Consider the following 60,948-nt stretch of genomic DNA (forward strand, 5'->3'; position numbering starts at 1 on the left):
TGGTTAATGAGATCTGTATTTGGAGCAGTGTAACCTTGCAATGGAATAGGGAGAATGAGAGTGTTTGTGCAAGTTACAGCCCTTGGGAGATAAGAGGCAGATGGCATCCCATTCATTTATGGTGTAAGCCCAATTTTTGGTATCATTGTACTTCCAGTTGTCCTCTACAACGAACTTAACCAGTTGACTCACAAGTCACAGTTAAACATTTGTCTTGCCCATCATAGTTGAAGAGCAGATCACACACATTGTTTGCATGCTGATCATTTGCAACCCTGTTGATATGTTATTGGTTGTTGTTTAGAAGCAAAGCTGTCGAGATTATTGATGACGCAACTTAATCCTCTACCTGTATTTGCCTGTTGTGCTTAAACCTTCCACGAGTTGATTTTATTTCTTCCTTCTTTTTAAGGAAAGTTACATGTAACTTGTACATGGATTCTACTTTCAGGATTCTACATTCTTTCTGATCCCATGTCTATGCCTGTGAAAGCTGAAATCTACATTTTCTAGTATAGCTGTGAAACCGCGTACACCCTATACATGTACATACACCCTTCATACATGTCATATTTTAGTTAATAAGTAAGTATGGTAAGCATGCATTTGTTTAAACTGAATACATGTATTAGCAAATTTGCCGTATGGATTTTTTACTGATTTTATTTCTTAAAAAATAATAGTCTTCAGGAACGCCAACAAATAGGTATCTCGCTGGATTCCATCATCAACATCATCGCAGACTTGTATGACTCGTGACTCGGAGTCAATTAAGTCCCATTTTCCATGACTCAGACTCGGACTCGAGTTGTGACGAAAATGACTCGGACTACCTGCGTGACCCAGTACTAGAAAGAAGAAAAAAAATACCACAAATTTAAACTTTAAAACCTAAACTGAAATGATCGTTTCCTAAAGAAGCTTTATGGAAGGTAGTCTGTGTAATAGACCATGGCTATTAATTATGCAAGTCAACTGCATCTTGACCTCTAGATTTGGTTTGGGCCACGCTTCCACAATTGCCATGAGCGTGCATTTGAAACCAGCCAACCACATATTAATTCCCTTAGTCAACATTCTGCACCGAGCATCAATTGGGCAGATTTCATAAATACAAGGTCAAATTTTGACATTTGAACTCCGTTTGGGAGTGCATTGTTGGATACTGCATTATTTCAGACATTGCCAACATACATGTAGCACAGGTGTAATGATTTTTCGGGTGATTTTTTTTTTTACCGAGAAGTGCATTTAACATGAACAAGGCGCTGCATAATTATGTACTTCATTGAAATGTATTTTGATTATCGGAGTTTTCACTTCACCCGTATATAGATTCCGTGTACCGAATTGTGTTGCTACGTGCTTCAAACGACCAAATCCCCCCCCCCCCAAAGAAAAGAAACAATTCTACTCTTTCTGCAATGTGTCAATGCATAGAGGTCAATGTGATCAAAGTTTTCTTACCTCACACCTAAAGCCATTTGAACAGCGATAGATGACAACGTCGCCCCTCTGCAGATTTCTGGGACTTCGCAGGATTGGCCAGTCACTAGTCTTGATTTCTTTTACCAGCACTCGACGTTTTTCAAGAGGCCGAATGTGTGAGGGCTTGACGCGTGCCTTCTGTGATTTCGGGTAATCGGTCCATTTCACCCAAAAGTCCTCTCCCTCACGTTCAACAATTAGGCTTCGTAGCCACAACCCGCATGCTGGATCCACAGCTTGTACAAGCATGCCAGCATTCGGTGTAGGTTTTGTCGACATTTTGACTTGAATACGTGTATCGGGAAAACGATGACCCGTAATAGAACTACCATGTACATTTGTTGTGTGTACACAAGTGTCCGCGCGCACCGAATGATTCGACCTTCCGTATTATCTTGTACATGTACAAACATAACATACAGGCATTATAGGATGATCTACGATGCCACCTAGCTTGGACGCTTGTGTGACTCCCACTTCAAATGAGTGTATTGTGTCGTTAATTGGATAAGTAACCCTAGTGATCTCAGTAAACAACCCGTGTGTGGATATGTTTCTTAGTCTTTATTCAGTGGTGACGACATGCATAGGCCTAATAATAGAGATATTCAATGGACCTCATGTCATGCTTTATTGCGGTTCGTTGTGCCTTTGCATGTCACTACATGTAGCTAGTTTCTTTGAAGTTTTCTAGAGCGTCCATTCTTAGCGTGTACACATACATGATGGACCACGCTTCGGCTTTTGTCATTGTGCCTCCATCAGTACAATACATCTTTCTTTGGTTTGTATTATGAAAAAAGATATGGAAATTTCTTGAAGTGTGCCAATGGAGATATTTTAATGTTCCTTCCGGTTGCGTACGTGCCTGTGTCCTATCTCGCTTTTTCACAATACATGTACAATACATGTGTTATCCAGCAGTTTGGTTCGATTATATCCGCATATTGGATTGGGAAGACATGACTGTTATTTAAAGGGCTTAAGATCTCGAAAATAAACAGACAAATTCAATTAACAAGTAGACATAAATTTCTCTCTAAAATTCACAGGTTGCTGTTGTTAATTTTTAATTGAAACTTGTTTTACAGAAAAAAACAACATGTAGTTACATGTACTGGCCAGGACCTGTTCGGTCGTGTCATTATCCGTACAGTATAATGGCAAATCACAGATAAACTATATGTTAGCAAAACTCTCATAAACAATGTGGGAAAGGGGTATAATCGATATTTTTTAAAAACAAACTGAACTAAACAAAGCCTTTCAATCCATAACACATCTCAAAACGGACATTGCCAATTTTGTCAATACAGAAATACATGTGTAATTTGTGCATTGCACAATTTGTCGTTTTTTTGAGAGCAGGACCTACTTAATATAAAACGGATATAATTGCAAGGGTAAATCCAGAGCTGTCTCCATTTATTCAGAATACAATGCAAGTGATTTTGCATTGTGACAAGGATAGCATCGTGCCATAAACTTGTGGCGTCTTCCATGAATAAGTCATCCAAACTATAGACGTCCAAACAAAGAACTCCCCGTTCGTATACAGGTACATGTATCGTAAACAAATTGAACACCTTTTTGACAACGTCCTTGGAACTTTACAAATTACCTTGTTATAACAGGTCCCTTCTGTAATTAATATTGGAATACAGTACACAGAAAAACAAAGGCTTGTGACCTAAATTTGCTTGTTCAAAGCAGGATGTTGTACATGTAAATAACAGTGCTCTTTTTATCAGTACACATTTTAAAACACAATATTGTTTGCTTCAGTATTATATGCGTTATGTCAATTAATAACTATAATGCCCAAAGTTTAGGTCTATGTGGTATTTCTAAAAACAAGCTTGATCTGGCGGATCTCGGATTTTCGAAAGCAGCCGTCCAATGAATTCGTGTTCATGCATGAATCATGTTATTTAAAGAACGGTGTTTTGAGTACAGAAAATTATAACTTTTGCCCGTGGACCCTACTTATGACCATGTGTGACAATTTGATCATGTGGCGCGGCATGTTTGGCTGGACTACTGAGTTTTGACAAAGTTTGGTTGAAGTCGATCTAAATAATAGGGGCAATATACAATATTACAAGGTATGTTACTCACAAATATTTACGTTTGATACAAACTAACTAACTTATTAATTACACTTACTGACGGAGTGACGAGATTTATTGAGCTGCCATCACGCAGCTTCAAATCCACAGATATCGTCCTATACGTATTCAGCATGTACAGGTATATATAGTTACGGCCCATAGGAAGCATTTGTTATTGAAACCACCCAGGTCATTATTTCAGACCAGATAGTCCAAAGCAGCTAGAGTAAGGGGCCGTTCACAATTATCAACAGTTTCACAAGTGTACAAAGAGTACACTTTTTCAAGACCCCCCCCCCCTCCCCCCTAAAAGTCTATATATAGACACTTACATGTGATTTAAAGGGTTTTTGTAACTTTTGTAGATCAAGTTTTTGGCCATGACATGTGACACCGGCCGTTAAAAACACGCAGTGGATACGGACTATACATGTACATGTACATACAGTACATTTTCATGTACGTGTGTAGGACAATGCCGCGCATGCTGTACACAATACGTTCATGGGATGCAATGCGGGGCCTGGCGCGGGGCGCGACCGGCTCGGCAAGTGCTCGATCGGTTGCGGCTTTCGGCTGTGGCGACGGGCGAGAAAACAGATCGACATTTAAAAAAAAAAAAAAAATGTACGGCGGCCATTAACCCCCTCCCCCCCCCCCCCCCCCCAGCGTACGGTTTGTACGCTCTTGAAAATGTTGATAATTGTGAATGGCCCCTAAAAGACAGCGATTTCGTAAATTTACAGAGGTACGAGTAGACCATTTGTGAGCCCCCCCCCCCCCCCCCCCACCCCAGCAGAAATTAACAGCAATAAACCCAAATGAAATACCTAACATGCAAACTGATGAAGCCAGCAAACGTGTCTGATCAATAAACGATTTCAGTAACCGGTTGCCTCTCCACCACAAACGACAACAGCTGGGATTACTTTTCTGAGATGCGAAATGTAGCTTCGACACTTCGATGGAGTCATCCGTGTTGTCCAGAACTTTGTGATTCCTTCTCTCAGTTCGTCCTTCTCTCAGTTCATCCTTCGTCGTAGGCTTGTGAATCTGTATAGCGGTAAATTAACATAAATTGTGATAATTACGTTTTGTTCAATGTATTTGTGACCCGTGTTGTAATTTAGGCCACAAAAAAATTGGGACGGGGAAACTGCTTCTAGATTTTTTCTGGTTTATTTGTCGTATCTGTGAATTGGAGAAGAGTAGAAAATATGCGTACCGAGTTATCTTCATCCAAGAACAGAATGACTAAGTTAATTACTAAAGTTATACACAAATACTACAATTAAATAGAGAAACAGGTAGCAAGTTATTATTTACACACTTAGTTAAATACTAAAAGTGGTGCGGCGACGCGGCTTTTTTTTTTTTTTTACCTGATTTTTTTTGCCTCTAAATGTAGGCTGATGACTGCAAATGGTGCCCGACTTGACTTAGTGCAAGTGCAAATATATTGGAGTCCAGAGAGGCCACATAAAGCTTAATCTCGATCATAACCCCATCTAAAAACACGTTAAAATTGTGCAGCAGCAGGATTCCAGTCAAACCAGTGAGTTTGGCGGTTTTGAGACATCATCTTTTATTAAAAAAAAAACTTTTTCACTTTGCCAACGCGCACGGCTACGGCGACGCGCGCCCATACCAGAAACCGGAGACTTTCTTTTTTTTGGCCTTAATTGTGGATGTAGCTTCTAGCAGCAACCTTAACCGCCCGTCCTCAGTTTACGGTGGCGAGAAAAGCAAACGCCATGCTAATACGCGTCACTTTGTTCACAATACATGTATTGTACTCAGTGGGATTCTATTTCAAAGTGTATAGGCCTAAAGAACAATTTCAGTGTGAAAACGTACGACATCAATGGTGCGTTTTTTTCTGGTGGAAGTGCCATCCTGGGTTGTCGTGTTTTTCTTGCCAGGTAGTATAAATAATAATAGGCAACTAAGCGCATACACGCAAGAAAAATGAAAACAACCGTCACGGTGCGGCCCTTTATGCGGGCACTCAGTAGAGTTCACGAACTGACACTGATCTTCAGTTTCCGATATGCGAGCGCCGCACCCGGATGTATAATTATGAAGTTAGTTTCTCGAAACAAGTATCGTTTAAATATTTGTAATATTGCTAAAACGCCTCACCTTTCGTAAGAAACATTTCATTTCATTCCAGACCATCTCGATGGGGTTCATGTCCGGTGACTCTGCAGGCGACTTTATCCAATTGATGTTCTCTTTCTTCATGAAATCATCTGCGTACTTGCTGGTGTGCTGAAATTCAAACAATAACAAGTATTAAAACAAAGGAACTTAGTCAACCAAACATGCTTCATTAACGAACGTTTTGCATACCTTACTTTAGATTTGAAATCAAGTCGGTGATTGACCGCGCGATTCGGTTCACTTAGTTCGGCACATTGTGGGGACTAAACAACTTTATCTCCAAGGTAAAAATTAAAACAAAGAAGTTTGCCCCCACAAAACCATTATTTGCCCACTGTTATAGGCATGCAACCAAGGTCTGTTGCATCTTTAAAAGTGCTATGACAAAAAAAAAGAATCGGCGATACTGCCAATTTTTTTTTTTGCCTTTTTCACACATGTATAATCATGTTAACAAGGTGAATTACACACAATGATTATGTTTAAGCATTACCTTGGGGTCGTTATCCTGCATGAAACGGTGCCCATCGGGGTAGCGCTGTTTCAGGAAAGGTAATAGACCCTCCTTTAGAATCGTGTCCGTGTAGAAGTCTTTACGCATGATGCCGTCGAAGATGAAGATCTTCGTCGAGCCACGGCAACTGATGCCTGCCCAAACGTGAAGTTTGTACGGATGTTTTGGTTTTGGCTTCAAGCGCCGTTTACTTCCGTCATGCACGTTGCGAAAAGTCATTCTTGAATGTCGGTCCATTTCTACCGATGACTCATCCGTGAAAACGACATCTCTGAAGTCGTCGTTTCTTTGGAGGCATTCAAGGGCATATTTCAGGCGTTTGACTCTGTTTTCAAGTCTGATAAGCTGGCAGTACTTGGTACCTGTTCGTACCCATCCAAGTCGTCTTCGGGCGCGCTTTATAGTGTTCAAGGTAAACACAGTTCCCGTTTTCTCCAGAAGAGTTTTTTTGAATATCAACGGAAGTTGTCTCGTCCGATTTTTTTCATGGACTTGTGGATGATTGATAAGCTCCGTGCGTTCAGGAGACGACGTCGCGTACGTCTTGGCTTGTCCCGTATCAATCCGTCTTGATCAAATTGAGAAATCACTTGGCAAATTGCTCTCTTTGTGTGAAAATAACCGTCTTTGGCTATTTGAAGTCTTATTGCGTTGGGCTTTACGCCGCGATTTGACAGTTTTAGGATTTGAGTCCGAGCACGGAAAGAAATTCGACTAGGCATAGTCTAAGTCAAACGGGAGAAAAGAAGGAAAGATTTACTCGCTGCTACTCGCTTCAGCTGTAAACTCAATTGTGTGTGTGTTCGTGTGTGCGTGCTAGCACTGCGCTGACTTGAAAATTAAGGGTCTTGGGCCTAGGTATTAACGTTCAAACTTCAAAGAGTACCACCCGTTTGGGCCGCCCTATTATATCGTAGGGGACCGCTGACTTAAGTGTAAAACCGCTGGGCCTACCTTTGTTTGGTAAGCCTAAAGAGTGTATACATTATCACTGAATTACAAAAGTTGGCGCATGCAGGACCAGAAAGGCTTCAAAGAGTATACCGCTATGAGCATGGAGCTTAGAATGTCAACCTCCTTGTGTGCATAGATTTGTGTGTTATAGCACACAATGGCGTGAAGCATGTTCCTATTAGTGTGGCGCGACGGGTCTTTCTATGCCTCCCATCATGGAGCTGTTTAATTGCTCCATGCTCCCATCATAGAGCAAGGACCCAAGGAGTCAGAACTCTTTGGCGATTTACATTTTGACCATTAACATACCAATCCCTCGGGAATGTCTATAGCTACAGCACTGTGACCGCAAGCCTCGACCATTCAAAGCGTGAATGCCAGCAGCCTTTGAACACGATGATCGTCGCCGCCTTTTTAGTTGGTAACCAACAACCTCCCTATATGCTGCATAATAAGTCGGGTCACGTCGCTGCTCTTTTGTGAAAATGTATTTTACGACAAGATAGGTTTTTACAACTGCGCAGTTGTTAGATGTGAGTTATGAACTCAAGTTAGCAATGTGCAGTTGTTGGTGCTTAAAAGCGTTATCTGTCCCTGTATAAATTTGGAGATAAATTGGATTTCTTTCAGATAAGTTTTCATGTATTTTCAGACATTTTAATTGGCAATATATCATTGATGAAATGTGGGGTTTTTTTTGAAAATTTCACAAGTTTTCACATTTAAGGTACAGAGCATTTTGTTCTTCATGAAATGATTGTTCCATTGATGTTGACCACATTTATATACAGTATCATCCAACTGCGAACAAACACTTCAAAATCATTCATTTTTAGCGATGTATGACAACTGCGCATGCGTATTTACCATGGTACTGTCTATGAAGCCATGCAAACTCCTTTTTCTGGCATTAGTGAGCGCGGATCTCTATTGTGTCAAGATTAGCGTAGTGAGCAACTGAGCAAGCTGGCCGCCAGGTGCTTTCTATTGTAGCTTTCGAGCGCGGCGACCATCATTTTACTTTTGAAGTCTTGGAGTACGAACTCCTTGGGTCCTTGCTCTATGCTCCCATGGAGGAAGGAATAGACCTTTCTTCACCGGGCATTCACGGCAAAACAACAAACGTTAACAGTTCAAAATGTTGGATACATAATGGAGGAATTCCTCCATGGATACATGCATGAAGTATAGCCATTTTGAAAGGTAGTCGAGAAAACATCATTCAGGGATAATGTTTATATTCAAATGTAAAGCAGAGTGCAACTAAATCTGACAACGTTTTAGCGCACTGCATGCAGTGAATGTTGTATATTCCAAGAAAACAATATTCTAGGATCTCGATTTCAAATCAAAGTTGCCGAGAAATGAAACGAATTGCGCCCGGGGCCGAATTCATCGTCCAGACCGGTCACATTACAATCGTGAATGATTGTACGTCGATCGTTCCAACACCAAATTGACAACGAACTACATGTACTATGGAAAATTCCAAAAATGCGTCTTCACAGACCTTGTTGGAATGGCCTTCTTTCATTTGATTTGCCCGTAAGAATAATTTCAAAGGGACTTAATTTCGTGCCATTACTTTTGTTTCAACAATAGTTTCATCAGTTACTTGCTGCAAATGATGGATTATATACGCAGCTGTAATTAATACTAAATAAATTACTGAGAGCGCTGATGAGCCGGATGACACGTTACCTTAGAATACATGAATAAGTAACTCGTGTGTGTACACAGTCAGTGCAAAATGCATAAAAGACGTTTTAATAACGCGGGTGCTGCTCGAAATGTCTTAGCAATACGGCACAAGAAAATTTGACGCCCGAAATGCTGATGCACGTGGCAGCCTGCAATCTGTAGGAAGTGAAGTCGTTTTCAAGTAAAGTATGAGCCCATGCGGAAAGATGGTAAAATTAGCTCTTATTTTTAAAGACCGTGTAACTCAATTTGTATTTGTCTTGCGGACTGGCAACATTTTTGTCTTGGCGGAAAAGCTAATGAACTGTACTTCATATGATATGTTTCGAAATTTGCAAGTTCTTTTTTAGCTGTGAAAAGGGGGCTTAAGACCAAACAAAAAATGGTGTGTTTACGGAAACCCGACCGACCTGAAAATTTGTCTGCCAAATTACCGACTTCAAACTTTTTATTGCCATTTTGAAGGTTGATATTGGTAATTTTAAATGAACAAATTTCAAATATTTCAAGTACTTTTAATTATTTGCCACGAACATAAGCCATTTTCCACACTTGAAACTGACCATGATTTGACACAAACATACCTGTGTTAAACGTGCGAAAATCAAAATGTCTTCTCAAAACTTGAATTTTGCGCAAACGCATTGAGGTGAACTGGTGCGCCTGGCCGACGGACGGCAGGGTTATATACATGTAGAATAAAAGTCCCCACGTGCAATACAAACGTGCGTACTGCATTATCAGCCCGATACGTACGCCGACAAAAATGCTCATCAAATTTTTCAGCCCCCGGTACTCACAAAATAATTATTATACACGCCATTAAAATGCACAATATAATCGTTACGTACGCCATTATTTCATCTTGACGTGCATAATCATGGCAAAATCTTGAAAAATCCCCTAGTTCTGATGCACGTGTGATCAAAATGCACACAACTATTTCTGTTAGAAACCCAGCTAGCGCTGCCTGCGGGGCATTATATGCATGGTTCCCTTCGCGTGCTAACGGAATCGATGCTATGATGAAGGACAGGAACCAGTGACTACTTGCCTACACATACGTCGTAGTATGCATGATGACAGTGCAATCGGCCGAAGTTGGATCGTAAACTAAATACCAAACAAACATCCATGGAAAAAGAGAATTTACGCGAATTAATTCACATAATTATTTCTTTGTTTTCTGTGTACATGTATATGTTTTCCATTGATATGACGCGATTGCAAAGCTCGAACTTGTGGCAAAACATCGTAGCTGGCCGGGTTTTTGCAGTAGTGCAAGATTTTCGGCCACGTGGGATGGGCTGCACTGTGAAGAGCCGCACACAGTGCAGTAATGCACAGACTGATACTGCGCGGTGAGCACGGCGCTACGGCCAGCCAGACTGAATGTTGGCGGCGCCAGCGGCAGTGATTTATGATATAATAGAATCACCCACCTCAAAATGAATACCGACCAACGTTTTCCTTTTCAAATTTGCTGTGATCGTCTAATAGTAATACCGAAGTTCATTGCGAAATGAAAGTGTTATCATCACAATGATAATGTTCTTCTTGATCATGTTGATTGTTTCGTATGTACGAAGCATTTCTTAAGCACCCGATCCTGGAAAAAAATTGAATGCATGCTGTAACTCAAACTATGATTATGAAAAGTGGCATTAACACTTTTGGCATCACACAAATTTATTTTCCTAAAAGTCAAATCTGTGAAATATTTCCTTCACTCGAGGTGTAAACTTCTTAATGATGGTAAATTAATCTAACATTTCAGCCGAAAGCAGACTGACTGAAAGTTCAGCACAAGATCGTGGCATAATGGGTTTTATGACTGTAAATTCACAACAGCACCTCTAACCGCAAGATAAGAATGTGTGCCGCGTGGTCGTGGTGATTAAAAGGACGTTTAGGCCACAGTAGAGGACAGTGTCTTTTATATGTTCGTTGCATGATAGCATGAAGTTAATCACCTTGGCCAAACCGCAGACTGTTTGCCTACATGAGGAGGGCGAAGTTTTATGCGTGTGCGTAATGCACGCTCCGATAATAGCAGGGGCATTAACCGGTACCCGCTGTTTATCGAGGGTCGTGATTCGCTAACCGTGAGCGGGACTGTAAGTATGCATTTGTGTACCCATAGTCAAGCATTTGGTAAATGAGATCTGTATTTGGAGCAGTGTAACCTTGCAATGGAATAGGGAGAATGAGAGTGTTTGTGCAAGTTACAGCCCTTGGGAGATAAGAGGCAGATGGCATCCCATTCATTTACGGTGCAAGCCCAATTTTTGGTATCATTGTACTTCCAGTGGTCCTGTACAACGAACTTAACCGATTGACTCACAAGTCACAGTTAAACATTTGACTTGCCCATCATAGTTGAAGAGCAGATCACACATTGTTTGCATGCTGATCGTTTGCAACCCTGTTGATATGTTATTGGTTGTTGTTTAGAAGCAAAGCTGTCGAGATTATTGATGACGCAACTTAATCCTCTACCTGTATTTGCCTGTTGTGCTTAAACCTTCCACGAGTTGTTTAAGTGCACTACCGGCCTTCGTGGTTGCAGCCCCAAGCAAATCTTAAGCCAGATGGGTAGCAAAGAAAGTGATAGGTGGACCTCTTGGAGAAGACACAAGCCTATATAAATAAACTTTGTTACAAGTAGGTTATAATTAAGAGCTGCAATACATGTTATTCAGCGAAATTAACTTCTCACTGACCAGTAAATTTGCCTTTTATTTCAGGAATCACTCTTGTACAGTAAATTAATTCATGGGGTGTAAATGCAGTGTTCTTAGCAGAATCGACCTTATAGTGATTGCTTAGTGTTCAAAAAATATAAATGCGATAATTATTATCATTGTCTTCTGTTAAAATACTTTTCCTTTATGCTATCTCTGATTTTGTTCATGCCGGCATTATCAAGGTCTCTTCCCATTAAATTCCTCTCCACCATGGAAGTTCGACCTTGCCAGCTCTTCAAAAGGCGTTATTGACCTTAGCTAATATATCGTCAAAGTTGCTCTCGTTCATCACAACCAAGTTTTCATTTGATCCTATGAACGCGATCCTTCATACCAGTTGACAGTAGTTTGACTCTGGACTGGTGAGCTGCGAGATTGCTGTTTCTCTGCCCTCAGCTCCCAGACGTCAGCTCACAGCTCTTTCACAACCTTTGAAAGATTGTCCAGTTTCGATTGCATCAAAGCATTCTGGGCAAGAATGCGCTGCTGGAACTAACTTTCTAAACCTCCGATGAAAGATAGATCCTCTGGCATATAGAGTAATCCTCTGGGATATCTTGGCTTGGCTGGGGTTGCCAGTTGCAGGCAATATGAATCTCATGGTCTATTCTAAGAAACCTGTATGATCAATAAAACCTCACGTATTCTTGTCGTCATTAGGCACACTGGCAAGAATATTGGGTACTCCAAATCTATTACATCAAAAATATATTCAACATTATCATGGGATGTTACCCCCTCCCATAGCCTTTCGAGAATACATGTATTACTCAATATAACCCCAAATGTGGGACGGCTTCTTCGAATTTATCTTGATCAAGGTGTCTGGATCTAACTTGATAATCATACAAATCTGCCTGGTATTTTTAATATGTTTCTCACCCAGGCTTGAAGACGATAGTTTCTTCTTGGATCGTCCCCTTCATATTCCCCTTACAAAAAAGTTCTGTGGAATTCTTTTAATAATTTTGGTTGATGTGTATGATCCGTCTTTCGTAGATGCAGAGAAGGCACTTTTACTTTCATGGAACTTTTTGCTTGCCTTTTCCATGCCACCAGCAACGAGAGAGGAGTAGTCGCCACAGATGCATTTATGGTCAGGCGTCAGACTTGTAATGTCCAGGGAAGTTAAAATGTCTGCTGCTGTTGTATCGGTTACATGAATCTTCCCAGTGTTCCAGAAATGGGGATTTTTTCACCATGTCTAGACAAAGGCCTTTCACAGTTCGCATCATTTCGCATCCAAACTTATACACTGCATTTTCAGCGGCTGCTTCATCAACAAAACAAAATGTGGACTTTTAATATAGATATAGGTTTAATCAGAGTATGAGACACTGTCATAAAAGACAGATTTACCTGTACTGGCTGTGCACGGCCCCTGGACTGCTAGCTCCCCGAGCCAAGCTAGCTAGCTCAGTAGCTGTGTACGGTTGAGGGGCCCTGGCCGCGACCGTGCCTGCATGCATGCGCGACTGACTCATTGCTGGGAGTGAGAGAGAAAAAAAACATGCAAAATATACTACAGCTATGTACATGTACATTTTGATTTACCTTTATAAACCATCAAGCCCTGCTTTTCAACCTTTAAGGCCCTGAACTTTTCCTTCAATCCATCATACTTGGCACACCGCGTGCATGGTGCAGGTTTGGTGCCATGTTCATGATGAACTTTTAGTTTCTGTCCATTAGTGCACTTTGTTCTCACTCCATATAATTAAGGAAGATGCTGAGTTTTGACTTCTGAGTGAAGGGCACCAAGCCTGCGTTATGGCTGCATCACATGCGGGGAAGAAAATTGAAACACAGGTGCGCATGTATGTTAAAGAAACAGGATTCTAGTTTTGGTCAGGAAACCAGTCTGAATTACTCTGTGCAGCTAGGTTTGTATCAAGACTGTGTGCGCACATGTACCCATGCATGTACCTGTTCTGTTTCTTCCATTTCGATGTCTTCATCTCTATCCAAAGCCGAGCAGGTCGCTTTGTATTCCTCTGCCCAACACCAAGGGTCTTGGACGTGCTTGGCCGCGTTATGGCTGCATCATATGCGGGGAAGAAAATTGAAACACAGGTGCGCATGTATGTTAAAGAAACAGGATTCTAGTATTGGTCAGGAAACCAGTCTGAATTACTTTGTGCAGCTAGGTTTGTATCAAGACTGTGTGCGCACATGTACCCATGCATGTACCTGTTCTGTTTCTTCCATTTCGATGTCTTCATCTCTATCCAAAGCCGAGCAGGTCGCTTTGTATTCCTCTGCCCAACACCAAGGGCCATGGACGTGCTTGGCATGGCAGAGTCATCGCTGGGAGTCACATCGACCAAATCATCTTGCTGCTTTTCCAGCTCTCATTGTTTTCCTTTGATGTATTTGAAAAATGTCCCAACACTTAACATACACTCTCTCTGCGCAAAAACGTATGAGACTGCATGATCTGAACATTTCTAAGTGCTTTCTCGGTGAATGCTTCAATATTTTCCCTGCCAAAAAAGAAGACTTTTTAGGACAAAAGACCTAGGCCTACATCATTTTTTGTACATGCATTATCTCTTTCTTTCTATGTGTTCCACTGTTTCTTTCAGTCCATCCAGTGTGCAAGACCATATTCAGTGGCTTTGGTGGAGAACTTCACTGCCTCGGGGTAGCATATTGTGTTGATCAAGGACTCGGATGGCATTCTAGGATCAGAATGACATGCTGCCTTGAGCATGGATGCTGTTATTCTACCTGCCCTGAATGAGTACCAAAGCTTTGAGTTTCCTTGATCTCTTGTAAGTTCTTCAACTCGAATGGCCTGTTTTTCTGTTACTTTGAAGGAACTCATTGCCTTTTCACATTCAGCTATAACGTCACCATAAGACTTCCCTTGCAAATTGACATCATAACTTTGTAAGGGGTGTTGGCAGTTCTGAATCAGTGGCTCTGGGTATGAATTGCTGATTATGTGGAGCAACCACAGAAAGAATGGCCGGCTTGGATGATGACTTGCTAATATCAGTGAAAAGTGTTGACATCTCTTGTGAGGTGGGGGCTGGAATACTTCGTGATGGCTTTGGCTCAGGATATGCGGGGGCTTCGCCTTCTAAAATCTTGCCTAACTTAGCCTTCTTGCTTCGAGAAGATGTAAAGTCTATCTGCTGAATCTCTTGAAAGTCTGCCTTCTTCAGCGATGGTACCAGTCAGTATGCCTTCTCCTGGGTGACGGTCTTCTTTTCCCGCTGTCTATTTATGAACTCTACCGCAAACAGCAGGGCTCCAACATGGGTACATGTCTCAGCCAAACCGGCCATGCAGTCGCAGTAGGCTGAATGGATTGTTCCATCAATGCTGGCAATGACCCATGGTTGCAATGGCTTCTTGCTAAGCCTTTGGGAGTGCAAAACCTGCAAAATAAAAAGACCAGAACAAAATTTGTAGATTATTGAGACCCAAATAAATAGAGAAAGAGCACAACAAAGAAAGAGGCCATATACAAAAATTGCTTCATTTTAAATTTTTGCCGGGCGGGGCTGGTTTTTTTTGGGGGGGAGGGGGGTCCTCGCCTCACATGAGAATGCTTACATATTTATACAGAACATGACCAACAAAACACATCGCATCCCACCAGTGAATACCCTACATGTCTTCACTCCTACTTTTCACGCTACTCTTATTTTATTAATGCACCACCTACGCTTGGTGTTTTGCATGGTTATCTAAACAAGCTATCAGAGTCACAACTTACCCCTTGGTCTGATGGATGCTCAGGCTGATTTTCTTCCTGCATAGACACAATCTGGTGAGAAATTGAGATTGTTTCAATCAATTGATGCACTCGTTAAATCCATTCAGTCTTTGTTAGAAATCAGCTACAGCATAAAGCGGTGTGCCACTACTCTTGTTTCAATATACAAGTGAGGATATCCACTGAATACAGCAACAGAAATGAGAGTGATGTGCCACTACGCTTGTTTCAATATAAAAGTGAAGATATCCACAAAATACAGCAACAGAAATGAGAGAGATGTTCTCACTCCATATAATTAAGGAAGATGCTGAGTTGTGACTTCTGAGTGAAGGGCACTGAGCCTGCGTTATGGCTGCATCACATGCGGGGAAGAAAATTGAAACACAGGTGCGCATGTATGTTAAAGAAACAGGATTCTAGTTTTGGTCAGGAAACCAGACTGAATTACTCTGTGCAGCTAGGTTTGTATCAAATGTGGGCTCCGCGTTCGGGATGTCATAAAACTGACGATGGTGAGTAAAAAGCTCAGATTTTCCCAAGGTGTAGTATGTACAATCCACTATCTATCACAAGCGTCTTGGGCCAAGACTATGTGCGCACATGTACCCATGCATGTACCTATTCTGTTTCTTCCATTTCGATGTCTTCATCACTATCCAAAAGCCGAGCAGGTCGCTTTGTATTCCTCTGCCCAACACCAAGGGCCATGGACGTGCTTGGCATGGCAGAGTCATGGCTGGGAGTCACATCGACCAAATCAGCTGCTTCTCGAGCTCTCATTGTTTTCCTTTAATATATTTGAAAAATATCCCAACACTTAACATACACTCTCTCTGCGCAAAAACTTATGAGACTGCATGATCTGAACATTTCCAAGTGCTTTCTCGGTAAATGCTTCAATATTTTCCCTGCCAAAAAAGAAGACTTTTTAGGACAACTTTGGACCTAGGCCTACATCATTTGTTTGTACATGCATTATCTCTTTCTTTCTATGTCTTCCACTGTTTCTTTCAGTCCATCCAATGTGCGCTCCGCAGTTCCCGATACCTGCGGTCGAAGCCCAAGCGTTAGCATCTTTCCAGATGCAAGTGATGCATCACAAGCACTTTAGTGGTAGCTCTACTTCGTTGTTGCCACCTCTCTTACACTGTCAGCATAGCTGCCATCCTTGAATGTGCTTATGTCATCATCCTTCAAAAATTTCTCCAATCGTTCCTCAACTGTCTCTTCCAATCTTTCTTCAAGTTCCATTTTCTCATACATCACCTCTTGCCCCCCTCTGGAAAAGAAAAAAAAGGAGAAAAGGAAAAGAAAAGAAAAAAAGGCGCGGAGTCATATTGCTATTAAGTTAGTGGGCGAGGCCAACAGGACGGCAGAGCCAGTTGCTCATTACACGATGATGAAAAACGATACACAGTTGGGCCTATGCGCATCAACTGAGTCCGGACTTGCTAATGCTGACGCATGGCATCCGTGGGGTCAACTCGACGGCTGATCCGGCTGCTCACAGCAAACGATAACACTTGACAGTCACAGAGTCATAAATAATGTAGAATGTACATGGACGAATGTTGAAGTATACAAACGATGAATTCATAAACAGTCACACACTACAGCCCGAGACTTTGCTTATGCTGACGCATGGCCTCGCTGGCCTGTCCTCAGGACGGCAGATGCCTGGCACGCACGTGATGAACGTCACACAGACACGACAGTCAACATAGCCAAAAACAATCCCGAAAAATCACTCTTCCCACAAACCATCCTGCCGACTAAGCCAGTGTAACGGCTACTCCGTCAAGAAATGGTGGATTGACACAGAAACTACGGACGACAAACAACTGATATATTAACATGCATTATCAACCCTTGGGAGCCATCTTGCCAAACACTCAGCATGGCTTTACCCATAGTGCAATGCACAACAACATATTAGACTGGCAAACAGTCCCGCTACAGTACTTCCAGTTGTCCTGAACAACAGACCTAACCAATTGACTCACAAGTCACAGTGAACCATTTGACTTGCCCATCATAGTTGAAGAGCAGATAAACACACATTGTTTGCATGCTGATCATTTGTTACATCAACCCTGTTGATGTGTTATTGGTTGTTGTCTAGAAGCAAAGCTGTCAAGATAACTGATGACGCAATTTAATCCTCTTCCTGTATTATGCTTGTTGTGCTCAAACCTTCCATGGATTGTTTAAGTGCACACCAGCCTTCATGGTTGCAGCCCCAAGCAAATCCTCAGCCAGGTGGGTAGCAAAGAAAGTGGTAGGTGGACCTCTCGGAGAAGACACAAGCCTATATAAATAAACCTTGTTGCAAGTAGGTTAAGAACTGAAATACATGTCAATTCAGGGAAATTAACTTCTCACTGATCAGTAAATTTTCCTTTTATTTCAGAAATCACTTTTGTACAATTCATTTACAATGGATTTACAATAATAATAGCAAATAAACAATTCTATACAAAGTCCTTCTCTAAAGGATCGTTTCAGCATAAATTATTCATGGGGTGTAAATGCAGTGTTAAGTAGAATCGGCCGAATAGTGATTGCTTAGTGTTCAAAAAATATAAATGTGATAATTATTATAATAATCTTCTGTTAAAATGCTACACGCATATTAGGTGGCAGCAACCTTTCTGCGACATGGTTTTGAATCCAGGTTTCTCCACAGTGTAAAACATCTGTCTACTGCTCTGGTTTTCCTGCTACAGGTGCACGTCCATCCACGATTCATCAGTTCCTTTCATTGCGAGCTCTGTCAAGAATGCTCTCTCCAAAAAATGAACAATTATTAACGGATAGGCTTGATGGAGACAGATGTTTCAATGGGCAGTGTACAGTACTTGCACTTGCTTACCACTTAATATTCAAAGGACTTTACCAGGGTATTTCTTTCCATCTCTCAACTGAATATCTGATACTTTACCTTCTTTTCACAATTCTTCTCTCACTTTGGCCAGACTCGCAATAGAAACTTTTGTCAATGATTCAGTAAGCCAAATACCATGCTTTGACTTTGCCCTGTGCGTTCCAGGTAAATAATTCCTTTACAGAGCTCTGATCCATGGACAATTGTGGTTGTGCATACCGAGATCAATACAAGAAATGTTCCGTTTTTGGCCACATGTCAAAATAATAAAAGAACAGGCCTTTAAAAAAAAGCTATTGTTTTGGATGTTTATGGCTACTCCTCCTAGAATACTTCTTTTTCCGCTTCTGTTGATTTGATGATCAACATCTTGTGAACCTCCAGATGGTTACACGTACACGTCAATATCTTCTATCAAACTTCATTAGAACCCAGAGCACCGCATTTAGAAACAGAGGGATTGATGAATCAAACACGCACCAATTCTGCTTGGTGTCGTGCATTCATGTGGTTCTTTCCCAGATGTAACATAAAAAATTTGAATTCAATACTGACTGAAATCTGTTCAATTTCTTTGTTAAATGTCATGTGTTTGATTTGCAGGGCATGTCTTGTTGCATTTCGAGGGCATTTATTTTTTAACAATTCCAAGAGAGAGTTGACCCCAAGATAAATAAAACGGAGAAAATTGTTTTCCCAAGAATGATATTGCTTCAACGGGATAAATTAAATTCAATTTGGGGTTACGCTCATCAATGACCAATTTTGTAACCAACAAGTAATTGGATTCACTGTAGCACTCGGTATACAATGTTTATGTAATATGTCAGTGGTCTGCCTAATTCTGAAAATATAGAAAAACAGAGAGTTTTCTAAGTGGTTTGACATTCTTGCTTGCTACTGGTATCTATCAAAGAAACTTGTCTTGGAGAATGAAGAAAGGGGAGCGAGATTTAGACCATAGAAATGCAGTTTTACACTCAGATTATATTGCAAAGATTTTCCTTGAAAACATAACCAGATTAATTTTGTGGCAAATGAAATGTGGAATGCCAAAACTTTTTTAGGTTTTGAAATTAAATTAAAAATTGAGTAGTCCCTGTTATCCATTTACAAACCCTTTTTCTTGAAAATGATAGAAACATACATGTACTTTAGAATACTGTTGTAAATGTTAAGCTGGTATTATCATTCAATGAATATTTCAATGTCCTGGTTCATTTCATCATGATAATGTTACAAACATTAAACAAAATTTGTCAAGAACATTATCTTTCGGACACACTTCCTGCATCCTAGAACAGTTATGCAGAATTTATACGTAACTTCCCTTTTCTTCTTCTTTTCTGTTAGAATTCAACACTTAAATATATTTCTGTAATATAAAACATAATAAAAGAAAAAATAAGAAATCTTTCCAAAATCCTGTGGTTTAGAGTACTATACATATTCATTTTGTCCATTATTGTAAGCTTAATTATTGAACTGCTTTAAATTTTTAATTTTAATTTTAATCTTGGATTTGTTTTATTCTGGTTTGTTGGGGTTTAAGTACTTTTTCTTTTTATATGTCTAATTTAATTGATTGTTGATGTTTTTATTGTTAATTGTTTGTTTTAATTCAAGTTATCTTACTGTTTTAGTGTAAAGGAACCAGGGCCCTCATGGAAAAGGTAGTTTTAGTGTATAGTACAACTTTCAATAACTGTTCAATATGTATGCAGGGCATTTGAGGGAGCCATATTTTCTTTTGTATTATTTCTTAAAATAAACACCTGGTAGTAATTTTTGTGGTTACTGCTTCATGTTTTTCCAGTCAGATAACTGTGACATGGAGTTGTGAATGTAAGTGCTTTAGATAAATTCATTCAAAGCTTCAAGACTACATCTGCCTTACCTGTGGTATGATTCAGGTAACAAAAATTGACTTTCGGGCAGGGCCAGCTTGCATTTACAGTGGAGAAAAATGTTACTTTAAATGACGTTGGGCCAAGTTTTGCACTGTTGAGTTGGTAACTAAATCATGGATATGGTTGTTTCTCCATTGCACCATTCTCCATCTTGACATCATTCCAGCTTTGAACGAGCAACAGTGGCAACATTTGCATGGAATGCTTCACTTCTTAGATTACAACTGGGAACTTCGGAAGAGTTGCTCTTCACAACCAATAAAGTGGTTCAAAACAAAAGCATCCACTCTTGAAGGCTGCTCAATGTATTATTATACTTCATTGCGGTAAAACAAAGATGGAGAAGCAGTGTTGGACAGTTCACTCTGCCAAGTTGTTTCAAGGCCTAAAATAGCTTCACCCGGGATCATCCAAGTGGCACGTTGCGGTTGCTGCAAGGTCTTTACAACAGGTACCATCCATCTGATAGCAAACAGAGATAGATCGTTGACATGTTAGCATAATAATCTCTTCACTGAGTGAACGCATGACAGTTCTTCACTATGACACCTTTACCCAGAGCTGTGACAGTAGCTTAAGGAAGCCTCTACATCACAGTGTAAATTGTTTACCCAGCAGCAAGTGAAGACCTCTTGACAATTTGTCATAGTAACATCACTTTACCATGCTAACATGCGATATCTCTACCCAGAGCTTGACGGGTCATCATAATGAGCTCCTGCCATCCAGCAACACAAGGAACATGCTTATCACAGCATCATCTGTCCAGCCATCAGCAGCAAGTGGCAACATCTCTACCTAGAGCTGTGACAGTTTATCATGAGGGAGCTGTTTCCTTTCAGCAGCACAAAGATACATGTGATGCAGTAGTGTAATCAGTCACCCAGCAGCAAGTGGCTGCTCTACAAATTGAAACCTTTCTACCTGGTATAAGATCCAAAGCTACAAAATATCATTATGATGTGATTGTCCCACCAAACTGTAAATGGAGACCTGTGACAACTTGCCACAGTGTCATCTTTCTACCCAGTCACTAGAGCAAATGGAGACCTACCACTATTTATCACAGTTTTGCCACAAAGTGCACCTGTGGCATTTCTTCACTGTGGCATCTTCGCCCAGAGCTATACGAGGAAGCTCTTTGTCAAAGCGTCCAGACAGATGTCTAGCCAGCAGCAAGTGAAGACATGTGGCAGTTTGTCATGGTAACATCTCTCCAGCATCTAAAATTGCATCATCTCCACCCAGAGCTGTACAGTTCATCACGATGAGCTCTTACCATTTAGCAGCACAAAGAAACGTGAGAGTGATAATGCAATCAGTCCGCCAGACAGCAAATGAAGAATTTCAGTTCTTCACCTCAAAATGACTTGTCTCAGAGCTACAACAAGCCGTCACAGTGAAGTCATTCCATTCAACAACAGGAAACCTGTCGTAGGTAAAAGACAACGTCATCTGTCCACCAAGCAGCTGATGAACATCCATGAGAATTTATCAAAGTGACATCTCCAACAAGTTCTTCAAAATGGTATATCTCTACCCAGTACAGAGCCACAACAGATAATTAGTAAGATGCCTTTTCACCAAGCTTCAAAAGGAAACCTGTGATGTCATCACTGTCCCATGTGTCCAACAAGAAGCTGATGAGGTCTTATAATCATTGCATTGCCTTCTCTGCAGCTACATTTTTACTTTGTGCATACATGAAGTTGGAGTGCAGGAACACTTTCACGTACCTTTGGTGACATCCATCCTCCCATCAACCTGTGGACACCTGTGACATCTGTCAATGGAGTACAAACTAAACCGGGAAAATGTTACCTTCACACTTAGTTAGCTCTGACAGTTTATCATTTTGTAGTAACCACAAAAATTGTTAAAGTTTTACTTCTTTTTTGGCCAACCAATAGCAGATGGTGTGGATATGATCATAATGTCAGCAGTCAGATCAGCACTATTCAGAATGGGCTGAAGTCTGTTTGGGGTGACTGGTTAAAGAGATCTGGAGTAGAGATCTGGAGCAGAAACCTCATTAAGAGGACAAGAAGATGAAGTGGGGTTTATGATTGGTGATGTTACAGGTAGAACCGTACACTGGCTCCCTGGAATGGCCTCACATCAGGGTGTTGGTTAGGAGATCATTCCTAGCTGATGGAGACAGTGTGTCACATACCTGTACATACATTTTCTGACAAGCAAAACCTGAGGGAGTTCCATTTAGTCATTTTAAGTTTGGGTAGTTGGGGTAGTTCTGCATCAGAATTGGATTTTGTTCCATTTTTTCCTTATTTTCTTCCCTGGAAGTAATATTCAGTTTCAAACAGTATCAAGACTCCTTAACCATTAAAACAGATTTTTTTTTAAGATCGTGCTTAAGTTACCCCTCTACCAGTAGTACCTTTTAAATTTAAAAGCAAACTTTCATAGGCGTAGAGAATTATTTGATTATACTCTGCAAGGGAATTCTTTAAAACAAAGTGCAAAATCCCATTCGCCCATGGGGAATGGGAAATACTATTCAATAGTTAGGATTATTCTTGTTCCATGACACGGTATCTGTGTGCAAATGCATGCTGACGTGCGTTCAGCATTGTGCATAGCGCATAATTGTTCCAAAGAGCCAGCGTTACTGCGTGGGGTTCAAACATTTTCGTGAAGGGGTAGTTTGGAAGAGAGAAATGCATTTCTACCAATTTTTTTTATTGAAATAAAAGTCCAAATATATCAAATGACAAGAGTCTATATATCAATATATAAAACAAATATTGAGTGGCTTTAAATTGTGAAATGTGAGGAATATTATCACTCTGTAAAATCTGGACTTTTCCAGTTCGCTCGGCTTCGCCTCGTGAAATGGAAAAGTCCAGATTTTATCTTGCAACAATATTCCTCCAATTTCACTCTGAGCCACTCAATATTTGTATATTACTGCACATCAGGTTTGATTCCTCTTCAACATAGAGGCATACACACACAATATTTGAGGTTGTTACAACTGATAATGTATCGCCAACCAATAATATTACACAAATATGACCAATCACTAGCCGATAATATTTAACAAAAAAATGACTGATAGTGTAGTAAAGATAGTACACTATTGGTCAATCCTTGTTACATTATCAGTCCGAACCAATTAATATACTACACTCTTAGTCAATTTCTGTTACATTATCGGTTGGTGATACAGTATCGGTCAATTTGTGTGACATTATTGGTTGGTGACAAATTATCTGTTGGTTACAACATTATCAGTTGTAACAGAGGTCAGGAAGTTAATTTGAAAAGAATTTTTAAAATTATTACACGTAGGTATAATTCCAGATCATATTTTAGGGACAGAAGTGCAACAAGACATGGCTAGTTGAACATTCACTTCAATTTCATGAGAATTTGTTTGAAATGCTAAAAACAGAAGAAAAGGTATGCCACAAATGTACATCATGGCAGCATGCAGAAGTGGTTGTTGGCAGGATTCAACCTAATGTCACTGTTCAGGATGTATGAGTACAATCCATGCCCAGCCAAGTTCTGAAGACATCTTTATGAGTCATCGAGCTCGTTTTCTGAGACTAAATGTACAATCCTTGGAAAGAACTGTTGTGCTTCCATTTCTTGGGCATACAAAATAAAACCAACTCAGGCTTACTAAATAAAAGACCTGAATCCATTTGTCTACATGTATACCACTCGTCAACATGTATACTTGCATTCAGTGCTATTATGAATAACTTCTCCATTGATGACAATATCACAAATCAAATATGAACATTCCCTTAATTTGTATAACCTTGTACTTAGGTTGTCTGTTCTTTTGCTGAAGTGCCAATTCGGGCTTTTTCGCAAAACTTGTAAAAGAGACATTCTTTTTGTTCTGATTTTTCTTTCTTCTTCTCCTTATTCTCCTTTTTTGTCCCTGGCAAATCACATAGACTTTGTACACGTCTTTTCTCGACGCCATTTTTGGCAATAATCTTTGTCGTACATCATTTAAAGTCAGCATAGGCATAGTCCTATATAGAAAAGTTGTGTCCCAAATAGTGACATCACCATGATGTCATCATGGGGTCACGTGACGTCACGTTAAATCTTTGAAAATTAGTATAAAATCAATCGTGAGAGACCCGAACTTGACATTTGCGGGAATTGATAGAATAATCCAGGATCTTCATCTTATCTCGTGTCAGCAAAATCACATGACCCTTTCTTCCGGTCCAAACTGGAAGTAAGTCGAAGTGCTTTATAATTTAAAATTGGAAAAAAATGTGAACTTGCTTGCAACGATGTTAGTGTGTGGCTAGGTTACGTTGTACTTCACAAAAAAATTACCGGTGACGTCATTACATGTTAGAGCGCCCTCTTGGAGCAGGTTGAAACAAGTGTAAAATAGGAAATGGTTCAAAACACAAATCATGTCTGCTATAATTTGGCATCAGAAATTAGTCTTGCAAAATGCTCAGCAACTACTGGACACAGTCACTTTGAAGCTGCCACTTGCACTTGAGGTACAATATTTGCAAGGATGTATTCAAGTTTCCCAATATCACACTGCACTTGTATGCCTGTGTGATGGAAATGTGAAAAGGATGATCGGCCCGTGTGATTTGCGGTCCGTCAAACTTGTCCAAGATGTTACCAGGACGATAGCGCTGCCACCAGGCGGAAAATTTATAGGCCCTAAACCCCCGGAGTTCCGCTTCACCGGTTTAGTATTTCTTAATCTGCGTCTTAGGTTCGTAGTCAAAATATATGACCCAGTGAAGTAGTCAAGTGAAGTGACAAACAGTCTTACTAACTCCTAAGGACTGACTCAAGAAAGCTACAATTCAGGCAAATATTCAGCACAACTCGAAAACTAGTAATTTAATTCAAAACTGAACAACAGTCAAAAAGAACAATGCTAATGATGAGCTTAAACGTAAATTGATTCAAAGCTGAGAAAAACAATAAATGGCAGTGCACTTTGCACTGGTGAGGAATGAGTCTAGGGGCCTAATCTCTGGAATTTATTTACCGAGGGGGGGATACCTTATAGGATAGTGCTCTCTGCACTGGGAGGCAAAACGATCAGTCTCTAAGTTGTCCCTAACCTCTACTATAAACTTAACAACGGGCAAATACTATGCCCCTAAAAAACTAATATGACTAGGTAATTGCGTCTGCCAGTTCAAAAACAAATACCACTACGTTAGGCAATTCCGTCTGCCAGTCCAAATGTCTCGCTAAGTCAAGGCCTCTGACGTGTCTGCCAGTAGTTTCTTGAATCTGCTTAGCTCCTGAGATAACTTAGATGACCTTAAATTATTTTATCCAGCTCCTCCATTCCAATAATAAGTGACTTACAAAGTGTCCTCCAAATTCGGCTCCTCAATTGGCTCCTCTGCTCCTCAACTCCTTAACTGGCTCCTCTGCTCCTCAGCTCCTCACTGGCTCCTCGGTTCCTCACTGGCTCCTCAGTTCCTTAATTCCAACCCTCCCTAATTTAAATTAGATTTAATTAAACTATTTTCCCCTAGCGAATATGCGAATAACAACCGGGCTCCATATGTGCCTATGAGCTCCTTAAATGGCTCCTAAGCTGGCTCCTCAGCTCCTCCATTACTCCTCAACTTCTCAATTCCAAACCTCCCTAACTTAATTTATAATAACCATTTTCCCAGTGAATATGCACGCTAATGTAAACATTAAACTGGCTTTGTACGTGCCTATTAGTATTAATTAGCTCCCTCACCAGCTCCTCAACTCAGAGATCAGCAGTACAACTACAACTTGACAAACTCAGAACTAAATCACCCGAACCCCGAATTCACAAAAATCTGCCCTATTTATACTCTTTGGATCGCGCACCTTACACACAGACTGTGCGTACGCATAGTAAATAAGCCATGCCCACAAGTTGTAAACTAGCAAAAAATTACTATGCACAACAAAGTTTTCATTCATCTGAAAAAAAACCTAATAATTTATGCTGTACATTCATCTCTTAAGTACACAAATAATCCTTAAATCCTAAGCTTTCATCTACACTGAAAACAGATTTCCCCAGATTTCTCACGATAAGGCAAAAACAAAGTTGGTGACTGAACGTAAACTTGACCTTATTTCAATGATAAAAATCCAGTGATGTCATACTCATAAATTTTTATGAAGCATTTCAGGCCTTGGCAGACGAAAACATTGCAAATTTCGGTAAATAATTCCCTACTGAAATATTTTCTGCCAAAAACTTAGTCTAAGTGTTGAAATACGTAAAGATAAAGGAAATTCAACTTTCTGCTCTTATAAATCTCAGTTTTATAATCTAAAATCAGAAATAATCTTTAAAAACTTTAGGCCAATCTGAACGGATTTTAGAAGCAAGGAGGCGGCCATGTTGGATTTACCCTAACTCTATTTTTAGCACTCACACAAACACATGGCAGTGGCAGTGCATAAAAACAGCTGACGGTTGGTGAATACTAGCGACAAAAAAAAGTCATCAAACAGTTATAAAAGTGGATGGAACCTAATAAAAAGTTACCCAGGCGTACAGGTGAGTCTAAGAAAATGACCAGGGCCGCATTTTCGTCACACCTGTATTTCTTTGGGCAAAGTTCAAACATCAATTAGCTATTTCAAAAAAAAAATATTAACTTCTTCATAATTTTGAACTTGACCTGTGTTTGCATATCTTATTGAACTGTGAACCACGCGGAATTCTGAACACTTGCAATTTGAGTTTTTTCTCACTTTCTGTACCGAATTATTCGTAATTGTGAAGTGCTCTGACACTTACCGGTAGTATCAAGCTATTTAAGCATTATTCTTATTTTTTATCAAATCAGTTTCCAACTTTGAAAATAACATCCTATCCTCCTTTATAGGGACCAAAATGGATATTTTCTACTTGCTGGCAGGCTTCTGTTTTGTTCTTAATTTAAAAGTTCATTTTAACTTGAAGTTGAGTTGAACAGCGCAAGAATGAGTCAAATTGAAGAGCCGGTTCAAAAGTTATGGTAAATGGAAAATTTAAAGTCGTGAGAGTTCTTTGTTCAAAATTAAAGTTGAAACCATGGTAACATTAAGGTGACAAGAGAGAACTAAAACAAATTGTAAACAAGTAAACAAAAATGGTAAACAAATTTATGGCTTCATATTTCCATAAGTGAAACACATATGGACTTTATTTTTGATATGCAGGTAGGTGATAGGCAGTCGGCCCGATCCACAGCGTATTTTGACAAAATCGTAACAGTATCAACATTTCTTCAACATTTCCTTCAAAATCACAATTATAATAACAGCAGGTTGCCATGGCAATAAAAGTAAACAAATACATTAATTGTCACACTTATCCATGTATTGATTGGTGTTTATCGGCTAAGTAACAGTATTTTGTTTTTATCTACCAACAGATTGCTGGCACGGTGGGTGCACAACAGGGTTTAAGTCTACTACGCCTTCTGTTTCTGTCTTATTCCCCTCAATAAATATGATGTTGTCCAATCATTTTCAGTGTTTTTTCTTATTGATCTTCATGTCCATGTAAATTTATTTAAGGTACTACATGTAGTTCTAAATTTCCCTCCTTGTAGTCGTCAATTAATTTGTAAGTATAAACAGCTTCGTAATCATCATAGACTATGTTGAACCACTGTGGAAAACCAGGTACTTGGCTGACAACTTTACCAGTGTATGGAAGTCTTTCCCCTTCAGAAATAAAGAAGTGACTTACTGTCTTGCCCACCAACAAAGGAATACTAACAGTTTCATCACTGGAAGTCATAGTTTGGGCTGATTCTCCTTCTACTATTGACAAAGCAGCATCCATAAACTTGTTCAAGTAATCTCGCATGGCAGTCCAGGTCTGTTCAGAAAATTTAAATTTCTTGTTGTCAGGAATATACTGATGCAATTTGATTTTTACAAGCATTGAATCTTTCATTGTGATTATCGCATTGATTAATTTTATCATCTACCTGTTGCCTTGACTGCCAAAGACCAGCATCTATAATTAAGTTAGTTAAATCTTCTTTGTGCTTCAATTTTACGACTTTTTTCCAGTTGAACTTGTTTTTCTTGCTGCTTTTTTACTAGTGCTTCATGCCTGACTTTTTCTCTTTCTTTTGCTTTTTCTCTTAGTTCTTTTGTGGGTTTTCCTATTACACTGTTTATCATTTCATTCATTTGTTCTTTACTCAAGGAAGTCATGAAATCAGATGTCTTCTTAAAAACGGAACATAACCTGTGCCTCATTGGCAATTGCAGATGCATTTGGTCGTTTCTTAATTAAATAATCCAAGTATCCAAAGACTGTTTCAGGCAATTTATTATGTTTAAGTGTGGAAGCAGTGTCCGCTCTGAAAGAAACTTTGATTTCTTGGCATTGTGATATTTTCCACCGGCCATGTAATATTCTGTAACTCTGCTAATTAGCTGTTGTAATGCAATGAGTGTGTGCCTCATCATGCTTAAAGTGGTGTCATCTTTTTCCCATTCAGAAAACAGGGAGTTAAACACATCATCCTTGACAATGAAACTCTTGTCAAAGCATGTACCGGTACTTTTACATTTGATTAATCAGAAAGTTGTTCATCAGATTGAAGAATTTGGTGAAAGAAGGTGTTCATATTTGAGTAGATGTCACACACACACATCAAGAATATGCCCTGGTGCTTCAGTAACACGCCAGAGAGGAGCGGTAACCATTTTGTTAAGTATGCCCAACACTTTACAGCCAGCCACATACAAATCTATCTGTATATCAGCATGGACAGCTTTCAACAAGCCATTGGTTTGTCCAACAACATTGTTTAGAAAATCGTACACATAATTCCTAAGGTGAAACACTCGTCCCCCTTGTAAAAATACAATGTTAAACCTATTGCCTCGAAAATTTTGTAAATACCTTGTGGAAAATCCCTTTGTACGTTCTCCAGGCTCTGAAACACCCACTTTTATCATCCCCACCCTTGGAGAGTGCCTTGCATGTAGTCCGAACAAGTCGAACTACTCCACTGTCTGAACCAAATACAGATACTCAAGTGACTGCCTCGGCTCCAACCTCCCCCCCCCCCCTCCCTCCCTCCCCCCAAGAACACATCCTCGAAACCTTTGAAACTTTTACTTATTGTTTCTGCCATAGAAACAAGTAAGTGAAGGCCACAAAAGAAATTGTTCATGTGCACAACCTTCTCCTTAGCAGCATCTGTGAAATCCCCCCAATGTTGTGTCACTTTTGGCAGGCACTCTTCCCTGAATGCCTTTAGCAGGTCATTGAATTTGGATTCTGTTGCAGCCCTATCACTCATTGTGTTTTTAATTTGTGCCAGAATTTGCATGCCAACGTTAGACTGACTGGTACTATAGATACATGTATATCATCAAGTATAATTTTAAAAGTTGACAATATGTCTTCTGCACTTTCAGAGATCATTTCTCTCAACCCCAACACGTATGATGCTTCTGCTCCAGAAACAGTGTATGTCATGTAAATGCCCCCCCCCCCCCTTTAGGTGTCTCATCGGTTGATATTGTGATATTTTTTTCTTTCTGGAGCCCCTCTATTTGACGTTGGGAAAGAAGAAGCCACTCATCATTAATGTGGGCAAGTTCTAAAACAGCCGACATCACCTGTGAAATGTTCTCAAATGCTACATGGGCAGTGAGGAGCTTGTAAACACAAGACCTTGTTTCTGCCATGTAGTATTTGGCGCCGTCTTTAGTTGTGGTCAATACCGCGGTTTGTCCAGTTTTGTCATTGAGTTTATGATTAAGGTCAGCATTGTTGTCTTTTAAGTCTAAAATGATTTCATTTTGCTGTTCTACCTGTGTCTCAGCTCTTTTTTGACTTTTTCATAAATTTCTGCTTTACTCGCGTTGCTGTGATCCAACTTTGCTGCTTTGTTTGTCAAAAAGTCTTTTTCGGTGCCAAGTTTCCTTTTTGCACTTTTGGCTTTGTGCAACATTTTTTTCTGAGTGTGTAACTTTTTTTCAAGATCTTCGATCGTTTCCTTCTTGCAACCTGATTGTTTGGGGTTTTTTGGCCGTTTTTCTCGCCTCCCTATAACTGTTAATTTATGTGGTGACACTTTTTCTCCCAGTTCACGTGCCAGACTTTCATTGGCGGATTGTAGTGCCTCCATATCACTTTGTGAAGTTGTTGCTGTTGATCTAGGCCCTAGTGGTTTTGACTGGGGAACTGCGTATGCCGTTTCCTCCCGTGTTTGTAAAAGTTCTGGGCTACGGAGGAATCTCTTCATCAGGTCCCGTCTCTTGACATGCATGGTTTCCCACTGTTTCTGGAGAGATTTTGCAGTGGGGAGATCTGTCATCTGTCACTGATATCATCGTCCATCGACAATCATAATAAATAGCCACTCACACAATAAAAAATGTAATCACTGTGGTTGTCGATCAATCATAATATCAATAATTAACTTGATAAAAAAAGAATATCAATAATTACTCATTGTAATCATTATCAACTTTAGTAAATTTCATGTGAATATATCAGTTATCAGCATCACAAAGCACTTTTAAAAATTATTTATTTTTAATTAATTACCATTCATAAGAATATTTAGTACGAAATAATTTTTAAACAAAGCCGAATGCTAGTGAATATTGACGTGTATACTGCCCTAAATCGAACGTACCTGTAGGCTGAGTTTGAAATCCACCCCGGACACCGTGCATGTAAGCTGAAGCTGCATGGACCCCTACCGATTTACGCGCCGTTGAGCCCAGGCAGTGTCCACGCAGCGTTCCACGCAGTGTTCCGCTACATTGCCTTGCTGTGTGACAGAAGGTGACAACAAATACAAAGGAGTTGGCAACTTTTCTAGGGTGATTTGACATGCTTATATCATTTTTTTGACAGTTTCTAGCAGTTTCATAGGGGGGTTCAATGAAAACTCAACATTTTAATGTACTAACTGCATTCAAACATCAAGATTCCGGCGAAAAATTTGACGAATTATTTCGGACTTTCGATGATATAAAGGTATACACCGTAGCAATGCATAAACGTTTGGTAACGATGCATGTATTGTGTACATGATATGCGCGTGTGGCAACAAGCCATCGGCTCTCGCGAGATCGCGCTTACCACTTTTTGCACACGAAGGCATACCTGCGCAGAAGTGGATGCGCAGTAGTCCATTTCGGTCCCTACTATTTCAAAAAAAAAATAACTTCTTCATAATTTTGAACTTGACCTGTGTTTGCATATCTTATTGAACTGTGAACCACGCGGAATTCTGAACACTTGCAATTTGATTTTTTTCTCACCTTCTGTACCGATTTATTCGTAAATGTGAAGTGCTCTGACACTTACCGGTCGTATCAAGCTATTTAAGCATTATTCTTATTTTTTATCAAATCAGTTTCCAAATTTGACAATAACATCCTATCCCCCTTTACTGTCTTTTGTGCAATATACATAGGCCTACATCTATAAAATACCTACTTCAACAATAACTCCTTCCACTGAAACTTGTGTGTTGATGTATACTTCTGACTTTGAATGGATCTCACCAATAGAAACAAAGCATGTTGAATTCAACACTCTGGCAGCTGCTTCCAAGATCTCTACTGATATATCAAGAGTTGGGCAACGGGTGATCCTGTAATTTCTATTAATCAGAAGCACACCAGATGCTCCCTTTACAAACTGCCGAATAAGGACACACTCATGCTCCCTAAGCTTTGATACAACAACATCGTAGCAGACAGCTTTCGTGGGGCCTGTTCCATCAGCCACCGCTACCATAGCATTTGCAGTCCTATCGTTGATTTTCACTATTTTCACTCTTACTCCCTTTGCATACAGCTTCTTTCTGTCTGTCGACTTCTGAATTTCTGCCAACGTCTCCATCATCCTAAAAAGACAAAACTAAAATAAAGGAATTGCAATGCGACGGCTATTTTTGTACAATCTCCAAACCGATATAGTAGTGCACAACCGTACATTGGGTTGGTCTGGGCAAGTCCATAAAACAAGAAACAGCCGTCACATTGCAACTCGTGCAAGCGACGCATGCACGAGCGAATTGTATGCACTGGTTCATTTCCAGAAAATAGTACTATACTAACATAAGTAGGGCCTAACATCACACTCTTTCATTTTCACAAAGTAGCCAAATACCGACCCGAAGTCCTTTCAACAGTCCTTTTCACCAAGCCAATTAGTCAACAACTTTGACAATTTTTACTTACCAACTGCGATTACTGTGGAAAACAAATGGGCTATACTGGCTGCACACCAAACGTCCACTTCTGCAGACTAAGTTACTTCGCTCTATCTAAACGGCCCTCCATACACATCCATTCAAAATCACACGTTGTGTAGGCAGCAGCCAGATTTATTCACTGAACAGAGGGCTCTAACAACATTCGACAGTGATTCCTCTTGACATACGCCATTGAGGCATCTGTAACCAAAAAGGTTGACCTTTACGGAACATCCTGGAGGAGCTAGTTTTAATAACGGGAAGTCCCCCATTATGGGTGGATGCTGTGCTGGAAGAAAAGGCTGCTGTGTTCCAGCCTTTTCATCTAGCCCAGGGATCGGGGTCACAGTCATCCATCAGTGGATCTGAAAAAAAATTTGCAGCCTTTTTTTCAGTGATGAATTCCTGCCTGCTTACCGAGTTACAAAAAAAACCAATACACATGTAGTTTTAATCATTAACTCGAAAGTTCCTCTTGTCAGGTTCTTGGCATTTGGTTGTGCTGTTTTTTCCAACTTGAGGCGGCTGTGCATGTGAGTAGTGAAGCCCGTCTAACCAGGTAATTCTGCCCGTTTTTGACGGGCTCTCGACCAATCAGAAAGCCGGATTTGGCCCCACGTGACCCTCATTAGCATAAAATGAGCAACGGCAATCTACCATTCAGCATGGGGGAGTGTGACGGGCGGAGGGGCTTGTGTTAATGCAAATAATTAAAGGAACGTACCATTGTTTGTTGTGTGGGATTATTTATAGTATACGTATACAGTATATACCCATGATGTGGCTTGTAATTAATTTAATCATGTTAATGAACAAAATCAAAGAACGTATTTTCGTTCTGTCACCTGCACTCTCTTTGGACCCTTATTGCGTACCATTTGGGACACGGTGTCAAAATTAACGAGGAACTGGTTCCTATAATTCAAGGTAATACCTTGTTAGTTCCCCAAGAAAGTCACCAGTTTCGGGCTCCCATTCGCCATCATGACTGACGTATATTACACTATCGGTGTCATAATACAACACTCGCTGGTCGAGTTTCTCCAACAGTTCGTACAGTTTAAGACGAGCCTGGCAGGTCGTGTATGCGGCCAAATTAACATTGGTCATTCCTGATGACTCCACGAACTCTCCTGTGTTTTGCCACTGGACTTCCACCATCTCGTCATTGACAAAGCTCACGCCCTGTATCTCAAGACCATCGCGTGTCATCATATCCAAGTATTCGGTGGGGTCCTTCACGTACGTAGTCTTGCTCATGTTGGGCCTCTGACCAAACTTGCCAGAAACTAAAAGAATGGAGGGGGAAAAAGAAAAAAAATCATTATTAAAAAAAAGGTTGTATATCAGGAACAAAAAAAATCAAAACATTGTTAAAAGTGTACCACATGACTTTTGTGTTCAACCTGATATTCAATATATTTGGGGCAAGCCCACTCTTAGAAGTAAAAGTGTTGCCGTTTTGTGTAAATAATAGCTGCGCTTGTTCGTGCATGGACTGTGTGTTGCCATAATTACAACGATAATCGATTCTCACATTTCTTAATGATTCAAAAGCTCTTCCGGAAATTTAAAAAACTTTTTGTTTTACTCAAATGTGCACTCTGTATATCTGTTTGAAGGTTAACATTTTGTTTTCCCTTAAATTATTTAACAAAGCAATTGTTTTCAGGGGAGTTCGAACAAATTGAAATGAGAAGCACCTTGGATTGTTGTTCGTGACAAAATAAATAATTTTATGGAAGGTTGAGAGGTGTCGCCAGAAAAGTAAAGTATTCTACGCAAACGAATGAACATCGTGGTAAAATGTGCATGAGTAAAAATAATACATGTACATGTATATGTCTCGCCTACCTGTTAAGCATGAGTTTGGCTATGGCCCTCAGTCCCAGGTTTATCTTGATTTTGTCCCACTCTAGATGAATTCCTTCTTTGTCCAAATATTGCTGAATGTACTGGTGCTTTTGTTCGTCGCTCTGACACCAGCTTCAGCTTTAGAAAGGCGTTGACGTAGCCTGCAAAGAGACCTCCCTCTTTGGTCTCGGGATTGTACACGGCGACTTCGTCAAAATGCCACACCTCGTATATTTGCAACAACTTGTAACCCATCTGAAGAGCCTTTTGCAGTTCCATGGTTACCCAGGTGCCAATCAACCGTCCCGAGGTCCTATAGGGGAGAACTGGATGGTACAACCCACGTGGTGGAAGCACTTTGCATTTCACCAACCCTTCGAACTCATCGATGTCTTTAAAGTTTTCGGTGATAATGAGCGGGTGGCCTATGATATATTTACCACATTTATTAACATACGGGTACAGAGATCGTATAGTCCCGGTACTTGATTTTTCTCCTGGACCTACCTCGTAATGGAGTCGGGTAGCGTTTGTACGACCACCGCAGAAAGCATCGCTTGGGATGAGTGGCGTGAGAATCTCTAAAGAAGAAACAAAGGCCTTCATCTCGGTGTTATGTTTAAGCTCGTCATCAAACTCGCATTCCCACTTTTCTACGTATTTGTATCCCTGACTTTCGATGTATCGGCGTCTGTCCATGGTCTTCTGGTACAACTCTTCCATGGTCAAGTTATTGTAGGGGTGCTTGGTATCCCGAGCCATGCAGGTGTGACCATGATGGAGACAGCCCTGGAACTCCAGTACGGTTTTGGCCCCATCAGCCTCATAGTAACCGTCCACCTTGTAGTTACCGATGTGTTTTTCACTATTGTTGGCAGCGTGTTGGATGTAATGGCCTGTCTGATGAGTCGGCCATTTCAACCACTGGAGAGCTTTGGCTGACTGTCAGTCATTGGAGGGATAACCGTTGTGTGGGATGATGGCTATTGTGTCCGGATCCAAGTATTTGGTTCGGTACACCAAGTTGCAGGCTGAGGCTTTGGTGATGCAATGCTGAAACGGATCTATCCCGGGGTTTTTCTCGTCGGCCGTCATCTCCATAAAGAGAGACCGGAAGCTGAGGCAGCACCGACGGAGAATGTCTACATCAGACCGGCAGTATTTCACGATCTCTTGCTGGAAATCAAAAGTGTCGTTTCTGTGCTCCTCGTACCACTTCACAAAGGTTTGTCTGTCTGCAGACTTCATCGAATCGGGATTATAGTAGTGCATCTCTGGAAGGTGGGGCAGTACGCAGCTCTGATTGGCCCAAGTGTTGAAAAGGTGGGGGAAGTAACCTTTCGCCAATTCTTTCAGACCGAAAGCACTGGGTAGTTTAGAGAGGGCCATGGGAAGAAAGTTGAACGAGTCGATGAACTTCATGTCATTTGCGGGCACCGTGATGCTCATTACCTTTGCTCCGTTGAAGATGACTTCGGGCAAAACAGCATTATTGTAAAGATACCGCAGGACAAAGTAGGAATTGTACCCCTTGAAATTGTGGCATAGGACAATGGCACAAGCATTTTCTTCGCTGAACAGCCACTTGCAAAAGTCTTGCCTGGTGTTAGGCCCAGCGAAAACTTGCTCGTTCTTCCCGCATCGTTGACATGACGTTACGTTTTCTCCTTCCATGCACTGGCTACATACTTTGTGTGCGATACATAGATTGGGTTCGTGGATACCCGTTTCTTGTACACATTCAAAATCGAAGAAGATATAACTCGTGACGTCGACATTGTCCTGCATGTTTTTCTGCCTCTTTTTCTTTCGGCTCTTCGTCAGTGGGTTTGTCTTTACCCCCCGCGACCGGTCGCATTTAGCAAAGATGATCGGGTGGAACAAACTCTCTGCAAACTTTGCAGAACTTTTCTCCACATCTGTGATCTTGAGCTCTGAGACGTCTTCGGCTGACGAACTGATCGCAGTCTGGGCATCGGAAGTGGGTTTTGCATACAGAAGTGCCACGAGTGTTTGGTTTGAGATGATTATCGAAGCACACTGCGCTCTTGAAGTGTCGATTACATTCGTGACAGTACACCCAGTCCTCGACCTCATCGCAGTTGGGCTGGAAACAGAGGTAGCACGAACCGCGACATCTATGGTCTTCAGTATGGTTGTAGCCTTTGAGACATTCAATGCAGAAATAGCTTCGGTTTAGGAAGGCGGGCATGCTGGTGATGACGTCATAGTGGTTGTCGTGGTGATACAGACACATCTGTTTGCTGGCCGAGGGTCCCCTGTATATGACGGCATTAGCGTAGTCTTTAGAACAGACTACTAGTTGATAATGAGGAAGTACTTGCTGCGTACTGTTTGTCAATTTTAGCCTTGGCCGTGATGATGGCTTGTGCACAACATAGCTCGTCTTTATTAACAATCTGGATAATACATTGTTTTTTCCTTCAAGAACCTTTCTATGTCTACGTATCTTTTCTTCGTGGCCTTGCTTCCTTGCAGAATAGCGACCTGAGTAACGTGTATCTCAAGGGTTCCATCAATAGTGAACTCTTCGTATGACTGCAACACCGTCTCCACCCTCGATAGGAACCGTTCTGCCGTCAAATTTTGCTTAGTGATGAAGGGTAAAGTTATGGGATAATCGAGCTCAGGATGCACGACTACCATACGGATGAGATCATGAGGCTCGATACCCTCGTACGCATTATTTCAATTTTTACCCTCCCTTTAATTATGGTGTATACAGTACATAGGGGCCTACAATCATACATAAAATCCTACAATACGAAAATACGTTCTTTGATTTTGTTCATTACCATGATTAAATTAATTACAAGCCACATCATGGGTATATACTGTATACGTATACTATAAATAATCCCACACAACAAACAATGGTACGTTCCTTTAATTATTTGCATTTACGCAAGCCCCTCCGCCCGTCACACTCCCCCGTGCTGAATGGTAGATTCCCGTTGCTCATTTTATGCTAATGAGGGTCACGTGGGGCCAAATCCGGCTTTCTGATTGGTCGAGAGCCCGTCAAAAACGGGCAAAATTACCTGGTTAGACGGGCTTCACTACTCATGTGGCGTTCATACGACCGATGCGTCTTTCATGATGAGACCTTTCACCTCGAGATGGTGAACTCTGGCACCCTGAACGCAATGCCGAGAAGGTCTCTCTGGCAGTTGATGATAGTGGGGTTCTCCGGCGGGTACAGGTGGTGTTGCGTAATGTACTTTCGATAACATCAAAGTACACGTATTGTTTCCCTCTTTTCCCACTTACCCACACGGCATTTTCTTTGATGACATCTGTAACCTGCTAACGTGTTTTGTCGGAATGTGCCCCCCTTTTTTTCAGTAGGCCTGGCATAGGCGTTCCACTTCCACCTCATTTGTTAGCTGTGGTGTGTGTGTTGATAATGACCTTTAACAAAAACCAATAACAAAATAGTACACACTACAAATCTATTTGCATGGTAGCATGTCAGCACACTATTTTGTACCAAACATTCATTAGGCTGTTCTCCAAAGTAAATTCGACCATGGTTGAATTGGCATGAGTTCAATTTATGGTATCCATTTTGGAATACAATACGAAATAATAATCCTTAATAACGAATTAATAATCCGTAATAACGAATTAAATAATCCGCAACATATATACTTGCAGTGGCGCTGGGCTTTCGTACAAAACTACGTGCGTACAAGCAACTCTCAAAAATTTTCGTTTCCCTTTCCATAGATTTTTCTCAAATCGTATGATGTTAAGCGTGCTGCATTTTTAGTAACGCTTGATAGATCTAATTGATGTGCACACACAAAATAGAATACATGTATGTACATGTACAGTAAATGTTCAGTTGGTTTATATTTCAGGCGTCATATGGTATTATCCAATGCCATGGTGAATATGAATGACCTAACTGATGTACATGTACATGTACACGTAGTTGTAGGCTCTGGTGGTTTTTTTTTATTGAATTATTTACAGTGTACAAATGTATTTATTGAATTTTGTTGGAACCATTTCATCTAATACTCATCCTGAAAAGTCTCAAACACATGCACATTTGTAAAATACATGTATATGTACATGTTATGCAAGTAACAAGTTGACGATCGACACAAACTCAACAAAAACAAAACTCAAAATGTTCAATTGTATTTGACTTGATTTAATTTTGTCATCCTTTAACAAAATGAAACATCTTGTCTTGGTCATGAAGAATCTATTCATTAAAACCACTGACATGCGTAAATGTTTTACATAAGGTACAGTTAAAAGACAAAAAGGGAATGTGCACCTTAAAATTGAAAGACACTACATGCTATGTTCTAATTCAATGGACAGTTAACTACGTCAGGTCAGGAAGCAATAAGATAAATGGTAATTATTTGATGAACACAGAACTTTTGCATGACTTACATGTATCTGTTTTAAACTATTAAAATGCAATTACAGTGTAATAACAGAAATAACAGTTGATGACACAAAAAATGAAAAAGTAGGCAATTCAAAATAAAAAGAAACAAGGCGAAGGTGTAAATCTCGGCTTTAAAGCTGATTTCAGTTTTTTTTCCTTCACTTGCTGTGTATAAAAGTATAGGAGATTTCCAAACCTCAGCTTTTTTTACACCTTTTCCAGCTGTTTTCAGCTATTTTTTGTCGGTGGTCACTCACACCTCTGCCAGGCCTATGCCTGAAAATTCAGTGAAAAAAAGTCTTATTCTTACTCTTGAATAAAATGATCATTTATGTTGTTATCAGCTAGACTATTAATCGATAATCTTTTTTTTGTCGTGTACATGAACTCGCTTGACCTTTACTTCCGGGTCTACAGGTCAAAGTTAGGTAAATTCAAAATGAAGACATTAGCCTAAAATCAAAAAACCATAAAATCGGTTCACCGGATGATCATTTTACCTACTGTGAACTTGTACCATGTTACGAAGATGTTATAAATTTTGTGATGTCATTATGATACATCAGGTATCAAATTACAAGTAATTTCAGGGTACAATTAATTTTGACATCACCAGAAGAACGCCCTCTGGCAGAACATCAAAGAGTTCATCATTTTGAATTTTAAAACACTGAATTAAAATTATACCAAATTGCCCCGATATAATGTACATGTTTTCTGTGAGCAACAACAAATGAATTTGCATGGTTTCATGATCATAACGTCATCAGTCCCGAAGTTACTGTAGGTAGCACAAATAATGACATCTTAATGTTGACCTTTTGCTTCCAAATTCTGTGACGTCATCAAATCGGAATTGGTGTGTTACTACATACGCCTTTAATTTCCATGCAATATTTTTACTTAATGATAAACAGGTAGGCGCTCCTTTAATTAAATCAGTATTCCTTCCCTTTTTTGACTGATGACGTCAAACGTTTTTTTAAGTTTTAAAGACCACTCCTATTCAGGCGCCTGCAGCCTTCGTCAATCAATGGCTTTGAAGCATTCACGATGCCAGTAATTGTCAAATCTTTGTCCTGCAATAGTAGTCTTGCTCTTCAGGATATCTTTGATTGCTCTTATCCTCACATGATCTAGTTGCCGCTTCCCCTTGACACCCCTACAATTTGATTCTCTCATCTCTGTCCTAGAAAATAATAATCGGACTAAGGAGAGGGCAAAGTTGGCCTCTGAGGATGAGTTGTCCTTTACGTCCGATAATATATCCGAAGACAGAGACTTGAGGTCCATTGTAGGGGATGAAGGGGCAGTGGTGCGAGATTCTTCGATGGGTCGAGTTGGTGACCTTGATGGGGGATCTAGGGATGCCGAAGATGTGGGTGGCTGAAAGCCGCAATATCTGATGCACTCTTTGATCTCCCGGACATCACTTGCCATTCGACGCATCATCAGGAGATCCCTTAATGGGACTGCTACCATTTGATTGGTGTTGATGGGGGAACTGCTTTTGAGTGAAGACCAAGGATCCTGTATTATAAAAACAAAATTTGTTGTAATTGTCATTATTATTATGATTACTCACACCAAAGACATTTTTCACTGGGCTAACGTTTCTAGACATGCAGTACATACATGTCTATGTGTACATGTGTTCTACATGCTTAGCAAATGCACCACATGTACACTGTACATGTATTTACAATTTGCGTAACCGCACGTACTAAAGTATACCTGTAAACAATGACATTTGTATAATTGGACCAACCTTTAAGGAAAAGGGCATAAGATTTGGCACACATGTATAATTCACCTACGAAGTGCCTTTAATTATTCAGTGTGTATCAAAATGGAATGCCAGACGTAGAATGTGTAACCAACATAGATAAATATAGGTATGGTTTCAAACATACGCTTTTCCACTTTATAATGAGACATCAAACATCCAAATCTGATAATTAATCTCCACTGTGCCTTTACGTGCACAAACTGCTCTACCAATGTCACAGAGGCACTACACTTTATAAAACAATTTCTTGAATAACAAACACTTTTGCTCTATCAGGCTGAGTTTGCATTAGCGAGAGTGCACTTAAAAAAATTTCTAAATATCATTCCTATACACAGTACTTACACGTGTGGTGCTTGGTCTGTGCATCTCCACTTCATCCAACGGTGTGATATCCGACAAAAAACTCACATCCGGGAAATATGGTATCTGTTGTTAAAAGTAATATAGCCAAATTAAATCACAATTTAAATGTTTACAAATATCTTTGTTAACATCAAGGGCTTCATCATGGTAGGAACACGAAATACTCTCAAACCCCGATAAGAAGAGCACTGTTAATACAACATCCTGCTTATAACAAGCAAACTTTTAGGTCCCAAGTCTTTGTTTACTTTTTTTCCCATTACTGTTACTACAATGTATCTGTTATAACAAGGTAATTTGTAAAATCCCAAGGACCTTGTTTGACTGTACATTGTATCATACATTGAATCATGCCACTCCGTGTTTTCATTGCATTAATGGCATTTCAAAGTACAACTAATGAATTAGCATTGCTACATACCCGGACTGAAAAAAAAGAAAATTATGTCAAAGCAAAAATGATTTCACGTCTACCTTTTAGCCTCAAATTTGAAATCATTCTCTCAGTATATCCCGTATCTGCTCTTTTTTATGAAAGAACAAACCAAAATGCTGCTTCGTAATTGTTTCAGCAGGATATGGAAATTATCAAAAAATGGAATATTGTTGAGAAAAAATGGGTCACTTTGAGCTTTAAAATGTGGAACAGTATTTGTAAAGTGTTGAATATTCATTTGTGAGAAAATCTCAATATTTAAAAATAAACATCCCAATAAACAGATCGTTTGATGCACGAAAAAGCACAACTGATATTGTTTCTTAATTCATGTACAGTCGAACCCTGATAAGAAGAAGCACTTTTGAGCATTGTTCCTGTTCACAAATGTCTCCCTATAATTTTTGTTGATATCAACTAAGTCTAATAGGAACTCCAGGAAAATATTCTTTTTAAAAGGAAATGCCCAATGCTTCCTCTATTTAAAAACTCGAAGAGTCAATACAATCAGGGGTAATAAATACATGTACTGTATGCAAGCGTTCTCCGATTTACTTACAAACAACTGCACCTGATCAATGTCCTCATCCTCATCAACGCAGAAATGGGCAACACCGATAAAAAAACAAGATAAAAAACTGTTGTTTATCTGACCACTTCCCAATTCTATTTCCATAACGTTTACATCACAGTTTCGGCTTCCCCTTTTATTGCTTAACCATTTAAAAAAAAAATATTGTACATCGAGTTTAGTAGAGATAGCTAGCTTGGCTAGAGCTGTGGATTTATTATTCACGAACATTAGAAACCACAGAAGAAATGCACATCACAGTTACATGTACAACTGTACTTTTTAAACTTTAGTAAGTGTGGAAACTAGCAAAGTATCTGAGAGTTTTGAAGTTATTTCTGCGGGATATACCCTCATGTACAGTACTCCAAAAACGAACATACATGTACTTGAATGATAAAAAACAAGCCTTGGTTGGTTTCTTCTTAGGTTGCGTCGTTGGTTTCTTCTTAGATTGCGTCGTTGGTTTCTATAAAAAAAAAGGGAATGAGCAACCCACTTATTACAAAGTAGTGCTTTCATTTGGGTTTAAGCAAGCACATGTACATGTATTCACTCTTATACAGAAATGGCCATCAAACACATTAAAATCAAGCCAAGTTACATATTTTGCATTTGAAATTTGTAACTGATTTGCAACGCTCTTTCAAAAAAAATATTTTAATACAAATATTAACAACTTTAATTCACAAGTTTTTTTTGTAGTGGGATAAAATAACACCTCACCTTTGTTTTGGATTGCACAGCACTTTTGTTATTTGAGTACTTCGAGGTTTTCGCCTTGTGTTGAACTTGAACCTTGGGCTGGAAAAACAGTATTCATTATTATTGGCAATGTATGCGAAACGGGGCAACTCGTACCCGAGTCGACTCGAACCCGAGACAACTCGTACCAGTCAAGTCGTACCCACCAGTACCACCTTGTACATGTATGATGTAGTAGTTGGACTCGTTCAACATGATCAAGCTTAGAAGATAAGGCTGCTGTGTATGGACACCAGGCTGTCAACCGGTTCTCAAGAACTGGTATGACAAGTGACCGGTATAAAGACATCGGTGCTTTTGTAGAGGTTCCTCCAGTGGTATGCCTTATTTGCCTTATTTGCCTTATTTGCCATCTTTGGATATGACTAAGTGATGCCGCAACACGAACGTAGAGCTCCCAGACTCTACGCAATACGCTCTTCTGATTGGTCTACGTACACACCATATATATTAATGCTCTAGACACACACAAATAATTCATGAATTAGACTAGCTCCAGTCGGAATCTACCCTGTTTTGCCACACAGTTAGGCCCCAGCTAAGCGTAGTCCATCATGGACTTAATAGCTTAAAAAACATTGAGAAACGGGGCTCAATAAGTTTATACAATTATAAATCTATTACCTATTATGCATATCAAAATTAATATTGTGTGAGGTTCACCCACACGACAACGCCATGTGAGGCTAACTAAAGACATCACGTACCACACACATTGTAAACTTATAACTCAATGTTTTCATACAAGATCAAATCAGCCTTGCACCTGTGCGTGAGGTCTTCTTATTGAAATATGAAACAAATAATCTCATAAATTTCTTCTGATTATTAGATTCCTACTGGTTAGTTTGCTGATAATTCCTCATTGACTAGGTGTAGAGGCTGTATTTATTGGCATCAACAGGCTTCTTATACTTATGCGTAGTCGCCTCCTTGTGGACTTACTCTCCATCCAGGTTTGTCTTCCTGAAGACTCTTCCAGGGATAGCCATTTTCATGCATTTTGTCAGTGCTCTTCTGTTGTCTCTTCTGGCTCAGAACCCGCTTGCTTGATTGGGCTTAGTGGCAATATAGATGGACTCTGGTGCTGGAGGGCCTGGCTCCGCCCTCAATACGGCTCAAGAGGGCCCATGGTTTTCTACCGACAGGAATGATGGCGGAGGTTCTTCCAACCAATGGCGCTATGGGGCACGGCGACAGTGTAATGATTGTCTCTCTCGTTGGGCTTGCTGGTGGCCGACCCGCTGCGGCTGGGGTCCGGGTCTCTACTCGCAGTCGACGCTCCCAGCAAACTTCTGTCGATTCCTACCCGCTTTCCCTCAACCAGGCCTTTTTGGATCTCAGCGCACTGCGCCATATTCTCTGCATGGCTGGAAGTACAGTTCCTCTGCAGGTTGGCCCCACCTATCTTGATAACTGCAACACCCACAGCAGAAAAGCAATTGAGGACCGTGCAGTTAATCTTTGGTGTAGTGCTTCTTAAGGCGAGGCTTTGTTCTGCAGGTCTTCAAGTGTTTCAGCAAATGCTTCTGGTGATATAGGAAATGCTTTGCGTGCATGAGACAACGAATGTCGCCTAGCACTAGCTGTTCTTGGCAGTGATGGGTCTTTCTCCACATTTTCTAGAGCTTCATCCATCTTTTTTTCATCTTCTCGCATTTGTTCAACTCAATTTGTTCTATTTCCTCCGTTTCCTTTGTTCTTCTCTCTTCATCCTCTTTTCTTGCATTTATGATACGTCTTCGATATTCTAGCACCTATTCTTTTGCCGTTCCTTTTCCCTCTCCTCTTCGCATTGATTTCATCTTTTTTTAGCTTTTGTTAACTTTGATCTATACGCTCTCTGGTATTCTCTGTTGTATTGCTGCTTTATTTCTAACTCTTGCTCTTTTTTTTTTGGTCTTTTCAGCTCTGGTCTGCCGTCTTCAGATTGGAGGTGGGTTTGCTTTTGCTGCTGCTTCTTTTATTTTTAAAGATACAGTGCACCGATACAAAGGCAAGACATCCTCTGTGAAAACTACAAATACGAAGAAAAATGTACCTACCGTCAATGGACGTCAGACTTAATATGCTGCATATCGATGCAACATTAACTAACATAATTCAACATCCATGTTGCTATTTTTGATTTTCGTTTTATTTAACTGCAACTAAGACTAAAAAACTCACAAAATCGCTACTAACTGAAAGATGTATATATGTTATTATATTTATCTGGGTATAGAGTCAGGCTCTGTAGACGGTTTCCATGACGATTCAAAGCATTTTTAGAAAGCTAAAGAAATGAAAATATACCTTGTCAAACTTAAGCAAGATTGGAAAAGGTTTATGCATGTATCTGGAAGATTGAACTGACGCCTACCAACCCAAAGGCTAAGAATACCACAACCTAGATTCAACAGGACGTTGTTTAACGTATTAAAAATGTATTTAATTTTCAATTTGCCAAGACCTAACTCTCAAATTAGCTCTTCAGAAGTTGGACAATCATAACTGAACTTCTATGTTATGATTTGGTGGCTTTCAAGACAAAAAGTAAGCTGTAATGTTAATGATGAGCAACTTTTCGAAAGTTTTTCAAAATAAACATGTACACATATTTCGTTTGACCGTAGAGCCCTCTATAGTTGGTTTCCATGGCAACCAAAATTTTTTTTTGAAAGACCTATTCATGAAGGATAAGTGTGCTGAGGTTGATTAAGATCGGTCAAGGTCTGCTCAGGTTATGGCATTTTGTTTCGTCCCCTTCCATTAACATCTTTTTTCCTATTGGGGACATGCCAAGGATCAAAAAAATATCATATATGGCGGTGGGTTGGGGGGATGCACTGGGACCCCCCCCCCCCCCCAGCCCACGGACCATTGTGTTTGGGATTTTGAGATATGAAAAGATTTAGGGCCTTTCTGAACGAAACACTGCAGAAAAAATCAAGATGACGCATTTTTGGTATGGAACAAAACACTTGAAATCTAATATATTTCTTATGTCACACATTTGTAAGGAAAACGGCTCTTGACACCATCATTTGTCACCTGCTTTTTACCATGTAATTTTTTCCGATGCAGTTCAAATTGGTATCGTTTTGAAGCTTAGGTTTGCCTCTTTGAGACGAGCTACAAGTAATTAAAAAAGTCTGCATGGAGGAACCTACAAAGTAATTTCAAATGTGATCTTGTGTTGCACACACACTGCTTCCTAACCCGATGGAATGACCCTTGAAAATGTTGCTGTGAATATGAATGCAAAGGGAGCTAAATGTTATCTTGTTAAAGTTTCACTTTACAAAACAGTGATTTTTGTATCTCACTTGTTTTTGTTCTCCCATACTTTGGAGGCACCTTACATGTAAATGTACATAGTAAAAAAGGAATGTTCGACCTGGTGATTAGCTTGACACATCTTCATGTTGACATACTTTTTAAGGTTTTATGTTTTTGAGATTGATTACCATTTTCGTTCAGTTTTCATTAATCATTGAATTGTAAGCTCATTTATGAAAATAATATCTTGCAACTTGTTTTGATCAATGGCATGTTTCTGTTAATTGTCTCCTGTTGTTTGTCTGTGTCATCCACAGGAAGGTTGCCGACAGGTGATGGCCAGCATTCTACATCAGTTGTCCTGGTCGTCCATAGCATTTCTAATGTCTGGGGACCTAGGATGGGCACTAGGATCAACTATGCTTATGGTAGAGTACCTTTTCCCATCCTGTCTGACATCTGCCTGGGACGCCAGAGCAGGTGCCCGTTGAGGGGGTCGGTAGCCAGAGGGGGGAGCTGATGTCCAATTCAATCAGGCCTTAGCGATCCTGATACCTGACAGCCTAGCTATATCGGTAGGTGAAGCATGATAGATACTTATTTGGCTTTATATACACCATGTAAGGTGACAGTTGGTAAAGATTTAGTCACTGAGCTTTCAGAGTATCATCCTAAACTGTCTTCCTGAGTGCGCAATCCTAGGGATGCAATCCTTTCATGGTTTCTTGATCCACACTGGACCTATGTTGCATACATTATCAAGGTTCATCCGTAACGTTTTTCTTTACTCGCCAGCTGGGCTAGTGAACAAGACTATTTGGTCAGCAGGCTACCACTAAGGTCAAACCCCTCCTATTCTGTGATTAAATCTCTCGGGTCTAGGTATCCTCATGACCAGGAGAATGCCTTCTACTCAGAGATAGTCATTTGAGATGGCCAGCGTGTCTTCAGCCAGTTCGAAGACATGGACACTTTTACTTAAGCTGCGAAAGCTCCTGAAAGATACCGAGTCCCAAAGAAGAGTGTCACGATGGAATTTAATTTTGCTAACAGGGACTTGGCAACGTTGTATTATATTGTTTTTTTTTAATAGGTTAAACTTATTATTTTTTTTTAAATTTATTTTATATGATTTTTATTTCAGATTTTCCTGCTCTAACCAAGGAGACCTTGCACTTGATGCTGGAATGCCCTGAAACTGCACCACTTTGTGATGACATCGAACATTAGAGAAACTACATGTACATCCTAAGTGTCTTGAGTCTTTTTAGAATGCACTACATGAAGGCTATTAAGGAATAAATATTATATGGGCAATTCCATGCTGTTGGAGACACAAGACAAAACATAACTTAGCATTTTTAAAACATAAATAGTTCTGTTGCGTGTGTCCACTGTTTTGTGAGTACTTATGGTGCACCATCACATCAGAGTCTGCAGTAGCCTTGGTCAACGCATTCATCATTATTGGTCCGTGCGCAGTAAACGATCTGTGGAATATCCTCGCTATGCAGTGCGTTAAAAATACAGCCCCAACAGCGACCTCATGCGGCCACTTTATTTATGCAAATCTTTGGACCCAGAAGAACACCTCAGTCTAATCGTCCATGTCAGGTTTTGGGGGTGGTGCTCATTAATATGTTAATAGCTTAAGATATTGGTTGATCGTTGCAATTGTGCAACATTGTGCAGAACGGGCGCGCCAGTCATCATAAAATGAATTGTTAATGTCTAACTCGCGAGCTGGACACTCCATTATATAGCTAGAGGGGTGTTTGGAAAAACATGAAGTGAAACTGTGGAACTTAAGACTGGTTGGAGTCTGGATGCTGATAATTACCTTTGGCTCAGTAATTTTCAGCATCCAGACTCCAACCAGTCTTAAGCTTAGTGTTTAACACCTCCCAAGCACTCATTTATTCCCTTTTCTTTTAAACATTGCGCCTAAAAGTCTAATGAAATCCAGAAACAAATTTTGTTGGTTGCTCCTCTTTTGGTAAAACAAAATAAAAAATTAAATGGGGAGCACCCTCTTTTGCCCACATATAGCTCATTAAATGGACAAATTTCGATATTTTGTAAAGGAAAATAAATTAAATTTTTGTACAGGGAAATAAATTAATTCTACATTTATTATGTTAAAAAGACTTGTAGTTTTTGTTAAAATAGTTTTAAAACAACTTTATTTTAACTAAAAACAAATTGTGAAGTAGGTTACAGCAACAAAAGGTATATTGAATAAATGTCTAAATTTGAAAACAAAACAATTTGGATTTGTAGTGATTTCCTTCTGATTTTTTTTTTCTGGTTTATATTCCAATGAGGGCAAGGGTCATTTCTCCTCTTTTCAATATTTCGCAATCTAACCTGAAGTATAAGTTCCAAGCACAAATTTTGTGTAAAAAAAAGCCTGTGGCCTGGTGGTCTAGGTTACTGACCACCAGCAACCGGGTCCCTGGTTCAATCCCAGTCGGGGACCCGGTAGTAGAATTTTTCTTACTGCAGTGATAATTTTTTTAAAAATAAAGAAAATAGTAGCACAGGGTGGGGTTGAACCGTGTACCTCTTGCATAGCAGCCACTTTCCTTTTCCACTAAGCTATGGCACTTTCTTGAAAAACTCCTCGTTTTTGTAATTAAAACCCTTAGGTTGTTTATTCTTAGACAATTTTCAGCTCTGGCCAGATTTTTAAATTGCAAGGGGTACCCCCTGGCAAATTTACTTGGATCTGAGGGTCTGAGGCTGGGTGATTGAGGAGTGAGGAGCTGTTGGGTTGAGAACGGAAGGATAGGCTTTGGGACTCTTAGCTGGCTTGTTGATGGTTGAGTGAGAAATAGACTATAAAATGAAGGGTTTCAAAGGCTGATAGGTCTTCAAATTGATAGGACTTGGGGTTTTTGGGTGTTGGAAGAGTTAATGGGGCTGGACTTAGATTTGGGGACATCATTGCTTCCGTTTTACTTCGACTACAATTTTGGATCGGATATGGCCAGACTTTTTTTTTGAAGTCCTGTTATAGTCTAGATCTGTCTTCGCAGTCCAATCAGACTGGTAATGGACCTTTGATTTTTGGACCTGTTGAAGCCAGATGAAGAACATATAAGACTGCAAGAATGCTGGTTGCCAGTGGTCTGCGAGATGGATGGACTCTTAGCGTGATGGTCTTGATGCCACCTGGTTGAAGGGCCTCCCTCGACTGACCATAATTATAGGCTGCTGTTGGAGTAGGTTTTCATGTTTCATAATTCAGTTATTTCACAGTTTATTGCCATCTCTTGTCAAGGTGTTTAGCGGTCACATGACAGTCTGTGCCAGTAAAATTTAAAGATTTTTGAAAGAGTAATAAGTAGATTACACATGGTATTTTGTTTTAATGTTTGCAAATCCTAGGTTTTTCCCCTTAATTTCTGACAACTCCAACCTGTGGGCTTCAAGGAGCTTCAAGGTGCAATAATATTGCAAAAATGACAGTCTACAGCTTTGATTCTACAGTGTTTATTGTGTATTTCTCTACACTGTTTTACATTTTTTCCCCAAGACAATGTCATCATGTGATGCATGCATTTACATAATTAACCAAACAAAATGGACGACAGCCGTTGGAACTGGACGTTTTTTTACAGGCAAGCCACCGAAATCGTCAAGATTTTTCAATTTTGTGTGTGTGTGTGTGGTCTGTTTCAAGTCGATCAGCAGCTTCGTGCAGACTGCTGAATGTATGAGGTATGTAAATGAAATCTGGGGTGGGATATTAGAGGTGAAAAAGGACAATTTTTGGGAGGCCATTCCGGAAGGGTCCCTTGCTACCACACTCCAACTCCCTAGTTATGTCTCCAGCGCTACATGTGAATAAATACATGGAATCATGAGCATGTCAGCTGGAGTTACTCAAGCTACATGTAGTCATGTCAACCAGGTAAAATAAAGGCAAGTGCTTAGCCTTAATCTTATGCTACAAAAAAATTGTCATCCATTTGGAGTTTGAGTTTCTTCCCCCTATTTTAAAATTTAATGGACCAAATTTCCCTTATCCAGTCGAATACTCCCGGCCTCTCTTACCAGCAGCACCAGCAGGTCAGCATATCGTCTTGAACACGTGGGCCCGTACGCGTCTCGGACCCGAGTCGGGCGAGTGTCACTTGACAGCTCCATGGGGCAATGAATGCCAATTGTTTTCTCGACATTAACGAAACTGACACTACCAGTTAGTTGGACAGAAACATCAACAGGCATGTAAACACATCAGCAAATCTCATTCTTTCCGTATCTTCTAGCTCTAACGTTAATTTAGGAACGCGACAAATATAGACGACGTTCCCCGACGCTCGCTCCACAAACTTTCCACACGTGCACGCTAGTAAAATTTTACGCAGCTGTAACTTGCAACAGCGCCACCACTTGACCAACCGTAAGAGTTTGTGGCTAAACAAAACACTGTAAGGCCAAAAAAAAAATAAGTCGGTCTCTGGTCAGCGCGCGCGTCGATTTTAATCATGCGCGTCAATCTTTTTTTTTCAAAAATGTTCCGCGGTAGTTCCAACAGCGCCCTCTATTGCCGCACCTGCTCAATTTTTTTTTTTACCAAAAAGCACCAAGGAATGGGAAATTGCACCAAGGCAAATGATCGAGAGCACCAAGGCAAATTATGGAGGACACCAATGTACACGAGGACACCAAAAAAGCAAAATAGTACCCCACCTTGTCTATACAATCCAAGCTTGAAGAAAAAAAAAAGCCCCCCCCCCCAAAAAAAAGCCGCATCCCTGCGTCAATTCCGGAACTTTGGTCTGACCAGAGACCGAATATTTTTTTGGGGGGCCTAATAGTGGACTTGTCTTTTTCTGCGCAGATTTTGTGGCTAAACAAAACACTGCCCGCCCGGGCATGACGGGCCCACGTGCTCAATGACGAAAGTCTGGATTTTTCAGCCGAACGTGTGGTTGCGAAGGCAGATTTCTAAAGGTTACGTGGCGTAATACTTTATTTTTAATGAAGCAACAAACACGTTCAACCCGGCTGGCGAAATCTTTGAAAATTCATTTCTCCCGTTTGGAAGACCATATCTTCAGGCGCGGTTCTTAGGGCCAAGGTGTAACACAAGCGTTTGCAACAACAAATTAAGCTGAAATACACTTAGATGATATAAGTGTTCAACTACTCGTGAAATAACAACTTGAGGAGATTTCTAGAAATTGACGTTAAGGTCAGTAACCCGAATTGTCGTTTCAGCATGGATGGCGGCGATTTTTTTTCACTGACATGCAGTGTAGCAGTGTAGAATTTAGATTTTCTTCCGTTACTATAATTTAACATTCCTATCAATACTAAGCATTTTTTTTTTAGAAATTTTAGAAATGCAACGTTCAAAAGGCATGATGTTTTTTGGGGGTGCATGAATTTCACTGCTCCGTTATGGCGTCCAAGTACGTAATAGGATTAACTTTGTTGAGCAACGGCGACGCTTAGGCCTTCGCAACCACACGGATGCACGTTCCGATTCATCTCTTCGGGTCCATGCCCAGTGAGTCAGGCAGCTTAGTGAATGGATGTGGACATTCCGGACAAAAGCGCCAAATTGTCCATACATGCTCCTCAATGCCTTAGCTTTCAATTTTTGATAGGAACCAACTTATCCAATAACATTATGGCGGCCATCTTGGATCTAAAGATGGCGGCCATTAAAAACCTATATCTACCAATATCTCATCTTCAAAGCCACTTAGGATCAATGTTTTGGTGTCTAAACATACATTTTCAGGGTCAAGGAATAGAACTGTACCATTTTGGATAGTTTCAAATGGTTAGATTGTCCAAATACAGTATTGTGGCCATCTTGTATTTAAAACATGGCCGCCATTTAAAACCTAAATCTCCGAATGCGTGTATTGCATCTTTAAGCCACTAAGTCACGGTATCTTAATCTTGGTGTCTAAACATATATTTTCAGGGTCATGGAACACATTTAAACAATTTGGATTAGTACTACATGTATTTAGGATCGTGTCAAATGGTCAGTTTGTCCAGATAGGCTACTTAATATGGCGGCCATTATGGTTTGCCGTAAAAGGACCAACACTGGCCCGATTCAGGACTCGCTTACACAGACATAGAAGTGGCGTACTTTCTTTGTTCTCGTGAACTAAAATTGTGCAATGTCGCACACTAATTCCAAAATGCTCTTATTTTAACCAGAATTAATTTCCTGGGCTGAAATTCGGACTTAATATCCCTTTTCCAAAACTCTTCCATTTGCGACGGATCAGGCCACCTTGGAAACTCCTATATAGTTTCTGAGTAAAATCCATATATCTATTTCGTGAAAAACTTGTGGGGTACCAAAACGTTACCCCGGTGGGCATTCCTTGTGGGGTACCTCTCATTGTTCCGTAACCCCATAAGGCAGTGTTTATACGTTCAGGATTACATGTAAATGTCTCCTGATGGGCACAAAAGCCTCCAGGTATCTCCCAGCTCTCTCTCTCTCTCTCTCTCTCTCTCTCTCTCTTTGTTACCGTTGAGGGGGTACTTGAGTACACCGTCCATGTACATAATGCTCTGTTCAAGAGGCCAATCAGCAGCTTTGGGCCCTCTCACAAATTCTTGGGGCAAAATTCAGTGGTAAATTTTCGTCATTGGAATGTACCAACATTTTTATCATCAAAGTGAACAAAATGTTATCACATTTAAGATTCCATGTCAAATGCTGCTAATTGCCCTTTCGTCAAATTCATGACTCATCAGTTGAACTTGCATTGAACTTAGGAACTTATTAAACTTAGGAGGAAAAAACAGAGAATTTAGTGGAATTGAAATGAAAAATGGAAGCTCATTGAAGTTTTTAAACATAACCAACTAGTCAAGTCATCATGAGCACTCACAGAACCAAATGATTCATCGTCATTTAGCCTTAGGTACTTTCCTGAAGATACGTCCTATAAAAAGTAGGAGAAGCTTATCCAGAAGACTGAAGATGATCAGTTGAAGAAGGCTGTATTTACATCAAAACGGTGCCTTGCTTGTCTAAAAGACAAGCCAAAACTTCTAGTCGGCAAGACTGTGGAACACAAACTACGCAAAACTTCATTGAGTTTACCAAAATATTCATCCCGAAACTGTCTTGGGAATAGATCAAATGTATGCAGTAACGTACACCATATGAATATCATCTCTTTTGAGTTGTGTGGTTCTGAGAAGAACCAGTTGTTTACTCGATATTTCGAGAGGTCATGTTTGAGGTCAAGGCGCAGTCTTGTTTTGCATAAAATTAATCACCGATCCTTCACGCATGTCATAGATGACAGATGCTTGCTGTGCAAGCGGCTAATAGCTTTAGCATTCTATTTATGATTTTTGGACCCAATGTACTAGAATCATAACATTAGTAAGCAGCGGACGGGGTGGGGGTGGGGGCGTGAGGGGTGGGGTGGGGTGGGGGAAATTGGGGGTAAGGTTTCCACACCTACACCCCTTATATAAGATGCAACTGGGCCTGCATTGTGGTCCACTTTGAACAGCGCTCCAGGCCCAGAACCTGTCCAGTATCCTAGCGTCCAGTTGTCCAGGTGAAACCCGCAAGCCCACCCCTCCCCCTCTCCAAATAAATTGGTCTGAGATGCCCCGCCCCTCACCCATCACTTATTCTATTTTCTCCCCTTAGGATTGAGAGCGGTTCAAATCATATTTACTGCCAGTTATTGGAGAATTCAAATATCATTATTTCTTTTTCTATTATGTTATTGTTATATTATGAAGACAGTTTAGATCTATCGGCTACATCATTTTCCAATCAATCATTCTCCATTCATTTGTTAATTCTATTTAATAACCTCATCGTGTTGTGTCGTCGATTTCATTTGGCGTGAAAGCTTTTATATTATTTCATGCGATATAGTCCTAATTTCCTTCATCTAAACGAGCTGAGACAGACATGTGGAGGTACTCTTAATTTATGAAGCTTACAATTTTTTCACATTTTACATACAGCGTTTATTTTGAGAGCCACAATTTATGTACATCAGCCTGACCTAGTAAATAAACGTGTTCCTTAATCAGCCAAGTTTGTTTTCGAATGTTTTCTCGTCATTGGTGTTGATTATGCTCTCACAGTAAAAAAAAAAAGGAATAAAAGTTACTACGGTACCAAATGTTTAAACGCATTTTTAACGGTAGTGTACAACATTGCAAACCTCAAACAAGAAAACTACCAAAATTATTTTGAAATACCTTCCTTGCCTGTAAGTGAATAATAGTCTCAAGCATCCTGTGAAATCATGGCACCTTGTGTGCTGTCATTTGAAAGAAAAGTGGAATTTTCATATTAATTTTCAAAGATGGTCAGCCGACCATCGTTGTGAAAACTTACCCCTTTTCAGATACTGCCCCCCATTTAACCAAATTTAGGTGGTCCACATTTTGTTTGCAATCGGTTACACATCCGTTAGGTGCAAGCCAGTTAGTCTGGTTCCGTGACCTAACAGTTTCCCGATAAATTGCTCCGTTTCGTCTGAAGTAAGGTCAGGAAACCAGACTGTACAAGAACAGCATTTTTTTACAGCATCTGTGAACACAAAACTTTAAATAGGTCAGTGTAAAAATATTTGCTCTAAAATATTAACCCCTAAATTCATCAATTTCTGAAAAGTACATCACAAGTAAATGTTATAAATTAGGCCTTTCTTGAACCATGCAATCACCTGCGGTCTTTTCCTTTTCCGCTTTAATGCTCAAATGAGTCGATACTAACACTGATTATAATGTCTCAATCAAAAAATGTATAGAATACTGTACAGTTAATATTGTCCGTTTTCGGTACTTTTAAGCTACGGTACAATAACAAATTATTACTAACGACTTCTTAACATTAGCATTTTATACAGCAAAAGACTTACGTATATATGGCACTGATGCTAAATTAACTAATCGACATGAAATTACATTTAATACAACATAACATGCGGCCTGTACTTCAAAATCCAATAATCATGCAAAATTTAGAATGAAAAAAATTCTCACAAACAATTCTCACAAGAGTTTAAAATTATGAATCTACTGTGTTTTTTTTAGTATATGAATATTCTTTTCTTTTTGCCGTATGCAAATATTTATATAACTATGCAAATAACTAATCGTAGAATGTATATTTACAGTGTTACAGTTGAATCAGCATTTCAACTTGTCTGATGCTTCGGTTTAGTGTTGCATCAATCCTCTGTATTAATTTATTTGTTGATTTAGTATCCGATAGCAAGTCAATGAGCTTTCTTTATGTACCGCATTTCTTTTTAAATTTATGGGCTACATTTTGGATTCATAGTCCTTAACACTGTACAGTGTCGGCCCAAAGTGTAAGTACAGAAGCAACGCCCTCAGTTGTTAGGACACACCATGGCCTTCTTAAAATTGTGACAAGTAACGTTATTATCATACGTTAATTAAGAGTATAAAGAATATTCAAACAATGATTCAGCGTAAAATTCATCGTATGGCTCCTTTAGTAAATGTCTGCCATTTGTAAAAATTGAAGGTTTTTTCAAACATATACATCATCGAGAGATATACAACGGCGGTGTTGATGGGTAGTCCCTACGACTATTTTGCAGAGCGCCCTCATTGAATGTTTCCTGAAGACACCTTTGAACGCCCCCTCGCTGTATTATAACCAAAAATTGAAGCACAATCCTCAAAAACTCAACAAACACGACCAACAATCACGCGTGTAGCACAAAATGCGAAGACTGTAACATGTGAACAACACACGTCGTGATAACATTTGTAAGGCTTTGATGCAAATCAATCGGAAAAATCATTGTATTGTGGCGAAACAGCCGGTGGACTGGTGCGAGTTTACCATGGCTCGCCTGGTTCCCCGACGTCGTGCGTAGGGTATAGCGCGTAGTCAGAGATTTTAGGCAGTCCGTCTGCAGACGCTGTTGAGTGAACTTCGGAACGCAATTATTGCCGATTACTGAGTTAACCTCGTGCATGTTCGCCGCTGTTATCGGAAGGGTGGACATCGCGGCGTGCTGTTGAAGGCGGATGGTGAGACTTTAGAGTAATAATTAGCAAGCTAGACCTTTTGTTGTAAGGGGAAATTAGCCTGGGTGGCTGTGGGTTGAGCTGGTGTCTGGAGACCTAAGGTTCGTGTGGTATGTGCAGCAGTATTCCCTGGTCGGGAATTGGGTTGCCTGTTGCCTGTCGACCTTTGTCGCCAGGAGTCACCTCGGGGTTATAAACCGCGCTCCGTAACCTGAGCCCAGTGATTTCTGTATGCTAGGTTGCATGTGAGGGTTACTCTGGTAAAGTCTTGATCAGTGTGTGCAGTTCATAACTTGTTGCTGTTGATCGCACTGGGTGTGCACAGTGAGGTTCTTGCCACTGTGGGATAATCGTTCTAGATAATCGATGAGGTTAATTACATAGAGCCTGGTTAGGCTGGTTGTTGTAAGCATTGTATAGTAAGAGGTTATTGTTGTGTAAGGCTTACTTTATAGGGATAAACCTAGAGCAGCGGGGAACGTTGTTCTGCGAGGTTTATTGGCCACTCATTGAACTTTAAGCCTGTGTGTTGGACTGAATAAAGAGTTGTTTCTTGTTCTCTAAGACACATGTGTAGTGAGGTTTATTGAGGTTACCTGGTCACCTCTAGGTTGCTTGCCACGTGAATTGGTATTCCTTTAGCGTTGGTATATTTCCAACAAACGGACAGGCCTAGGACTTGAATCCTCCGTTCGTGACGTAGTCCCCCCTTATTTGCGTGTAACCGCTCATGCGCATGTAAGGTCATTAAATATTTTTGTGGGATAGTCAGCTCTTGTTGGTGTGGGTGTAATTCCTTATCCATAGACGGGCGAGCGCGCCACAGTATAATTATCGTCTTTAATAAGTTATTCGTCTTTAATTTGTTATTCACAGCGTGTGAATGAGCAGTTTGCTTTATCCTCAGTCAATGAACGAAATGGAAATGTTACACAATTTAGTCTGTGGATTGAAAAATATGCCGGTCTGGTCAGTACTGATACGAGAGTAAGTTAAGTTTTCGCCTTGGCCTTCGCACAGCTACTAGGAATCACTTTGAAATTTAAACACCTGTATTATTATGTTGTGAGCCGAACCACTGCATTGTGTACATTTGCATGTACGAATCCAGTGTTGGCTCAAGGGGGAGAAGTATAGCTGTCAAGGAGGGGGCGAAGCAGGCATGAGCTACCTATTTGCCGGGGGGGGGGGGGCATATAGACTATCCGCCACTGCCTTTGTGTTTGTTGCACTTTGTTCTAATTTTGGTTTGTTTGATTCCTTTTCTGCGGTTTGGCCTTCGGTTTAGTCGCGCAACAAACTGTGAAGAAAGTGTAAAGGAAAGGATTGAGGGACGAGTTGATTGGAAGAACCAGAACCACGACCCATGCATACACCTCGGTGGATAGAGTGACTGTTCCCGTCTGAGACAGAATCCCCATGATGATTATTGGCATCCAACAGCAGAAATCCGTCATCACGATCAGCGCCATCTTGATCGCCATTCTGACTTCACGCTCCCTGTGGGCATTCACTCGGACGGCACTGGCCGTCCGCTTGACACTGACGAAGATGGCGACGTAGCAACACAGGACAAGAAGAAAAGAAACCAGATTGACGCCAAGGAAGAGAATGATTGACAGGATCCAAGATGGTTTCTCACCTGTGGCGTGGACAATTTTATCGACGAATTGTTTCACCACACTCCCCTCCGTGATTTCTAGGAAATCTTTGTTCACACCAGATGTCTTTGTGGTAAGAGGAAGGCCGATACAAACATCCGAAAGTCCATATATATCAGAATCAGACCCAAATGAAAGGGTCGGTACGATACTCAGACAAAGTGCCAGAAACCATAAGACAACAATGATGACTGTCGTTGATTTTCCCCCAAGAGAGAAGTTTTTCAACGGAAACACAATGCCAAGGAAGCAGTCCACGCTGATGAGTGTCACAAAAAACACCGAAGCCTCGCTGGACAGAATGGACAAGACTCCAGCAAGTTTACACATTATGCTGGAGCGCCACTCAGGGGCCACAAGAAAGTAGTCCTCGCCAAATGTAAGATCTGCAACAGCTATGATTAGCATGTACACACCCATCATGACGTCTGCGAGCGCCAGATTTCCAACCATAAGTGAGAGCGTCTTTTTACCCCCTCCGACCCCTTTCTGTGTAAGCCTCCAAATCAAGACGGACAAATTACCAATGAGGGCGCTTATTCCCAATACCCACAACACCGCTCGTAGTATGTTATTTGGCATAAGGCTGTCGCACAGAATCAAATCTGATTGAGGCTTTGTAGTGTGACAATTGTGCTCGGTAGAAAAGTGATGCAACTTGGATAAGGCACAGCAGAGACGGTAGTCGTCAACGAATCTGAAAATCATAATGAATGTGTATTGAACATTAGGTGCAGTGCATTAACACATTTCTTGATAGAACTGCTGATGTATTTGATGCCAGGGGCGGCGGAACCGGGGGGGGGGGGGGGGGGGACAGGGGGCACTTTTCCCCCAGATTTACCCAAGTGCCCCTTTTGCTGACATCAATGTGCCCCTTCGAGCATAAATGTGGCCCCTCGAGATGAAAACAAAACTGGCCACAAAATTTGGGATAATTTTTTTTCAGTAACCATTTCCCAAAATGGTATAGAGAGTTCTGATATGAACAAGGAGTATGAAAACCAAGCCCCAAAACCCTTACAATGCGCCCTGAAAATGGGCACATCATGCGTAGTTTGCATAATGGCCGGTTTTGAAGAGCGCCCCCTATTTCGGAAGATAGTACCAGCCCCCCCCCCCCCCCCCCCCCACACACACACACACACACACACACACCCATACTTGTTTCACATGACTAGTGTGGACTTTCCATTGCTTTCGTGTAGTTAAGAAAAACCAGTGAAAAAACTCATTATTTCTCAAACTGTGAAAACTCTTTCAACCCAATTTTTTTTTCTATGATTCCCTTTAGTGTTTCTCTTCATTCTGCTACAGATAAACCTAACCCAAAAATGCCTCTAAACCTGTTTTCCAGAAATGGGGAAACACTGTGTGGACGTGGGGTAAGTCCACACAACGTCGGTGCTACCTACATTATGTGGACGTCTTTTGTTCGGAAGTCCACACTGCGTATGTAAGACAAACTCACCCAGACACACGCAGACCCACGTGTGTAAATGCCGGCAATCGTGGACGCCCCATTGTCCCTAATCCTCTTTCTTTTGTTTGTACTCTAACTTTTTAGCGACAGCTCTCATTGGTTTTGTACACGATTTGAGATCGTGGACGTTCGGTCAATCGTGGACATATTGTTTGCGCCCCAATTCTTTTGTCCTACGTCCACGATTGCCGGTGTTTACATACTTACATCCACACCCTCACGTTTGTTTAATGTGTAAATCGAGGATTTTCCTATTTTTCCTCTTCCCTTTTCCTTTGTTTATACTCTAATTTGTTTGCAACAGCTCTCATTGGTTTTGTACACGTTTTCTTAGCGAGGTCGTCCTCGATTTGGTTCCTGTCCTCAATTCGATGATGTTGCACGTGTGTGTGCTCGATTTACACCATAAACACGCACACACACAGGCATGTTTGTTTTACATACCTAGTGTGGAGTGGACATTCCTTTGTTTTCGTGTAGTTAAGAAAAACCAGTGAAAAAAACTCATTTTACTCAAACTGTGAAACCTCTTTCAACCCAAATTGTTTTCTATGATTCCCTTTAGTGTTTCTCTTCAAAATTGCCACAAATAAAACGTAACTCAAAAATGCCTCCCAACCTGTTTTCCAGAGAGGGAAAACCTTGTGTGGACGTGGGCAAGTCCACACAACGTCGCTGCTACCTGGTTTATGTGGACATCTTTTGTTCGGAAGTCCACACAGTGAATGCAATGCTTGTACAAACACACACAGTATTTGATTCACGGAGGCAAAGTGTCCGGTCAAAAAACGTGTCAACATTTCAGCACGGATGTGCCAAACAATTTAAATGCTGGATACGCTGCTGCACCGATGGAAGATGCCTTTTTGCTGAGCAAGTGCCCCTTTTTGGTGATGTTTGAAAACCGTTTCGCCGCCGCTGTTTGATGCTCTCGTGAATCGGTACGAATTGGGTACCGAAAAACATCACTTTCCCAAGCACTATCTGTGCATGATAAAACTATTACAATCGATTTTACTTTAAGAGCAACTAAATGACTTACGCGTGTTGCAAGGCTGGTAACCCATCAGAGGCGACTTTATCAAGCTTAGTCAACGTGCCTGATATATTAAGCAGGCGACTGAAAAAGATCAGACGTTAAATATTGTCTTTACATTTTGCCAATATAGGCCTTGGCCTTCTCGAAACCCATATATTCTAAGCAACTGGCATACTATTTTCTTTCATGTTAACTGTCTTTCAAACATGTTCATGTGTTCAACCATTGATCCGCAGGCTCGTTATAAACAAATAGTAAAGTTGGCCAATTTATATTTAATAGCCTAAAATTTACCTTACAACTAGTGTTTGGACTCGATGGCAAACATCAACATTGTTTTTATAAGGTTGCAGATATAAGTTTTGGGAAATCTTATTGGACATCTTTTATCAGTTTTCTGGAATTGCCATCACTTATATTATTTTTGTATGATAGCAATACATTGTAAAAATCCTCATTCATGGGAATTGCAAAGTTTAAATGGCTTAATGACGAAGTTTTAACAAATATTTGTAGAATATCAACCCAGCATACTAACTTACCTTGATAATAAAACGTACGTAAAATCCCAATTTCCAATCACACTCACTGATTCAGGCCTTTTTTGTTTAGCACAACGTGTCCCTTGGCAGAAATGTCTTTACCAAACCCTTTAAAACTCGCTGTGCTTGTGCAATATCTACATTTTGCAAACTATAATGAAAAAAGGAGCCGTAAAGACATTGCCCACGTCCAAATTAAAAATATGATTTAAAAAATTGCTTAAAAAACTCTCTCTTTTTTTAGCATGAGATTGATATATTTTTTAGTGTAAGATTGGTTCTCGTTTAAATAGCTTGAAA

General features: G+C 40.3%; 2 protein-coding genes and 1 pseudogene across 2 annotated transcripts; all 3 read right to left on the bottom strand.

Annotated features, from left to right (window-relative positions):
* Positions 1-4,101: 4,101 nt before the first annotated feature.
* On the bottom strand, positions 4,102-6,684 carry LOC119727812. Its single transcript, XM_038199880.1, has 4 exons — positions 6,256-6,684; positions 5,742-5,870; positions 4,391-4,652; positions 4,102-4,175 (listed from the first exon to the last, which is right to left on the bottom strand). Exons 1-4 carry the CDS (start codon positions 6,511-6,513, stop codon positions 4,102-4,104), a joined length of 723 nt encoding a protein of 240 aa, XP_038055808.1. The 5' UTR covers positions 6,514-6,684.
* A 21,006-nt stretch (positions 6,685-27,690) lies between these two features.
* On the bottom strand, positions 27,691-28,890 carry LOC119729391 (annotated as a pseudogene).
* Positions 28,891-57,157: 28,267 nt separating this feature from the next.
* LOC119727813 (G-protein coupled receptor GRL101-like) lies at positions 57,158-58,292 on the bottom strand. Its single transcript, XM_038199881.1, has one exon. The coding sequence runs from the start codon at positions 58,290-58,292 to the stop codon at positions 57,162-57,164; it is 1,131 nt and encodes a 376-aa protein (XP_038055809.1). The 3' UTR covers positions 57,158-57,161.
* Positions 58,293-60,948: the final 2,656 nt, after the last annotated feature.

The sequence above is a fragment of the Patiria miniata genome, unplaced genomic scaffold (assembly GCF_015706575.1).
Source record: "Patiria miniata isolate m_02_andy unplaced genomic scaffold, ASM1570657v1 HiC_scaffold_20, whole genome shotgun sequence".
NCBI lineage: Eukaryota > Metazoa > Echinodermata > Asteroidea > Valvatida > Asterinidae > Patiria > Patiria miniata.

What these genes read in the sequence shown, in the direction of transcription:
- LOC119727812 (XM_038199880.1), bottom strand. Translation starts at nt 6,513, where the DNA reads ATGGACCGACATTCAAGAATGACTTTTCGCAACGTGCATGACGGAAGT. An exon ending in TGCAGGATAACGACCCCAAG is followed by an intron (nt 5,871 to 6,255) that starts GTAATGCTTAAA and finishes TTTGAATTTCAG; the next exon opens with CACACCAGCAAGTACGCAGA. An exon ending in TGAAATGTTTCTTACGAAAG is followed by an intron (nt 4,653 to 5,741) that starts GTGAGGCGTTTT and finishes ACCGCTATACAG; the next exon opens with ATTCACAAGCCTACGACGAA.
- LOC119727813 (XM_038199881.1), bottom strand. Translation starts at nt 58,292, where the DNA reads ATGATTTTCAGATTCGTTGACGACTACCGTCTCTGCTGTGCCTTATCC.